We start from the raw sequence: 72,089 nt of genomic DNA on the forward strand, positions 1-72,089 counted from the left end.
ATTGCAAGTGCTTAATAACAGGGTACTTAGTATATACATTTTTGCAAAAAGGTAAGAAGCTGTCTCACCTCGTCACGGTGTACCCATCTGAGACAGTCCCTAACCTACTAAAGTTAAAAACATATTCTGTACCTGACTTGTGTCATGTCCAAACTTCAATATGAATGGTAAAGTGGTCAGCTGGGTCCCAGATTAAATACACAGCAAAAAGTGAGAAGCAGGTAATTGTTCAGCTTCAGTATCAGGAGGGCTGCACCCCCAACTTGCATCAAAGCAAGATAACAGACAAAAAAACACAAAAAAACTGAGCTGTAACAAATGTTCAATAAACATGCAACATTACAAGCATGTGAATTGCAGCCTCAAGACTAGAAAAAAACCAAGGAGAAAAATTGTAGGAAAAATACCCTGACTATAAATAAATAAATTGCAAGTGCTTAATAACAGGGTACTTAGTATATACATTTTTGCAAAAAGGTAAGAAGCTGTCTCACCTCGTCACGGTGTACCCATCTGAGACAGTCCCTAACCTACTAAAGTTAAAAACATATTCTGTACCTGACTTGTGTCATGTCCAAACTTCAATATGAATGGTAAAGTGGTCAGCTGGGTCCCAGATTAAATACACAGCAAAAAGTGAGAAGCAGGTAATTGTTCAGCTTCAGTATCAGGAGGGCTGCACCCCCAACTTGCATCAAAGCAAGATAACAGACAAAAAAACACAAAAAAACTGAGCTGTAACAAATGTTCAATAAACATGCAACATTACAAGCATGTGAATTGCAGCCTCAAGACTAGAAAAAAACCAAGGAGAAAAATTGTAGGAAAAATACCCTGACTATAAATAAATAAATTGCAAGTGCTTAATAACAGGGTACTTAGTATATACATTTTTGCAAAAAGGTAAGAAGCTGTCTCACCTCGTCACGGTGTACCCATCTGAGACAGTCCCTAACCTACTAAAGTTAAAAACATATTCTGTACCTGACTTGTGTCATGTCCAAACTTCAATATGAATGGTAAAGTGGTCAGCTGGGTCCCAGATTAAATACACAGCAAAAAGTGAGAAGCAGGTAATTGTTCAGCTTCAGTATCAGGAGGGCTGCACCCCCAACTTGCATCAAAGCAAGATAACAGACAAAAAAACACAAAAAAACTGAGCTGTAACAAATGTTCAATAAACATGCAACATTACAAGCATGTGAATTGCAGCCTCAAGACTAGAAAAAAACCAAGGAGAAAAATTGTAGGAAAAATACCCTGACTATAAATAAATAAATTGCAAGTGCTTAATAACAGGGTACTTAGTATATACATTTTTGCAAAAAGGTAAGAAGCTGTCTCACCTCGTCACGGTGTACCCATCTGAGACAGTCCCTAACCTACTAAAGTTAAAAACATATTCTGTACCTGACTTGTGTCATGTCCAAACTTCAATATGAATGGTAAAGTGGTCAGCTGGGTCCCAGATTAAATACACAGCAAAAAGTGAGAAGCAGGTAATTGTTCAGCTTCAGTATCAGGAGGGCTGCACCCCCAACTTGCATCAAGGCAAGATAACAGACAAAAAAACACAAAAAAACTGAGCTGTAACAAATGTTCAATAAACATGTAACTATTTTGTGTGACATATCTCACAGATTTATGGGCATAAAATTTAAAATTTTGAAAATTGCGAAATTTTCAAAATGTTCGCCAAATTTCCAAACTTTTCACACATAAACGCAAAAAATATCGGCCTAAATTTACCATTGACATGAAGTACAATATGTCACGAAAAAACAATCTCAGAATCGCCAGGATCCGTTGAAGCGTTCCAGAGTTATAAGCTGTCAAAGTGACACTGGTCAGAAATGTAAAAAATGGCCGGGTCTTTAAGGTGAAAACAGGCTGGGGGCTGAAGGGGTTAAAGGACAAGTCTCTGCGCTATCCGTATTCTTTCAGAAGCGCCTGGCGCGACTTCCTAAGGTACGCACGTTCCTGCAAGGGGTTTGTCATATCATTCCCCCTTACAGGCGGCCATTGGAACCCTGGGATCTGAACAAGGTTCTGATTGCTCTCCAGAAGCCACCTTTCGAGCCTATGAAGGAGATTTCCTTTTCTCGGCTTTCACAGAAAGTGGCTTTTCTGGTGGCGGTCACGTCTCTTCGGAGAGTGTCAGAGCTGGCGGCGTTATCTTGCAAATCTCCCTTCCTGGTGTTTCACCAAGACAAGGTAGTACTGCGTCCAATTCCAGAGTTTCTTCCCAAGGTGGTATCTTCCTTTCATCTCAATCAGGATATCACTTTACCATCTTTGTGTCCGCATCCAGTTCACCATTTTGAAAAGGGTTTACATCTGTTGGACCTGGTGAGAGCACTCAGGATCTACATTTCCCGCACGGCGTCTCTGCGCCGTTCGGATGCACTCTTTATCCTGGTCGCTGGTCAGCATAAAGGGTCGCAAGCTTCCAAATCCACCCTTGCGCGGTGGATCAAGGAACCAATTCTTCACGCCTACCGTTCTGCTGGGCTTCCGACTCCTTCTGGACTGAAGGCCCATTCTACCAGAGCCGTGGGTGCGTCCTGGGCATTACGGCATCAGGCTACGGCTCAGCAGGTGTGCCAGGCGGCTACCTGGTCGAGTTTGCACACTTTCACCAAGCATTATCAGGTGCATACCTACGCTTCGGCGGATGCCAGCCTACGTAGACAAGTCCTGCAGGCGGCGGTGGCCCACCTGTAAGAAAGGGCTGCCTGACAGTCCGATCGCGAGGTATTATTTTACCCACCCAGGGACTGCTTTTGGACGTCCCAATTGTCTGGGTCTCCCAATTAGGAGCGAAAAAGAAGAAGGGAATTTTGTTTACTTACCGTAAATTCCTTTTCTTCTAGCTCCAATTGGGAGACCCAGCACCCGCCCTGTTTTTCTGAGGGTATTTGTTTTTCGGGTGCACATGTTGTTCATGTTAATAACTTACGTTCTCCGATATTGTTTATCGGATTGAATTTGTTTTTGAAACAGTTATTGGCTTTCCTCCTTCTTGCTTTTGCACTAAAACTGAAGGACCCGTGCTCCCACGGGGGGGTGTATAGCCAGAAGGGGAGGGGCCTTACACTTTTAAGTGTAGTACTTTGTGCGGCCTCCGGAGGCAGTAGCTATACACCCAATTGTCTGGGTCTCCCAATTGGAGCTAGAAGAAAAGGAATTTACGGTAAGTAAACAAAATTCCCTTCTTTGCCAGAAGGTGTAGATTGGGTTCAGGAATATGTAGCAGAAATTTCAGCACCAAATCTGCATCTCTTGGCAAAAAAATACACAAACAGTTGTGACGCCGTTTCAGTGTGGTTTTCTGCTAGGAGGTGCAAATTTAGTTTGGAAATCTGGAGCAGACATTTCAGCTCCAAATTTGCACCTCCTGGATGGAACTGCACAGAAACTATATATAAAAAAAAAAGGTGTTTTTGTTTATTTACTTTCACTTACAGATTAGTTAAGGGGGCATCTCATGAGGGGGGGGGGGGGACACCAGAAAAAAAAAAAACACATGCAGGTTTCTTTTAATTTGATACATAGCGAAGATAAGCGCACGACTGGGGACTGTAGCAGAGGGCTTTATCTGTGTTGGTATCAATAGATGGGGGGGACCCTACGCCAATTGTTTTCTTTACTTATTTTATACCATGACTAGCTGTATTACCTGGTGCTGCACGGGATAGTAACTAAGTGTCTCTCACTCTTCCTATCTCCCTCTCTCTCTGCCTCTTTCTCTCTCTCTCTTAGGCCCCCTTCACACGTCCGTTAAAATCACGCACGTGTTTCACGGTCCGTTTTTCATGTCCGTTGTCCGTTTTTTCATCCGTATTCTTGTTCCGTGTAACATCCGTGTTGTCTCCGTATGTCCGTATGATTCATCCGTTTGTCCGTGTTTAGAGTCCGTGTGTGATCCGTGTCACTAGCGTTTGCCATCCGTTTTTCAAGAACGTTTTTCTGTGGATTGTCATCACATTAATGATTCAATGTGTTGATGCTGGTGTTAATTAACATTTTCCAACTTAATGAGCCACTAATCCGGATTTGGTTTTTTTGGTGTGCTTCCATACTGGGTCTTGTTGAGTTTTTCAAGCACTAAACCAAAAACAAGCTGAACAAACGCTCAAATGAAGCCTCACACTCCTTCCTTAATGCCTGCAGGCTGCAAAATGACATTAAATACAGCTCAAAGTAAATTGAAGACACCTGGCAATAAAGAGATACATTAATTACAAGCAAAGTTGAAAAAACGGACACGGACCACACGTAGATGCATCCGTGTCACGTACGTGTTTTCACGCACCCATAGACTATCATTGGATGCGCGTGTGCGTGTTCCGTGCCAAAAACGGACAAGCATCCGTGAGGCACGGATACACATACGTGTCACGCACACGGACATACGGAGCGTATGGAAAAACGTACGTGTATACACAGACATTGAATAACAATGGTCCACGTTTGTCCGTGTCTCTGGTACATACGGACACGGACCAAACACGCACGTGTTTCACGGACGTGTGAAGGGGGCCTTAGCTTGTGTCTTAGCCTTAGTCTGTGTGTATCTCATTGTGTGTCTCTGTGTCTGTGTGTTCATATTTCTGTGTCTGTCTGCGTCTGTGTGTCTCTCTCTGTATCTGTGTGTGTGTCTGTGTGCCACTATCTGTGTGTGTCTGTTTCTAGGTTTGTGTCTCTCTTGTCTGTGACTCTGTGCGTCTCTGTATCAGTCTCTGTGTGTCTCGCTCTGTTTCTCTGTCTGTCTCAGTATGTTTCTGTGTGTGTATGCCTCTTTGTGTATTTGTCTCTGTCTCTGCATGTCTGTCTCTTTGGCTGCCTGTCTTTGTGTGTGTGTGTGTGTGTGTGTCTCTTTCTCTACCGATATATTACCTCACACATAAGCTTCTTATACCAAGAATGTCTTTCGTTGACTATAGCAACCAATCACAGTTCCTATTAATGACCTGTAGCGCCCAGCTCCATTGACTTTAATGTAAGCAGGATTTTTAGTGAACAACTGTAAAGTGCGGGGTTAAAATTTCCTCTCAAAACATAGTCTACGACGTTCCCAGAGTCAAATGGGGTGGCTGTGCAAAATTTCGTGATTGTAAATGCGATGGTGCGGATTCCTTTAGCGGACAAACACACACACAGCTTTATATATTATACTAGCTGTAGTACCCGGGCGTTGCCCGGGATAGTAACTGTCTCTCTCCCTGTCTCTGTCTTGCTTTGTCTGTCTGTGTCTATGTCTCTGTCTGTCTGTTTCTATCTCTCTGTATTTGTATCAGTCTGTCTGTCTCTTTGCCCGGCTGTCTATGTCTATTTCCAAGTCTGTCTCTCTCAACCCGTCTCCCCACCGACAACATATTACCTCACACATAAGTTTCTTATACTAACAGTTTATTTTGTTCCTATAGCAACCACTGACAGTTGCTATTAATAGCCTGTAGCTCCCAACTCTATTCAGTTTAATGGAGGCAGGATTTTGGAGAGTAATTGTAAAGCGTGGTGTTAAATTTTCCCATCAAAACATAGTCTATGAAGTTCCCCGAGTCACATGGGGTGTCTGCAAAATTTCGTTATTGTAAATGCGACGGCGCAAATTCCTTTAGCGGACACACACACAGCTTTATATATTAGATATTACCTCACACAAGCTTTGTTATACTGAGAATGTCCTTTGTTGCCTATATTAACCAATCAGAACTCAAATTGATTAACTAGCAAAATAGAGGCTGAGCTGTGATTGGTTGCTATTGGCAGCCTGATAAATCCCCAGGCAACAGAAAGCCCTCCCCCTGACAGTATATATTAGCTCACACATACACATAATAGACAGGTCATGTGACTGACAGCTGCCGTATTTCCTATGTGGTACATTTGTTGTTCTTGTAGTTTGGCTGCTTATTAATCAGATTTTTATTTTTGAAGGATAATACCAGACTTGTGTGTGTTTAGGGCGATTATGTGGCGAGGTTGGTGTATGTGTGGTGAAATGTGTGCTGAGGGTGGTATATGTGTTCAAGTACATGGTAGAGTGTGGCGCATTTTGTGTGTGTGTTCATATTCCCGAGTGTGCCGAGTATCCCATGTCGGGGCCTACTCTTTGGCGCCATCGCTCTCATTCTTTACGTCCCCCTTGTTCACATCTGGCAGCTGTCAATTTGCCCCCAACAGTTTTTGTATCACTTTTCCCCCATTATGTAGATAGGGGCAAAATTGAATAGTAAATTGGAACGTACAGGGTTAAAGTTTCGCCTCACAACATAGCCTGGCCGGAGAAAGCAGTCAATATGTAGAAGGATAATCAGCAGTTACAGCTCGGGAGACTTGGTAAGTATGTCTTGCATTAATTTCTTTTTACAGCCTCCTATACCATTTTACAACACTAGTTTGAATTCAATGGGTTCGGTATGTTCACCAATCTGTTCGTCGAACAAGGGGGCGACCACTGTGAAGCTCTGTAAAGATTTGAACTTTGAAAGGTTCGCTCATCTCTACTTAGGATAGGTTATCAACGTGTGATAGATGGGAGTGTGACACTTGGCACCCCCCCCTAATCAGCTGCTTCCCATACTGCTGCTGGCCGAAACCACTCAGTTGTACAGCTGCACAGCACAGTTCCGTCGGCAGAATAGAGGCCACAACCAGGTATTGCATGCCTGCCCCCTATTGACTTGAATATGCAGTACCCAGCCGTGGCCACTATAAAGTTAATGAAGCTGTGCTGTGCAGCTACGTGACTGAGTAGTTCTGACCGGCAATGTGTCGGCTGTCGCACCCCCACCAGTCAGACATTGATGACCTATTCTATAGATAGTCCATCCATGTTAATGTCCTGGGCAACCCATTTAAGAATTTTAATTTTTTTTCTTGAAAGTCACAATCCCTTTTAAAGCAACTACATTATGATGGAGCCACAAAGATTATTTTTTATTATTATAGTGCCATTTATTCCATGGCGCTTTACATGTGAAAAAGGTATACATAATAGGGGCAAGTATAATAATCATAAAAAATACAAAACACAGACTGGTACAGGAGGAGAGAGGACCCTGCCCGTGAGGGCTCACAGTCTACAAGGGATGGGTGAGGATACAGTAGGTGAGGGTAGGGCTGGTCGTGCGGCGCTATATCAGACTGTGGGTTATGGCAGGTTGTAGGCTTGTCGGAAAAGGTGGGTCTTCAGGTTCCTTTTGAAGCTTGTCAGGGTAGGCGAGAGTCTGATATGTTGTGGCACGCGTTCTAGAGTATGGGGAAGGCACAGGCGAAATCTTGGATGCGATAGTTGGAAGAGGAGATGAGAGGGGAGTAGAGAAGGAGATCTTGTGAGGATCGAAGGATACGGGCAGGTAAGTACCAGGTGACTAGGTCACAGATGTAGGGAAGAGAAAGGTTGTAGATTGCTTTGTAGGTCATGGTTAGGGTTTTGAACTGGAGTCGTTTGGCAATAGGAAGGCATTGGCAGAGAGGAGAGGTCGGGGAGTAGGGGACAGGTGGATTAGTCAGGCAGCATAATTTAGAATAGATTGTAGGGGTGCGAGACTGTTAGAAGGCAGACCACAGAGCAGGAGGTTGCAATAATCCAAGCAGGAGATAAGGGCATGCACTAGAGTTTTTGCAGCTTCTGGGGAAAAGAATGTACGGATCTGGGAAATATTTTTGAGTTAGAGGCGACAGGAGGTGAAGAGGGCTTGGCTGTGTGGCTTGAAAGAGAGATCAGTCTACAGTTACTCCCAGGCAGCGAGCACGTGGGACTGGGGAAAGTGAGCAGCCATTGACATTGATGGATATGTTAAGTGTGGGTGGGGGGGGTGAGGGATGTTGAGAGAGGAGGAGGAAAGATGATGAATTTTGTTTTGTACATGTTCAGTTTTAGGAGTCGAGCAGAGAAAAAAAATGAAATAGCATACGGACATTGTGGGATTCTGGTTAGTAGGGAGGTGATGTCAGGTCCAGAAAGGTAGATCTGTTTATCAGGGTAGAGGTGATACTGAAAGCTGTGGGACTCTATGAGCTGTCCCAGGCCAAAGGTGTAGTTGGAGAACAGCAGGGGTCCTAGAGCTGAACCTTGGGGGACACCGACAGATAGGGGGCGAGATGAGGAAGTGGTGTGAGAGTGGGAGACGCTGAAAACCTGGTTGTTTAAGTATGAGGAGATCCAGGATAGGGCCAACTCTGATGACCAGAGATGAGAGAATCTATAGTAGAAGGGAATGGTCTACTGTGTCAAAGGCAGAGGACAGGTCCAGGAGGAGGAACAGGACAGAATAGTGTCGCTTGGCTTTGGCAGTTAGTAGGTCATTAGGGCAGTTTCAGTGGAATGATGCGGTCTGAAGCCAGATTGTAAACAGTCAAAGAGGGAGGAGGAAGAAAGGTGTGGGGACAGTTCAAGATGGACATGCTGTTCCAGTAGTTTTGAGGCATAGGGAAAAGTGATAGTTTGACACAGAAGAAGGGTCAAGGGAGGGCTTTTTGAGGATGGGTGTAAGGTCTGTTCCACACAGGGCACTACTGCGATCCTCGCATGACACTCGGCTCACGTTGGCAGCACAGCGGGACCCGAGTGTCATGCGAGTGTACCTGCGACTGAGGTCCGATCATGCAATCAGACCTCAGCTGCGGGGGGCGGGCTGGCACTGAGGAGAGGGAGGGATTTATCTCCCTCCCTCCTCCGTAGCCGGCTATTGCCATTCTCGCGGTACACCGGTATACCACGAGTGCAGTGCGATATTTCTCTTGCCCCATAGACTTGAATGGGTGCGAGAGAGAGTCTCGCATTACAATCGCAGCATGCTGCGATTGTTTTCTTGGTCCAATTGGGGACGAGAAAATAATCGCTCATGGGTGCTGACACAGAGTAATATTGTCCGAGTGCAATGCAATGTTTTCTCACATTCCACTCGGTCCGATTTTCATGCTGTGTGGCTTAGGCCTAATGGAGGCAATGTTTAAAGATCAGAAACCTACACGAATACAATAACGGAGCCAATGTCTGATTCATGCTGCCCGTGGTTCAGGTAACATGAATCGACTGACAAGTTCCTTTTAAAGTGTAAGGGTATATGCGCATGCACACTGCAGTTTTAACTGCACCCAAACTGCAACCAAAACTGCACCTTATCTCAGAGTGCCTGGAAATGTAATAACACCAGCTTGTAATGATGATGCATTTTTTAATTCTGAATTTGAGGTTTTTTTTATGAAAAAATAGTGATGGGTGGACCGGACTGTGAAGTCTGACCCCGCGGGTTCAAAGGCACTCGTGGGGGTCGGACACTCAGGAAATAAAAAAAAAAAGTAAAGTAAAGCTAGCGATTTACTTACCGACTCACCTGTGCGGCTGTACACTGCTCTTGCAGCCATTCTTTTTTGGTGCAGTTTTGTTGTCAGAAAGTTCTGACTTTTGACGTCCCAGCAAAGTCTATGAGAATTCAGATTTACTGTGTGCACGTTGCAGTTTTTTTTGTCTGCAATTTATTTGTCACAAACTTCTGACAAACAAAAACGCACCATGTTCTATATTTATGCTTTGGAAGGATAACCAGATCAATCCCCCGCCGACTCCGGGTCAGTGGGAGATTGATCCCCGGTATCAGGCCAGATGCCAGTCCCCAGAATCCGCTGCAAAGACTGTAGGAACAAGTGCTTCATACTCACCAATCACCGGCGCGGCTGTCACACTGCTCCTGCGGCCTCTCATTCTTCTTTCGGGGTGGCTCATTAGGCTCATACAAATTCACTGTTTTCCACGCCCATTGGCGTCTGTGATTGGTTGCAGTTAGTCAGCGCCCTCAGCCTGTCTGACGCTTCCAATCACAGACCCGGTCTGCGGGTGTACAGTAAAAATAAATAAAATTTTGATAACCCGCCAAGATAAAGGCAGACAGCAGCGGCTGGTATTCTTAGGCTGCGGATACCCACTGTTATTGAGAGCCCCCAGCCTATAAATATCAGCCTGCAGCCGCCCAGGATTGTCATTAGATGCGACAACCACAGCACTTTACCTGGCTCTTCCCGATTGCCCTGGTGCGGTGGCAATCAGGGTAATAAGGGGTTAATCTTGGGTCACAGCTGACACTAAGCCCTAGATTAGTGATGGCAGGCATCTATGAGACCCCAAAACCTTCCCTGCAGGTCTGACGTAATCCACATGAGGTCTCATGACAGTCTTTGCTCTGTTACATCCGAGCCTGGAGAGACCAAAATCATGTCCGATCTTTCCAAGCTCCGGGAAACACTGAAAAGTGGGACCCGGTGGACAGCATTCACGTCACTCAGTTCACCGGCAGGCACGGTCACTGTTAAAGCATAGGGCTGTGCTCCTAACCCCACCAGCCCTTTAATACTGACAGTGCCGGCCCGGGGGAGGGGAGTGCGGGGCTTCCCCACGCCACCCTCTCCACGACCGTAACTGTCACTGTTAATGAGCGGGGCGGTGCCCCGCACCCCGCCAGCCCTTTACCAGTTACAGAGCTGGCTCGGGGGAGGGGAGTGCAGGGCTGCCCCACACCACCCTCTCCCCGGCTGCCACTGTCACTGTTATAGAGCGGGGCTGTGCCCCGCACTCCTTTAATACTTACAGAGTTGTCCGGGGAAGATTGTGGGGCTGCCTCGCATGCCCCGGCCGGCACTATCAGTGTTAAAGGGCTGGCGGGGTGAGGGCATGGCCCTGCATTTTAAGCCAGAGTGTGGTACTCAGGTCACCGGAGCTCACACCTTGAGAACCCGGGTATGACCTCTGGTGAACTGACTGACGTCACTGTTGTCAGCCGGGTTCTACTTGTCAGTGTTTCCCGGAGCCTGGAGAGATTGGACATATTTTCGGTCTATCCAGGCTCGGATGTAGCAGAGCTGCATCACCGTGGGACCTTGTGTGGATTACGTTGGACCTGCAGGAAAGTTTTTAGGGTTAATAAAGGGGTGAAAGAGGGTCTTTCTTTGTATTTTATTTGAAATAAAGGATTTTTTTGGTGTTTGTGTTTATTTCTTTTCACTTACAGATAAGTGATGGGGGGTTCCTAGACACCTGCCATCAGTAATCTAGGGCTAATGCCTGCTTTACACGAGACAAGCTATCGTGCGATGTGTCGTCGGGGTCACGGTTTTCGTGACGCACATCCGGCATAGCGCACGACGTCGTCTCGTGTGACACCTCCGAGCGACGGAGTATTGCTCACAAATCGTGAGTCGTGTGATCGTCGTTTACTTTCAAAATATCGTTTATTTTTAATGGTGCCGGTTGTTCATCGTTTTCGTGGCAGCACACGTTGCTCCGTGTGACACCATGGGAACGATGAACACAGCTTATCTGCGTCCCACGGCACCCGCCGGCTATGTGGAAGGAAGGAGGTGGGCGGGATGTTTACATCCCGCTTCATCTCCGCCCCTCCGCTTCTATTGGCCGGCTGCCATGTGGCATCGCTGTGACGCCGAACGTCCCTCCTACTTCAGGAAGTGGATGTTCGTCGCCCACAGCGAGGTCGTCCAGAAGGTAAGTGCGTGTGACGGGGGTTAAACGAGTTTGTGCGCCACGGGCAGCGATTTGCCCGTGACGCAAAAACGACGGGGGCGGGTACGATCGCTCGTGCTATCGCACGATAGATCGACTCGTGTAAAGCAGGCATTAGTGTCAGCTGTGTTCTCAGATTATTACCCCAATTGCCACCGCACCAGGGCAATCGGGAAAAGCTGGGATTGTCGCATCTAATGGATGTGACAATCCTGGGCGGCTGCAGGCTGATAATTTTAGGCTGGGAATCTCCCAATAACCGTGGGTCTCTCCAGCCTGAGAATACCAGCCCCCAGGTGTCTGGCTTTTTCTTGGCTGGTATCAAAATTGGGGGGACTGAACGCTGTTTACTTTTACTGTACGCCCGCAGACTGGGTCTGTGATTGGAAGCGTCAGACAGGCTTTTACACAGGCTGGGGGCGCTGTCTATCTGCAACCAATCACAGACACCGGATTGCGGGGGTAACAGTGAATATGTATGAGCCTAATGAGCGGCCCCAAAAGAAGAATGAGCGGCCACGGGAGCAGTGTGACAGCCGTGCCGGTGATCGGCGAGTATGAAGCGCTTGCTCCCACCCCCTTTGAGGCGGAGAAACGCAGAGACCAAAGTGATTGAACATGCTGCATTTTTTTGTCAGAAGTTTGTGACAAACAGCAGACAAAAAAAGACTGCAACGTGCGCACAGTGAATCTGAATTCTCATAGACTTTGCTGGGAAGTCAAAAGTCAGAACTTTCTGACAAAACTGCACCAAAAAAATGCACCAAAAAATACTGCGTGCGCATGAAGCCTAAGGCTATGTGCGCACGTTGCGCAAATACATGCAGTTACGCTGCGCTTTGTAGCGCAGCGTAACTGCATGCGTCCTGCGGCCCCTGCACAGTCTATGGAGATTGTGCAGGGGCCGTGCGCACGTGGCGTTTTAGAGCGCAGCGCTTCGGCTACTGCGCTGCGTAAAAAGAAGTGACATGTCACTTCTTCCGTGCGCTTTGCCGGCAGCTCCTGCTCTGTCTATGGCAGGAGCTGCAGGCAGAGCGCATGGAATCGGCTTCACTACGGACATTTCTGCAGCGATTTAAAGCGCACATGTGCTCTTCAGATCGCTGCAGAAATTTCTGCAGTGAACTGTACGCAACGTGCGCACATAGCCTAACACCATATTCTGAATCTTCACATTGAGAGAGCTGTGTTTGGACATGCCTTTTCTCTGTAATTTTAGGAACAAACAAAATTTATATCCAAAATTCATCTTCAGCGTCTTCTCCATTAAGGCTGCTTTCACACATCTGTTTTTTTCGCCGCATCCGTTGCATATGTTTTTGAGCCAGATTGTGCCGCTCAGCACAAACCGGATGTGTGAAAGCAGCCTAAGTGTAATGCATCTTCAGGCTGTGTGTGCACGGTGCGTTTTTTGATGCAGATTGTGGCCCAAATCTGCATCTAGATAGCTTCATAGCAAAGTCAATGAGAATTCTGAAATGCTGTTCGCACATTGCTTGTTTTTTCTTTGCAGATTTGGTGCAGAAAATAATTTGCAGCATGTCAATTGTTAGTGCATTTTTTCCTGTGTTTTTTTTTTAGCCCTCCCACCCATTGACTTCATTAGGAAAAACCAAATGGGGCACAAAAACGTCCGAAAAACGCATGTGTTTTTTGGTGCGTTTTTTTGCCACAAGGTGGAGATTTGATGCAGAAAATTTTTGAACCAAATCTGCAGAGTGGGCACATAGCCCTAGGCCATGTCCACACGCTGCAGATTTGGTGCAGAAATTTCCTGCACCAGATCTGCACACTGTGGCAAAAAAACACGTCAATACCGGATGCAGTTTTGATTCGTTTTTATTGGGCCATCAAGAAAGTCAATGAATTGAAGTCAATGGGTGAAAATACGCTGCCAATAACTTGACATGCTGCAGTTTTTTTCTGCATCAAAACTGCACGGAAAATAAAAGCACCGTGTGCACAACAAATTTAAAATCCCATAGACTTTCCTGGCTTCAGGGAAGACATGCAGATTTTTATAAACAAAAAAAAAGCTGCGTAAAAAAACCCGCAGCGTGTGCACAGGGCCTTAGAGTGGAGAACGCCTGAAGTGGTTAAAAGATGCTCAAAACGCTAAATATTTGAACAGCAATTTTACATAGAAATTAATGTTCATTCTTGTGAGTGTTTAGCGCTTTTTCAGGTGGGTTTCGTAGCGGGACTGCCTGAAAAAAAGTCACGTGCACATACCCTTTTAGTCCTGGGGTCCTTATAGTGCTGTTTGCATCCACCATTTAATTGATCCATCCTCCACTGGACTCCAAATCTTTGTTTCTAGAACATAATAAAACAATTACATAATGCAATGTGAACAGAGCCCAAATCATTAAACCTCCCAGGTGACCCTGCCCTGGCTCTACATGATGCTGTGAGATTGGGGAGTGGGTGCAGGTATGTGTGACTCCTGGACCTGGAATGTGGCTACTGTCAGTTTGGCTTCCTGCCTCTGTGTATAGAGAAACCAGGAACAGGAAACCAGCACTGACAACGTGGAGAAAAGTTACTCTGTAATGCAAAAAAAAAAAGTCCCTCCCACTAGAAAAAGTTCCAGCTCAAAACACAGCAGGAGTCAGTCTGTGGATGTCAGGGAGTGCACAGACTGGAGGGAGTCATTGCTTACAACCTTACAGAGTCAATTTAAAGGGTCAGAAGTGCTGGGGAGAGTCAGTGGGCAGAGATTTAGAAGGTTCTTGGATCCTAATGACTCAATGCATATAGTTGTAGGAAGCCAGTGTGCAGCTTTATGTGCCATGCCAATAGGTGCCAGTCTGGGTTAGTCCAAATCTCCATCTGCTTTTATTGAATGGCATCTGTTGGGGGCAAACAAGCCCACCGGAGCGACCTCATACGATTGATACAAGATGATCCACCACAGACGAAGAATGCTCACCATGTGGACAGGATGAAGAGAAACAGCGGAGACCCCTACTGGTCCAGGTCAGTGAGCCCACAGAGCTTACACTCTAATTCGCTCCTGGTTTATGCCATGTAAATTGGGCGCTGAGTCTGCTGTCCATGTAAGTAGATACATATGTGGCTGTTGTGATTCTTTAGCAAACCCAATGTAAAAAATAGCGCTGTAAAGCCGTCCTGGGGAATATATTGTTTTGAGTCCCCCCACCCCCCCATTCTACAGTGAGGTGATGGCTGAGAGTTGTAGTTCTGCATACAGCTGTTACATATAAATGTCTTTCGGATGTTAATTCACCATAGTGTCGCTCCAGTTTTCTAATTTTGCAAATATTGAAATGTAAGAAGTCTGTTGCACCCACATGTATCAAGATTTAAGGTATATGCTTCAATTTTAAGAAATAAGTTATTTCTGCCAAGTGTCCAAAGTCATTCTGGTAGGGAATGTGGATTGTGAGCCCCAATGGGGACAGTGATGATGTATGTAAAGCGCTGTATAAATCAATGGCACTATATAAGCTAGTAAAATTAGAGGCAGAAGGCTTTTCATTTTTGGCTTTGAAATATTCGAGTTTCTATTTCTGTTTTTAAATGATGTCCGCATCTGCTCCATTGTGATGATGTGGACAAGATCACTTTTTACCTTTTTTGCCAGCAAGTCGTAAGACTGAAAAGAAAGAAAAATAACATTTTGCCCATCTTTCCTGTGAAATTGTGACCACTATATATATATATATATATATATTTTTTTTTTTAACAGGCATAAAAAAATTAACACACGTGTCCTTGTATACAGCTAGCTGGCCTGCCGATGGCGATCTCTCTAGACTTTCCCATTCATGTATTTTCAATGGGGAGGGCAGAGAAAGCTGGCATCAGACCGCCCTGGCACCAGCTTATCTGCCCTGAGATTCCAGCTGTCTGGTCCTTCTCTGCTGAAGGGCTCCCATACACCTCTGAGGGTCATGGGTTCAGCTGACTGTCTGGGGTTACGGGGGAACACTATTCTCCTTAAGGAGACTTTGCAAGCCAGTCTGTCTGGCTGCCAGTAAGGGGACTTATAGCTCAGACCCCCCATACTTTGCACTGACGAGGGGCAAGCACCCCGAAACACCGTGTCTGCAAATTGGGATTCTGATCTGGCATATATCCTGAGTCATATTGCAAAGGATTGTTAAAAATACACTTGTGACTTTTAGGCTACTTTCACACATCCGGTTTGAGCAGTGCGGCTCAATCCAGCTGTGAAACCTATGCAACGGATGCGGCGAAAACACCGCATCCTTTGCATAAGTTGTTACATGCGGCCCGTCCGTTTTTTTCCGGTTGCGGCACGCAACTGAGCATGCGCAGTGGAAGAAACCGCATGCGGCGGCCGGATGCGGTTTTCTCCGCATTGTGCCGCATCCGGCGTCCATAGGCATCCATTGAAAAATGCACCGCAGCGGCCGGATGTGGCGCAATGCGTTTTTTTTCTGGAGCAAAAAACGTTGCAGGTAGCGTTCCATCCGGCCGCGGCATCGGCTAAATCTGCCGCATGCGGCAAAAACCGGACCGAACGCAAGCCCATGCGGCACAATACGTAAATGTAAGTCTATGCAAAAAACCCCGCAACCGGCGGCAAAAAAAACTGTTGCGGTTTTTCTGCAGAGCGCCGTATTGTGCCGCAGAGCAAAAACCGGATGTGTGAAAGTAGCCTTAGGAACGCTACTTCCAATAGGTGGCGCTGTTCTAGAGTTTGTCTCCTTTACTGGAGAGACAATTTGTCTGGGGTTACACATCACAGCAATTCTCAGACACGTTAAGAGACCATAAATATTGGTGCAACTTCAATGTTCGAGCTTGTGTTTAAAAAAAAAAAAAAAAAAAAATTGCTTTTCTGTTCTTTGTTTTCAGGCTGCAGAATAAGTGAACAGAGCGTTTGTAGCTTTTATCCATCTTTTACTGAGCTTCCCTCAGCTGATATAACTCCTCTTTGGCTATGTGTGCACGTTGCGTAATTGCATGCAGTTACGCTGCGATCTGCACCGCAGCGTAACTGCATGCGTCCTGCGTCCCCTGCACATTCTATGGAGATTGTGCAGGAGCCGTGCGCATGTGGCGTATTAGAGCGCAGCGCTTCGGCTGCTGCCAGAAGCGCGCGTTCTAAGGAGTGACATGTCACTTCTTCCATGCGCTCTGCATGAAGTCCCTGCTCTGTCGCTGGGAGGGGCTACATGAAGAGCGCATGAAATCGGCTTTTGTTTTTGCAGCGATTTGAAGCGCACGTGTGCTCTTTAAATCGCTGCAGAAATTTCTACAGGGCCAAATGCAACGTGCGCACATAGCCTTATGTTGTTTGAGGTCATATATCAGCTGAGATTGACTCTGTAAAAAAAACATATATAAGGCCACGTGCACATGGTGAGTATTTGGTGAATTATTTGGTGAGTTTTTTACCTCAGTATTTTGAAACCAAAACCAGGAGAGAAACAATCAGAGGAGAAGTATAATAGAAACACGGCACCACTTCGGGATGTTTGTTTTAGCTACAAATAGTGAGGTAAAAAACTCACCAAATACTAAACGTGTCCACGTGGCCTTAGGCTACGCCATCATACCTGATAGCTTTGAGGCCACATGCACACATTGAGTATTTGGTGAGTTTTTTTTTTACCTCAACATTTGTAAGCCAAAACCAGGAATGGGTAATAAATACAGAAGTGGTGATGTGTGTCTGTTATATTTTTCCTCTGATTGCCACTTTTGCTTTTGGCTACAAATACTGAGGTAAAAAACGCACCGAATACTCAGCGGATCCACGTGGCCTTAGGGTACACCATCATCCCTGATAACTTTCAGGCCGCATACATGCATTGAGTATTTGGTGAGTTTTTTTTACCTCAGTACTTGTAGCCAAAACCAGGAGTGGGTAATAATACAGAAGTGGTGACTTGTTTCTATTACACTTTTCCTCTGATTGTTCCACTCCTGGTTTTGGCTACAAATACTGAGGTAAAAAACTCACCAAATACTCAACGTGTGCACATGGCCCTACGGTTAGGCCATCATACCGAATAATGCTTGTACTTGGCCTCAAAGTTGAGTATTTGAGCTTTTTACCTCCGGTATTTGTAGCCAAAACCAGGAGTGGGTAATAAATACAGAAGTGGTGCCCGTGTTTCCATTATACTTTTCCTTTGTTCCATTCCTTTTTTTGGTTACAAATACTGAGGTAAAAAACTCCCAAAATACTCAACATAAACTTAAAAGCTCCATCAGAATGAGCTCACTGATGGCTTCTTAAGGGGAATTTATACAGCAAGATAATCGTAAATGAGTTTTGTTAAAAAATGTATGTCTCCTTTATCAGGTATCTTGCAGTGTAAACAGTCTGCTGATACCTGATAAAATGATCATTGTTCTTGGTGGTCTGTGTGTTCAGTGCACATCGTCTGCTTTGATCTGACAAACAGGCATTCAAATGACTGCCGACTAGTAAAAGTTTATCGATTGGCGGTCATATTATGCCACAGGTCAATTTGTGTAAGGGTACCTTCACACTTAGCGATGCAGCAGCGATCCGACCAGTGATCTGACCTGGTCAGGATCGCTGCTGCATCGCTACATGGTCGCTGGTGAGCTGTCAAACAGGCAGATCTCACCAGCGACCAGTGAACAGCCCCCAGCCAGCAGCGACGTGCAAGCGACGCTGCGCTTGCACGGAGCCGCCGTCTGGAAGCTGCGGAGACTGGTAACTAAGGTAAACATCGGGTATGGTTACCCGATGTTTACATTAGTTACCAGCGCACACCGCTTAGCTGTGTGTGCAGGGAGCCACGCACACTGAGCGCTGGCTCCTTGCTCTCCTAGCTGCTGTACACATCGGGTTAATTAACCCGATGTGTACAGCAGCTACATGTGCAGAGAGCCGGAGCCGGCAGCACAGGCAGCGTGAGAGCTGCAGAGGCTGGTAACTAAGGTAAATATCGGGTAACCACCTTGGTTACCCGATGTTTATCTTGGTTACAAGCTTACCTCAGCTGTCAGACGCCGGCTCCTGCTCGCTTCATTTGTCGCTCTCTCGCTGTCACACACAGCGATCTGTGTGTCACAGCGGGAGAGCGCCTTTGAAGAAAACGAACCAGGGCTGTGTGTAACGAGCAGCGATCTCGCAGCAGGGGCCAGATCGCTGCTCATTGTCACACACAGCGAGATCGCTAATGAGGTCACTGCTGCGTCACAAAAAGCGTGACTCAGCAGCGATCTCGGCAGTGAGCTCGCTGTGTGTGAAGCACCCCTAAATCGATCTGTAGCCAGCAATGAGCAGGAAAGCTAGCAGCCTTAAAAGCCAAACTATGTGAAATATTAATATGAAGCTTAGTTACAAACATTTTAGTCCAAAATGCATGGATTTAAAGAGGTGGTTCACTACTTAATTTTCCAAGCCACTTTGATATAATATTGAGAAAGAAGGATTCTCTCAACTACCTTGTGTTGGCAATAGTGCCTGTGAGCGGCGCTATTGTGGACTGCTCTTCCCCAACGCATGACCCCCGGGCTCCGTGACCTCTGATGTCCGGTGATGTTAGGTCAACTTCCAGTTGACCTGACATCACTGAAGCGGGACCCAGTCTTTGTGAGTGACTGGGCTGTGGGTGGCATTTCATTGCTCGTCACAGCCCAACATCGCTCCTGCTTTTGGCACTCTGCAGTGAAGGAGAGAGCAGGGATACGCTGGTCTGTGATGAGTGGTGAAACTCCGCTCACAGCCCAGTCACGGAGACTGGGGCCGGCCTCAACGATTTCAGGTCAACTGGACATTAGAGGTCACGGATCCCGGGGGTCACACAATGGGGATGAGCGGACCGCAATAGCGCCACTCACAGGCAGTATTGGCAACACAAGATATTTGAGAGAAGCCTTGTTTTTCAATGCTAACTAGTGAACCACCCTTTTAAATATTAGAAAAAGATAAAAAAAAAAAAAATGTCACCGGATTCATACTAGCTAAAAGGCAGGCAGCACAAATCAGATAGTGGATGTATGATTGCAGCCAGGTAAACTTTTTCCAGAAACACTCTGGCATTTCAGAGAAAATGAACTTTAAGGATTTTGCAAGAGAGTATAATGCAAGACGAGACTATTCTGGGTCCATTCCTGGTCGGCTCTTCCCAGCGCTGCTATATGTGAATGACAGGTCTCATGTGTACATAGGGCGAGACCTGTAAATCACCTGCAGCAGTGCTGAAAAGAGCCGACCAGATCTTTAAAGTATATTTTCTCTGAATTGCTGGGCGTTTCAGGGAATAATTTACCTGTCAGAAATCGTCCGTCCACTATGTGATTCATGCTGCCCGAGGTGTGGACAGCATGAATCAGCTGATAGGTTCCCTTTTAATGTTATGTTTTTCACATTCTCCAAGTTCTGAGACACTTGGAAAGTGAATAAAACAATAAAAAAGTACATATGTATAATAAATAACGGAGCAAAGTTTGACAAATGTAGCAGAGCTGAGATTGGCAGATGTAATAGGGCCAAATGCCGCAGTCACTACATGGGTCAATGAGTGCACCAGTTTGCCGGTAATACCTCAGTGCCAACTTCACCAGGTTCATAGATGTCGAGATGTCTTTTGATGGAACTCATTGTAATTCCACAGTGTATTTCTGTTTTTGCATGGGACTGCAAAGATGATGCAGAATAGTTTTTCAATAGTACTGCAGCCTCAGCGAGTGAAATGACAAATCCAGCTCTGCAATCCAGTATCTGCTATATAAACATTGTGCGCTGATTATATAAGATAAGACACTGACATTTTGCTGACTTGTTTTATTGACTACAAAATGCTTTCATTGAGCAGCTGGATAGACTTGTCTGTGGTGATGATTCTCCGTGGAAAGAACATGGTTACGCTGGACTGGAAGACAACTGGACTAAAACATGGCGTTACCAGAACCTTTATCAAAGTCCGTCCAGAATCCCCTGGCATAGGGAATTACATAGGCTACGTTCACACATCAGTTTTTTTTCCATCAGTCACAATCCGGAAATAACCTGATAAAATGGATCCGGCGCCGGATCCGTTTTATCTTCATTAATTTGTATTAGTGCCAGATTGTGCCTGATGGCGTTGCGCTGCATCCGGCTTTTGACGGATGCGGCGGCCGGATGGAACGTCTCATTGAACGTTTTTTGTCTGAAAAAAAAAACGTATCGTGCTGGATCCGGCGCGATATGACGTGATTTAGGCTACTTTCACACATCCGGTTTGAGCCCTGCGGCTCAATCCGGCTGTGAAAACTATGCAACGGATGCGGCGAAAACACCGCATCCTTTGCATAAGTTTTTACATGCGGCCCGTCCGTTTTTTTCCGGCTGCGGCATGCTACTGAGCATGCGCAGTGGAAAAAAACCGCATGCGGCGACCGGATGCGGTTTTTTCCGCATCGCGCCGCATCCGGCCTCCATAGGTATGCATTAAAAAATGCGCCGCAGCGGCCGGATGCGGCGCGATGCGGTGTTTTTTGCCGGAGCAAAAAACGTTGCAGGGGACGTTCGATCCGGCCGCCGCATCGGCTAAATCTGCCGCATGCGGCCAACACCGGACCGAACGCAAGCCCCTGCGGCACAATACGGCACTAATGTAAGTCTATGCAAAAAAAAACCGCCACCGGCGTTACAAAAGCCGGTGGCGGTTTTTCTGCAGAACGCCGTATTGTGCCGCAGAGCAAAAATCCGGATGTGTGAAAGCACCCTTACAATGGAAGCCTATGGATGCTGGATCCGGCGCGATGCGGCAAAAAAACTGGATGCGGCCACCGGATCCGTTTTTTTAAACTGAGCATGCTCCAATTTATTGAAAAAAACTGGATCCAGCAAAAAAAACGGACAAAACGGATGCAAAAAAAAGGATGCGCCGGATCTGTTTTTTGACGGATCAGGTATACCGGATCCATAAAAAAAGGATCAGGTGCATCAGCTTTTGTGTATTCTGCGCCGGATCCGTTGCATCAGGCACATGCCGGATTGTGCCTGATGCCAAAAAATTGATGTGTGAACGTAGCCTTACGTAGGGTCAAAAAAGATCTAGGTCCATCTAGTTCAACCTTCCTCCACCAATTCTACATTTTGTCCCTAAAGGCTACATGCAACAACATCGCTAACGAGATGTCGCTGGGGTCACGGAATTCGTGACGCACATCCGGCCTAGTTAGCGACATTGTTGCGTGTGACACGTATGAGAGACCACTAACGATCCCAAATACTCACCAAATCGTTGATTTTTGACACGTTGTTCATTTTCAAAATATCGTTGCTCGTTCTGGACGCAGGTTCTTCGTTGTTCCTGAAGCAGCACACAACGCTACGTGTGACACCCCAGGAACGACGAAACACAGCGTTCCTGCGTCCTCCGGCAATGAGGTGGGAGTGACATGAATGCGGCTGCTCTCCGCCCCTCCGCTTGTATTGGTGGTCCGCTGTGTGACGTCGCTGTGACGCCGCACGAACCGCCCCCTTAGAAAAGAGGTTGCTCGCCGGCCACAGCGACGTCGTTATGAAGGTAAGTTCGTGTGACGCGCACAACCGCTATTGTTCGCCACGGGCAGCGGTTTGCCCGTGACGCACAAACGACGGGGGCGGGTGCTATCGCTAGCAACATCGCTAGCAATGCCACTGCGTGTAAAGCAGCCTTTTGGCACTTATAACCGACAATGTTGTGTGTACTGAGGAAATCATCCAGCCCTTTTTTAAAAACTGTTAGTGTCTGCCATTACTACCTCTTGTGGTAGGGCATTCCACAGTCTGACTGCTCTAACTGTAAAGAACCCTTTCCTATTTAGCTCGCGGAATTGCTTTTCTTCCATTTGCAGTGTATGCCCCCTGGTCCTTAGTATTGTCTATGGAAGAAATAAGTCATGTGCCAGTCCTTTATATGGACCACACATGTATTTATACATATAAATGAGATCTCCTCTGAGACGTCTTTTTTCTAATCTAAACAAATCCAACTTTTCCAACCTGTCATCATATGGGAGGCCTTCCATTCCTTGTAGTAGTCCAGTTGTTCACCTTTGAAATGATTCTAACTTCTGTATGTCCTTTTTAAAATGTGGAGCCCAAAACTGGATCCCATATTCCAGATGTGGCCTTACAAGTGAGTTATAGAGAGGTAACAATACGGTGGGATCACGGGAATTTACTTAGTAGTCATCTATCCACAACTTATACCATAAATGCCCTGCTCTCGTGGGCCCAGAATCCCACCCATTCCCCCCCCCACTTCCCGACCCTGCTCCCAAAACCATTTTTTTTTTTTAGCCAATATTGCCTCTTTGGGTGGGTTTACGACCACTGATTCGTAAATAGCATTTTTACCCCAGCAGACAGCTCTTGATGTGCACTGAACGGTCTGTGATAGATCATTGAGTGTGCGTAGGCTGCCGTTATTCTTGGCAGCACAGGTCCTATTCACACCGGATGCGCTGCAGAGAATGATTATCCTATTGTGCAGCACAAAAGATCATTTTACCCAGCGAACAAGTATTTTGCTCCTTTGTTGTGTGATTAGCAGCCTATTATATTGCAAGGTTATCATGAGATGAGGGTTTCAAGGAATTTATCTTGTGATACTCTTGCAGTGTAAATGGACCTGTCGCGGGCGGAGGAGGGGACGCCGCGCTCTCCCACTGCTCTGGTCCGGCTGCCGCTGCTGCCGCTGTTGCTCGGTGGCTTGAGCGATGGGCCGGATCCCGGGGACTCGAGTGGCGCTCCTCGCCCGTGAGTGAAAAGGGGATTTGGTTTTGGGGATTTATTGTCCGTGACGCCACCCACGGTTGGGGTGATTGTGTGGACACCACCGCTGCTCTGTATGGGGATCCCGGGAGTGGTGGTATGGAGCAGCTAGATGTTGGCCCTCCCCTCCGTGGGTAGGGGGTTGGTGGTCCCGGGGCCCGATGATGAGGAGTTAGGATGGTTGACAGGCGGGTTATGGGGCCTGTTGGGGTGCAGGGACACCGGAGCAGCGCTGTGCCGCACGGCACGGAGGTACTCACTCAGCCCAAGGATGATGACACAGTTCACGGTAAACAAACGGCTGGTTGGACGGGTCCCTCGGACGGCTGCGGTGTTGATGTTCCCTGCAAGTTAGCGGTCACTGTCTCTTCCCTGCACCTAAATACGGTTGTTGGTAGCGATGGATTCCCACCGGTAACCCGCTCCCCAGCTTGGATATGAGCCGGAGGAGCCCCTCTTTTGCCTGCAGGCGCTGGCCCTGAGAAACTGGTGCCTTGGCGGTGGCGGTGTCTCTCCAATATGGTTGGACGGTTGCCTTCAATCGGGACTTTGGCTGTTGGGAGACCCGGAGGTCCCCTTCACTGACGGATTTGGCAAATTGTACGGCGACTCCAAGCCTTGCCGGGATCCGAAAGGCCCCTGCCAATGGTGCTGGCTTCTCTTTGTGTACCGGTCCGGTACCGCCGGGCCACCACCCGTCCACGGTCCTTACGGTAGACTCCAATAGGCCACTCCTGCAGACGGTCACCGCCGTCTGCCAACCTTGCTGTCTCAGTCCGGGGCACACACCCGGACCGACTTCAGGCTCTGCTGCTGTCACTTTCTCCTCCACTCCAACTCCTTTCACCTGCTCCTCTACCACTTCCCTCTCAAACTAAACTCTCCACTCCCTGGTTTTCCCGCCTCCAGGACTGTGAACTCCTCGGTGGGTGGAGCCAACCGCCTGGCCCACCCCCTGGTGTGGACATCAGCCCCTGGAGGAGGGCAACAAGGATTTGTGTTCTGACCTTGGTGTGCCTGCAGGGAATGTGGGGTGTGTGGTGGTGTCATGACCTGTGACCCCTGGCTTGCCCAGGGCGTCACAGACCCTTTAGGGCAGGGGTCCCCAACCTGTAGCTCAGGAGTCACATATGGCTCACAGGCCGATGATCTGTGGCTCATGACTGTCTGCATAAGTACCTGGTCTAACAAACAGATATGAAGAGCAGGTCTCCAGATGGTGACTTTTGTGAGTAGGTCCACATAGAAGACCAGATCCGGATAGCGGTAGGCTGGGATCTCCTGGATCCTGGAATACTACCTCAGTATGACTTCTGTGGAGACGCTATTGCTGTCATTACAACAGTATTTGGGGCTCTGGGTGTCACTACTGTGAGAGGTGCGAGCTGGATGTGACTCGCGACCCTCTCTCAGAACTCAATGTGGCTCTCCAAGTCATAACGGTTGTAATCTGCTGCTTTAGGGCAATCTGTCAGTAGGATCAACCCTCCTAAGCTGTCTACATGGGCATGTTGGTAATAGAGCATTGAATAAAATGATACCTTGATATCTGGGATCCAATGTCTTATTTCATATTATTATTATTATTATTTTAATATTTCAGAAAGTATACATCTGATCTCACAACTAAAGGCTCAGTATGTTTAGAATCTGCATGATGGCATCAGTATAGCACTGGCTTTAGTTTTATATAGGAAAATCCTGGTGGTTGGTGCTCTTTAAATGGCAACTTACAAAGAGCATGATACGGCACCCGCTTCCATATCCAGACCTCTCACTTCGCTGGCTCCCTGTTTGCTCCTGTGGCACCCAGGGCCTTGCTTAAGGCCCTGACACACACACACACACACACACACACACACACACACACACACACACACACACACACACACACACATCTTTGGCAGATCTGTGGTTGCAGTGAAATCATGGACATATTGTTTCATTTGTACACAGCAACAAACCTGGCACTGGTTGTCCACAATTTCACTGCAACCACAGATCTGCCGCAGATTTATCTGTGTGTGTGTGTGTGACAGGGCCTTTAGTGGAGCACCCAGACCGCTTCTCTCAAGTGGCCTCCCCACATCTCCTGCCGCTCCGTTTCACACTTCCTGATCTACGCAGACTACCACCTCTTCAGTAAAGCATCCACTCCAGCCTCTAGTCCACCACTACCAAGTCTTTTTGGATAGAGAAGGCTGGCTTCACATCAGTGGTATTCTGCCGCAATGCCGAATCCGGCACAAATGCCGTACAGTTCAATACAGTTAAATGTGTGTCCTGTGGTGTCCAGCTGTAGAAGGTCACAGCGTTTAGCTACACAAGCTGCTCCCTGACTTTCCCTGCTTGGGGTTAATACCTTTCTCTTTATTTCCTCACCTTTCAGCTGTTAATGATCAGCACTTCTCTTGTATTGAAATACTCTTGTTTCCCCTTGCTCTTTGCTGGTGATAAGTTTAAAAACCCTTTACAGGTCTTGAATGCAAGCAGTCAGCTTGTATTCACCTGGATAAACTTTGATGTTGTTGCAGTTCCTTTCCCTGAGTCATCTGGAGATAAGTTATTGGTATACTATTCACTTTGTCTTCTTTAGTACTTAGTGGGGTTGACTAAGCGCTCATCCGATCCGTTCCTTACCTAGGGTCCAGCTCCGGGTTAGCGAAGATCAGGTATCCTGCTTGGCGCATACGTGCGGAACCTATCTAGGCTGGTGAGAGCAGCCAGGGGCCAGAGGTAGGTTTGGTCGGGGTTCACCATCTCCCCCCTTCTCTAGACACAGGATTTCCCTTCCTTTTTTGCCGTTCGCTTGGTACTTTCCCGTACCTAGCGTGAAATCACTACTACAACATACAAAATTTTGGTCTGTTTCCTAAGCAACAAGCTGAAAACAAAAGAAACAAGTTAAGAAAAATTGAAAACTTGACAGTAAATTCTATGAAAATTATTTATCATTATAGCGCCATTTATTCCATGGCGCTTTACAAGTGAAAAGGGTATACATAACAACTAGTACAACAATCATTAACCGTACAAAACAGACTGGCTCAGGAGGCGAGAGGACCCTGCCCGCGAGGGCTCAGTCTACAGGGGACGGGAATAACCCTTTAAAAGTTCAGCTGAGCTGCTAGTAATAAGCTTGCTGACTGTTTCCAGCAGAAGTGACTGCAGCTTTTCACAGTTTCTCTTACCTGTATATTGTATTACATACTTTCTTCCTCTTGCGGTTAAAACGACATTAGTACCTGTTTACTCTGGATGCCCTCCAGGCTGCATGGCATTACATATTAGTTGCTGCTTCCTTATGGCATCCATTGTTAGATTAGAAGGAAGGGGGTGAGGAGCGCAATGTATTCTGGGTAATGATCCCAGTAAAATCTGAGAGAGACAATCTGAATATTTCTTAGAGGGGCGTGGCAGCTATAAGTCCCCTTACTTGGCAGCCAGATTGGCTTGCAAAGTCTCCTTAAGGAGAATAGTGTTCCCCCGTGGTCCCCACATAGCTTTCTCATGAGCCAGATCAGACACCCCATACTTTGCACTGACGAGGGGCAAGCACCCCGAAACACCATACTTTGCACTGACGAGGGGCAAGCACCCCGAAACACCGTGTCTGCAAATTGGGATTCTGATCTGGCAGATATATCCTAGGTCATATGCAAAGGATTGTTAAAAATCCACTTGTGACTTTTAGGATCGCTACTTCCAATAGGTGGCGCTGCGCTAGAGTTTGTCTCCTTTACTGGAGAGACAATTTGAATGTAGCTGCAGGACATTCCTCCCCCAAAAAAAACCCAAATCAACAGGGTCTTTTTATTATTTTTTTGCTCTGAAAGGGCTTATTTTCAGGGGATGTCTTATATTTTCCATAAACAACAATCCATGTTTATTCTTGAGCAGAAAATCATCTTTTATTCATATATAATCATGTTATCACATTCTGGAACATCAACATTTTGTGTTAATCCTATTACTGGTTCAGATGCACATTTTCTTACCTGATCTGCTATTCTCATAGTACAGAACCAGTCCTATAGTGGAGGATACATACCATATTTACAAAGGTTTAAATTACCTAGAAGAATAGAAAGAATATACTGGCGCTCTCAATACGTGGGTAAACAAACTTTGTGTAAACGGAGGTTCATTGGGAAAATAAAGGTAGGAGCTACGAGTAGAGTACCGGGTTATTGTTATGAATGTAATAACAGAATGAATGAATACTGGGTCTGCCACGCTTCCAAAACCTAAGGGACTAGAAGGGGTGGGGAGCGGTAGGGGTATGAACTTGCCTGGTATCTTAGTGATGCACCCTGGGTGTTTGTCGTTCTGCTAATATGTGTATACACAGATGCCTAATGAGGAAAATAAAAATGAAAATGAGATAAACTAAGAAAAACAAAAAAAAAGAATTGTTTTTGAAGACAGACAATCGTGGCAGTTTGAAATTAACTGACCATTAGTGACAGAGAGGGTTAAAAAAATGCTTGCCTTTTTAAAATGGTATTTGAGACAGGGAAGTCTTAAATGGCAGTGTCTTAGGAGTATAGGAAATACTCTTTAAGACACGTGCATATATTTGCAGAACAAAAAACACCCAGAGTGCAACACTAAGAGATACCAGGCAAGTTCACACCCCTACCCCTTCTAGCCCCTTAGTTTTGGAAGCATGGTAGACCCCATATTCTGTTTAAATTACCTGCTTAAATGTATTATTCTCTATGTATTGCTAAGTTTACCCCCAAAAGAAAGCAGACACACCCTAAAAGAATCGCACTTATCAGACCCCAAACAATTAGCCTTTGCAAGTGAATGGGCTCTCACATACAAATCTGCATTGCTGTCAGGTCACCATGTGACTGGGAGCAGCGATTGGCTCCCCTTGTGACTGGGAGCAGTATCACTCACGCGGAGTGATACTGTTACCCAATCTGTTTGTGACAGCTGCAGGGACCTGACAGTGACACAGATCTCTGTGTGAGAGCCCATCCACCATTGGCACTTGCCAACTATAATTGTTTGATGGAGGATAGGCGTCTGCTTTCTTTGATGAAGAATCCTATTCTATTCTTTAACTTTATCTGCTTGGATTATGGAACCATAACTAAGGCTTATTTTTGCAATAGGGCTTATATTTTATGCATGCTCAAAGCCCCAAAAATGCTACTAGGGCTTATTTTTCAGGGTAGGTCTTATTTTCAGGGAAATAGGGTAGTAATGGCTTACAGCGCAGGGTCAGTATCTGGAGGATCTGGTTTACTGTAACATGTTACTGGGAACCTGAGGAACTGCCAATATGGCTGCTGGTACACGTTCCACAAGGAACATCATATAGTATGTCCACAAAAGTGAGTACATCCCTCATAATTTTGTAAATATTTATTATTATATCTTTTCATGGGACACCACTGAAGGTATGACACTGATACAATGTAAACTAGTCAGTGTACAGCACATATAACTGTAAATGTTCTGTGCTGTCTAAATTAATCCTACTAATATCTAAACCGCTGGCAACAAACGGGAGTACATCCCTACTTGAAAATGGCCAGATTGGGCACAATTAGCTATTTTCCCCGGTATCATATGTCTCAATTAGTGTCACAAGTATTAGGCATGAATGGGGAGCAAGTGTATTACATTTGGTGTTATCGCTCACACTCTCATACTGATGTAGAAACTTGGCACTCAAGATAAATGTGAATAGTGGTCTTTGACTGAAATGGCTGGTCCTACAAGTTCTTCTCAATAATAGACCTTCATCAGTGTGCGTGTACGTTGCTATACCTTCTGAAGACCCCCTGCATGCACACTGATGAAGGTCTTTGACCAAAACGTCTGTGCTTGTGTTGGTCCTACCAGTTCTTCGCAACAAAAAAAACACTATTCACATTTATCTTGAATGCCAACTTGAGACAGTTTTGAACCTCACTTGAGCACCACCTCAGAAGTGCCCTGTGTATCAACTCATTCTCTCATACTGGTAACTGGAATGGAAGTTCAGCATGACACCTCATGGCAAATAATTCTGAGGATCTTAAAAACAGAATTGTTGCTCTACATAAAGATGGCCTAGGCTATGAGAAGATTGCCAATACCCTGAAACCGAGCTGCAGCACAGTGGCCAAGACCATACAGCGGTTTAACAAGACAGATGCCACTCAAAACAGGCCTTGCCATGGTCAACCAAAGAAGTTGAGTGCACATGCTCCGCGTCCTATCCAGAGGTTGTTTTTTCAACATAGAATTATGTGTGTTGCCAGCATAGCTTCAGAGGTTACAGGGGTGGGGGGAGGTCAGCCTGTAAGTGCTCAGACCATACAGTGCACATTGCATCCTTTTGGTCTGCATGGCTGTTGTCCCACAAGGAAGCATCTTGTAAAGATGATACATTAGAAAGTCCACAAACAGTTTGAAGACAAGCAGACTAAGGACATGGATTTCTGGAACCAGTTCCTGAGATCTGATGAGACCAAGATAAACTTATTTGGTGCAGATGGTGTCAAGCATGTGTGATGGCAACCAGGTGAGGAGTACAAAGTCAAGTGTGTCTTGCCTACAGTCAGACATGGTGGTGGGTGTGTCATGGTTTGGACCTGCATGAGTTCTTCCGGCTGCAGGGAAGTACAGTTTATTGAAGGAACCATGAATGCCATAATGTACTTGGACATACAGAAGCAAAACATAATCCCTTTTGTTCAGAAACTGGACTGCAGAGCAGTATTGCAACATAACGACCCTCAACACACCTCCAAGATGACCAATGCCTTGCTAAATAAACTTAAGATAACAGTACTGGACTAGCCAAGCATGTCTCCAGCCCTATTGAGCATCTGTGGGGCATTGGAAGCTGGAGGAGCGCAAGGTCTCTAACATCTACCAGCTCCATGATGTCATCATGGAGAGGAGTCCATGATGTCATCATGGAGAGGAGTCCAGTGGCGCCTGTGAAGCTCTAGTGTAGCCCCATCTGCAAGAGAGTTAAGACAGTGCTTGAAACTAATGGTGGACACAAAATATTGAAACTCACACAATTTGCCTGTTTTCTCTTGGGGGTGTACTCTCACTTTTGTTGCCAGCGGTTTTGACTTTAATGGCTGTGTTCAGTTATTTAGAGGGCACATCAAATTTACACTATTATACAAGCTGTACACTGACTACTTTACTTTGTATCACAGTGCCATATCTTAGAGGGAATCTGTCACCAGGTTTTCGCTCTCCCATCTGAGAGCAGCGTAATGTAGAGACAGAGACCCTGATTCCAGGGATGTCAATTACTGAGCTGTTTGCTGTCATTTTGTTAAAATTAATGTTTTCTCTGCTGCAGATCTAGCACTTATACGGAGCTCATGAATATGCTGGACTACCTGGCAGCTGAACAAGTAGTCCTCGAATGATGATCTATTGCTGATTAAACAATGATGTTAGCAAAACTACACTAAGCAGCCCAGTAAGCGACACATCTCTGGAATCGGGGTCTCTGCCCCTACGTTATGCTGCTCTCAGATTAGGTGACAAAAACCTGGTGACAGATTCCCTTTTAAGTGTTCTCCCATGAAAAGATTAAACAAAACATTTACAAAAAATGTGAGGGGTGTACTCACTTTTTTGTGACATGCGGTATCAATAGCTTTCCAGGTAGCATCTGTTTCTATGAAAAGGCTGCAGAGATTTGATGGAAAGGGGACCACTACATATTTCTGCACATTAGGCCGTTTTTAGAGGATGTGCTGCCACAATTTCCCTTTACTGTTGGTCAGAATCAATAAAATCACTAGTGTATTTGAAAGCAATGGATCTCCCCTCAGTCCCTTTTAGAGGGAATCTGTCACCAGGTTTTGGTCACCTAATTCTAGAGACCAAGACCCTGATTCCAGCAATGTATTATTTACTGGACTGCTTGCTGTAGTTTTGATAAAATCACTGTTTTATCAGTAGGAGATTACTATAGGTCTATTAAACCTATTGCCATATAGTCCTCTATATTCATGAGCTCTTTATAACCCCACCACTGGTAGAAGATTTCTGCCTATGCACAGGGTACATAGTCAAAACTGCAAATCCGTGGGTGGCACGAGGTTATACAGAGCTCAACATTTAGAAAAGTGGTAGATCTGCAGCAGATTAAACGGATTTTATCAAGAGTGCAGGAAGCAGTCCAGTAAGTGATTAATCACGAATCAGGGTCTCTGCCGCTACATCTTGTTGTTCTCCGATGGGGTAGCAAAACTCTGGTAACAGATTCCTTTTAAGAAAAACATGATCCATTAGATCTTAGGACATATCTTAACTCCTAACTCTTTTGAAACAATTTTTTTGTCACAGATTGGAAACCCGTATCTGGACCGCGACTCTTCTGATGGGAACATGTCTCCTGTACTGTGCCCGGGCCAGCATGCCAATCTGCGCAGTGTCAATGAGTGGATACTTCGGCTGGGACAAGCGGCAGTCTGGAGTTGCTCTGGGCAGCTTCTTTTGGGGGTACTGCCTAACTCAAGTAGCAGGGGGGCATCTGAGTGACAAGTGAGTAGACGGAGCATCGCACTGACAATGGCAAAGGGCACCTTAATTTTAAGTTCTTAAAGTGAACCTCCACTTTTAACCCTTACTGGGTCCTGGTATCTGCTGTAAATTGAGCTTGTGACTAAAATGACTCTAAGAGACACCTTAATCTATGAGGGTCCCAAATCAAGGATCCCCACCAATGGTATTTTTTGACATGTACTGTATATCAAATTATAGCTTTAAAGTGAGGCTCACTTTAACATATTTCTTGTTTTGTGATATCTGATGTAATTGTTCATTCTTTATTTTTTTAGGGTAGGTGGTGAGAAGGTTATTCTCCTATCAGCTCTGTCCTGGGGCTTCATCACAGCAGTGACCCCACTGGCTGCCCATATGACCAGAGACCCCCTTCTTTTGGTCAGTCTTCTACGCTTCCTCATGGGACTACTCCAAGGTAATCCTCAGGGGCGGGTCATATAATGTAAATTCAAATTCATTTTAGCCTCCATGTTCGGGGGGTGTAGAGGGTGTCTGGTATTTCAAGCTCTTCTATCACCATGACAGTCTGAGGCATTCTTGGAATAAAACTGAACCAGTTGGGACAACATTCACTAACTGGATTCCTCCAAGCAGCAATATTTTTCTACAAAGCAATTCAAGATGGAGGTCCGAGGAAGTTTGGACATTAATGACCTATTTGACTCAGCGCTTCTATAAAAATGAGTGTTCTCTCCCATGTGCTGATTGCCGTATGTGGAGTCAGGAAGGAATTTTTTTCCCCATTGGAGCTTATTTGACACGTTGGGGTTTTTTGCCTTCCTCTGGATCAACATGTTAAGCTACGGGTTGAACTAGATGGACTCCCTTCAACCTTAAAAACTATGAAACTTATTGTGTGAGAGGATCCTCGGGGGAGTGGCTTATGTTAAAAAATAATTTCCTACCCTAATTTGCTGTATGTAGTACAGTAGTGAAAGCATTTGTGTTCATTGTGGTCCACCACCCCTAGGGCATGTGTAAGCAAGCATCATGAAGTCTAGTGATCCCATTTCTTCCATATTTTATATTGTTTTCACTTTTAACCCTTCTCTACATCAGGTGTGCACTTCCCAGCTCTTGCCAGTCTGTTCTCCCAGCGGGTTCGGGATAATGAGCGAGCGTTCACCTGCAGTGTTGTGGGCTGCGGATCCCAGCTTGGGTATGTACCATCCATTCCTGGGCTCCTGAGCTGCAGGTCTATTTTATGTTATCAAGAATATGGCAGGGGGGATATATCACTTTAAACACCCTCAGTGTGGCGTTGTAAGTGATCAACTAACCCCCCCTCCCCCCGTCAACCTCATATTCTTTCTATTCCAGAACATTGCTGATTGGTGGGGTCGGGTCGGTGTTGCTGGAGTGGTACGGTTGGGAGTCTGTCTTCTACTTTGGTGGGTTTCTCACCTTAAGCTGGGGGTATGCCCTGAGCACCTATCTACTGAAGAAAAGTGGTAAGCTAACATTCGGATTTGCTGTTGGTTGTGAATACAAGGTCCTTTCTATCACCTGCTGTCCTTGCCTATTAGTAGTGTCAGGAATAGAGGGGTCACTTTACAGCTCTCTTCCCACCTAAGAGGTGACAACCACTGTAATGTTCAACAATGTCTTTCGGACTCTTCTATGCCCTTCAGAAGGGTCAGCTGAAATGTCAGTCCACTTAAGGCATAAAAGGTGTTGTCCAACATTAGATAAACATCTTTGCTTTCTGTCAGAAATGGCGTCACCCCTGAGAATGGGTTGTGTCTGGTATTGCAACCGAGACACATTGAATTGAATGAAGCTGAGGTGAAATCTCACCCAGGAACAGTAGACAGGAGTGATGCCGTTTCTGGAAAAATGTTTTTCTAAAATTGGAAAACCCCTTTAAAGAACTGCAGCCTTTAGCGCCCTTGAAACTGCTTCTTTAAAGGGAACTCGTTTTATTGGTTGCCCATATATTTCAGTCATGGATCTTCAATGGGGTTATTATGCCTACGGTGACTGCAAATACATCACAGAAGTCACGCAAATTTATGATGATCCTCATCAACCCATTGTTCGAACCAAAGTTACCATTCCAGCGTTTTGTTTATTTCACCGCTGGAGTGGTGCTTTAAATGTAAGCCCCCTGCCCTGGTCTCATACTCACCTGCTGCCATCTCCTGGTCTCATACTCACCTGCTGCCATCTCCTGGTCTCATACTCGCCTGCTGCCATCTCCTGGTCTCATACTCGCCTGCTGCCATCTCCTGGTCTCATACTCGCCTGCTGCCATCTCCTGGTCTCATACTCGCCTGCTGCCATCTCCTGGTCTCATACTCGCCTGCTGCCATCTCCTGGTCTCATACTCGCCTGCTGCCATCTCCTGGTCTCATACTCGCCTGCTGCCATCTCCTGGTCTCATAATCGCCTGCTGCCATCTCCTGGTCTCATACTCGCCTGCTGCCATCTCCTGGTCTCATAATCACCTGCTGCCATCTTCATCTTTTTCCAGCATTGCTCCAGTCGGTCTCCTCTGATTTCTGTCCTGCCGGCTGCTTCAATGTTTCATGGAGCGCATCGGGGGTCACATCTCGAATACAATTCTATAAAGGCCTCGTTCTGCCTCTCATAGAGTTGTATTGAGACCGTGTGACGTAATGTCTGACCTCTAGGCAATCAGACGTTATGGGCACAAGATGGCACCACGGGATTGGATGGGGCACCGAAAAAGGTTTAAGACTGCAACAGGTGAGTATAATGCCAAGGGCAGGGGACTTGTATTTAACCTCTCATCGACCGCAGGCAGTAAAGTTGCGTCCTAGCGGTCATAGTGTTAATCCTCACCTGCCGCTGTGGGCTGCAGGCGGAGATCCGCGCACATGTGAGCTGATTTATATAGCTGACGTGTGCCTGCTAGGCATGAGTGGAATCGCTAGCCGCCTGTGCCTTTTAACCCCTTAAATGGCGTTGTCAAGATGTCAAAGAGCCATATTAACGGCGATAGTGGTAGAACCATACTCGCCACCTGATACCGGAAGTCACGTGACATGATCACGTGGATCTGGTGGTTGTCATGGTAGCACAGGATCATGTGATGACTCCTGTGCTCACATGACTCAGATCCTATAAGAAACAGCCGAGTGCTGCTTGTTACAAGAGATGATCATTTCTCCCGGTCTGAGTGGTGCTGCTCTGATCAGGAGAAAAGAATGAGCGATCAGACAGCTAATCGTTATAGTCCCCTAGGGGGACTAGTAAAATTTAAAAAAAAAAAAAACAGCAAAAAAAGCTAAAAGTTCATATCACCCCCCTTTCACCCCATTGAAAATAAAATGGTTAAAAAAATAAAAAAATATACACACATTTGGTATCGCCATGTTCAGAAATGCCCGATCTATGAAAATATAAAATCAATCAGTCTGATCGGTAAACAGCGTAGCGGCAAAAAAATTCCAAACGCCAATATTACGTTTTTTTGGTCGCAACAAATTTTGCGCTAAATGCAATAACAGGCGATCAAAACATAGCATCTGCGCAAAAACTATACAGTTAAAAATGTCAGCTCGAGATGCAAAAAATAAGCCATCAGTGAGCCATAGATCCCGAAAAATGAGAACGCTACGGGTCTTGGAAAATGGCGCAAAACATATGCCACTTTTTTGGACAAACTTCTGTTTTTTTTTTCTTTTTTCAACCCCTCAGATAAAAGTAAACCTATACATGTTTGGTGTCTGTGAACTCGCACTGACCTGAGGCACCACACTAACACATTAGTTGTACCATATAGTGAACACAGTGAATAAAATATCTTAAAAACAATAGTGCAATCACACTTTTTTTTTTTTTCAATTTTTCCGCATTTGGAATTTTGTTGCCGTTTTCCAGTAATGTATATGGTAAAACTCATGGGTTCATTTAAAAGTACAGCTCTTTGTGCTAAAAAACGAGCCCTCACATGACCATATTGACTGAAAAATAAAAAGTTACGTCTCTCGGAAGAGGAATGGCGAATAAAAATGGAAAGCCCAAAATCGTCCGGTTGTGAAGGGGCTAAGCATCACTCTAACTATGGGAAAAAACACGCTGGGATGGGGCTTTATACGGACTGCCAAGTGCAGCACTATTTCAGTCCCATAGAGGAGGCGGCGGAGTCCTGATCACTGGGGGTCTTGGTGATCGTACCCCATCGATCAGCAAGTTGTTTCCTACGTTGTGGTCAGGAGGTAACTTGTGGGGATTTTTTGAAGGAGGGACAATAACTCTTTAAAGATGCTACTAGTGGGAGAAATTGCATACCCTGCCAGCCCACCAGCCAGGGCTACAGTCTTGAGCAGCAGCTCTAGCTATATCTATTCATTCCCAGTGATTTAAGACATGGTGCGGGGCTCATTATAATACTGTGTGTTTTTTTTTTTCAGAGAAGATTCTCACTTTTGAAGATTTGGGGAAGGGTTTCTCACTGTCCGCACAGAGCAGCGTGCCCTGGAGACGCCTATTTAGGAAGGCGCCTGTGTGGTATGTACAGTAGGGTCTTCCTGACCCTTCATTAGATGTGTAGTGTTACCCCATCAGTGGGCAATAAGGGCTGTGTCGCTCCTATCATTTGGCACACGGCACAAAATCAGACTCTTAAGGTTTCTTTCTGTATAATTTTAGGGCAGTGATTATCGCCCAGCTCAGCGTGGCCAGCACTGCATTCACCCTGTTCTCCTGGGTTCCGACATTTTTTAAGGAGCGCTACCCGGACGCCAAGGTGGGAGTCATGTGACTTAATAGAATTGTCTGTCTGGGATTGTATTTGCGTGATTGTCTTCTGCCACCTATTGGTAAAATATGGAACTGCAGGGTGTGAATGCTACTCTAATAGAAATTATTACTATTACTCCACTAGATCCAATATTAGTATTGGCATGACACTTCGTCAATACTAATACAACCAAAAATCCCCCACTGTTGAAAGGGAACGATAAGAGAATCATGCAAGAGTTAAATTTACATATGAAATGGAAAAATATTACACAAAATTACATAAAATAACAGAGAAAAAGAGGGACGACAACATTACCTGGCTTTGATACTGATGACTTTGGATACATGTGAATAAAGTCAAACTCCTGACTAATGTGATATGCTATTAAATGGATTGCTCAATGTTTTAAGCAAAGTACAGAATGCCATAGGTACACAACACTTAGTAATTAATGTCACAATCATCAGTGATATACTTCCATTGGTGCTGTCAAGGTGCCAGGAAACTGTCCCTCCACCCTGACGCGCGTTTTACCCTGCTTCTTCTACCTCCGGAAACTGACATGGATTACGAAGTGTTGTGTACCTATGGTATTCTGTACTTTACTTACAACAGCGAGCAACCTATTTAAAAGCATATCACATCCCTCTTAGGAGTTTTTTTCTGTTTTATTTTATGTAATTTTGCCTTTTTTTTATTATCTAATAAAATAAATTTTAATTTGGAAAGAATCGCTTATCGTTCCCTTTCAACGCAGTGGGGCATTTTTGGTTGCACCCAATAGAAGTGAATTAGTGACCAAGAATGTGACTCAAGTTGTACAAATTTTTCTGATAATCCCTATAGAAAGTGAGAAATGTTAAATAATGACATATTCGCTAGCCAAGGCCTTAATCTCCTATACTGTATTCTGTCCCTGGATCTTCTTCCTGACAAGCTTCTTGCCTTCCAGGGTTGGGTATTTAATGTTGTACCCTGGCTTGTCGCTATCCCCTCTGCTGTGTTCAGTGGGCTCCTGTCTGACTACCTCATCACACAAGGTAAGGTACAGCCTCCCCGAAAGTGCCCATAAGGTGTGGGTACGTCACTGCATTCTGCACTAAATATTGCGCTTGGACTCTGAACCTGGCGCATGCGCAGTACTCTCCCTACTCTGACTGCAGTATATCTGTAAAGTCATTGCCTATAGAAGGAAGAGTATGGGGCAAGCTTGGGGTCTGAAACGCAGGGCACATGTGGAGGAGACAGTGATGTAACAAATCAATACAGTCATCAATCAATGAGGGGGGACAGGTGGAAAGCCTGTGATCCTAATGCAATATTACCCCATATACATTCTTAAAAAGATATAAGCAGCATTCTAATCATTAGACTGACATTTTTGCTTAGTTTGTACCTAGTTTTACTGTCACAATATATAATCTATCCATGACTTACTACTTCATGTATTCCTGCACACAGCGGCATCCCAAAGGAATTCTCATACATTTCCTGCCTTATGACAAGGTATTCTGTAGTCAGTGGGAGACGTGCACCTACCTACTGACTGTCTCCTCCTGAACAGAAAATCATTTTCAAAAGTATTTTTGATATGAACATTTTTTTTTTTTTTTTATTCGTACAAATTTTAGTAGGCACAGTTAGTTACAGATCATGGCATCCTCAATTTACAATATAAATCAAGGTACACAATATTCTTTATATAACTAAAAACGGCCCATCCTTTTTACCTCTTTTATTACCCCCCCTTCCCACTATCCCCTTAATGAAACCCCCTGGTGAGAAAAATTTAGATGAACATTTAACGTAATGTAAAATGTTTAATAATTAAACCAATTGGCCAGAAATTGATCTAACGAAAATGTAAAAAAAATAAAAAATTGTATATTAAGGTAATGCCGATCAAAAGTTCTCGTTAATGTGGATTTCTGTGGATGAAAACTCTACATTTAAACAGTGCTTGTGAAATACAGTGGGACTATGGTGCAGTTTTGTAAGAAAACTTTTTTTCACTGTATTGACGGGGTTTTTTTCAGTGTTTTTTTTGTTGTTTTTTTTTTTTTTTTGTTTTTTTTTTTAATATTTTAGAATATGGGGTATAGCATAGGTTGAATTTTTTTTTTTTTTCTTTTCACTGCAAAAAAAAAAAAAAAAGCATCAAAAACTGCGATAACTTTTGTTACATGTACATTTAAATTGTGTGTGGCATTTATACATAATTTGTGAAAAAAACCTCAGTCTGAACATATACCCTAAAGCTTGTATACGGCCAGTAGGTGGCATGATTGCAGTTTATAATGGTCTTCCTGATATTGTGCTGCCTATTCGGTGGTGAGTTTACCTGTGGTTTTCCCCTCATAATAAATGTGTAAATATGTGTGTATATATTTTTATTTTCAGGATATAAAACCATCAGAGTCCGGAAGCTCATGCAGGTAACTTTTGGTTCTGTAATTTATTTCTTCTTTGCTTACAAAGCTCCTCAAGGGCTGCATAGTTGGGTATCTGAAATTCATCTGAGCTCGATGCAGTAGAGGTGAGATTGTAGTAATGGATGTGTGTGTGTGTATGTCTGATGTAGCAGAGATGAGCTTGTATTAATAGATGTGTGTGTGTGTGTGTGTGTGTGTATATGTCTGATGTAGTAAGGTAGGTATGTGTGTCTGATGTAGCAGAGGTGAGCTTGTATTAATAGTGTGTGTGTGTGTGTGTGTATATATGTCTGATGTAGTAAGGTAGCTGTGTGCATATGTCTGATGTAGCAGAGGTGAGCTTGTATTAATGGATGTGTGTGTATATGTCTGATGTAGCAGAGGTGAGCTTGTAGTAAGGTAGGTGTGTGTACAGTGCCTACAAGTAGTATTCAACCCCCTGCAGATTTAGCAGGTTTACACATTCGGAATTAACTTGGCATTGTGACATTTGGACTGTAGATCAGCCTGGAAGTGTGAAATGCACTGCAGCAAAAAAGAATGTTATTTCTTTTTTTTTTTTTTTTTTTTTTTAAATTGTGAAAAGTTTTATTCAGAGGGCCATTTATTATTCAACCCCTCAAACCACAAGAATTCTGTTTGGTTTCCCTAAAGTATTAAGAAGTATTTCAGGCACAAAGAACAATGAGCGTCACATGTTTGGATTAATTATCTCTTTTTCCAGCCTTTTCTGACTAATTAAGACCCTCCCCAAACTTGTGAACAGCACTCATACTTGGTCAACATGGGAAAGACAAAGGAGCATTCCAAGGCCATCAGAGACAAGATCGTGGAGGGTCACAAGGCTGGCAAGGGGTACAAAACCCTTTCCAAGGAGTTGGGCCTACCTGTCTCCACTGTTGGAAGCATCATCCGGAAGTGGAAGGCTTATGGAACTACTGTTAGCCTTCCACGGCCTGGACAGCCTTTGAAAGTTTCCACCCGTGCCGAGGCCAGGCTTGTCCGAAGAGTCAAGGCTAACCCAAGGACAACAAGGAAGGAGCTCCGGGAAGATCTCATGGCAGTGGGGACATTGGTTTCAGTCAATACCATAAGTAACGTACTCCACCGCAATGGTCTCCGTTCCAGACGAGCCCGTAAGGTACCTTTACTTTCAAAGCGTCATGTCAAGGCTCGTCTACAGTTTGCTCATGATCACTTGGAGGACTCTGAGACAGACTGGTTCAAGGTTCTCTGGTCTGATGAGACCAAGATCGAGATCTTTGGTGCCAACCACACACGTGACGTTTGGAGACTGGATGGCACTGCATACGACCCCAAGAATACCATCCCTACAGTCAAGCATGGTGGTGGTAGCATCATGCTGTGGGGCTGTTTCTCAGCCAAGGGGCCTGGCCATCTGGTCCGCATCCATGGGAAGATGGATAGCACGGCCTACCTGGAGATTTTGGCCAAGAACCTGTGCTCCTCCATCAAGGATCTTAAGATGGGTCGTCATTTCATCTTCCAACAAGACAACGACCCAAAGCACACAGCCAAGAAAACCAAGGCCTGGTTCAAGAGGGAAAAAATCAAGGTGTTGCAGTGGCCTAGTCAGTCTCCTGACCTTAACCCAATTGAAAACTTGTGGAAGGAGCTCAAGATTAAAGTCCACATGAGACACCCAAAGAACCTAGATAACTTGGAGAAGATCTGCATGGAGGAGTGGGCCAAGATAACTCCAGAGACCTGTGCCGGCCTGATCAGGTCTTATAAAAGACGATTATTAGCTGTAATTGCAAACAAGGGTTATTCCACAAAATATTAAACCTAGGGGTTGAATAATAATTGACCCACACTTTTATGTTGAAAATTTATTAAAATTTAACTGAGCAACATAACTTGTTGGTTTGTAAGATTTATGCATCTTTTAATAAATCCTGCTCTTGTTTGAAGTTTGCAGGCTCTAACTTATTTGCATCTTATCAAACCTGCTAAATCTGCAGGGGGTTGGATACTACTTGTAGGCACTGTATATGTCTGATGTAGCAGAGGTGAGCTTGTAGTATTGTGGCTGTGTGTATGTCTGATGTAGCAGAGGTGAGCGTGTAGTAATGTGGCTGTGTGTACAGTGATGCACCAGTGTTGATCCCGTCAGATACAGCACAGCGGAGCTTGTCTGATTCGGCAGAACTCATTACAAAGTTCCTCAGGTGCAGCAGGGCTGAGCACAGCAGATGCAGCAGAGCTTGTTGGGTTCCCGTAGCTGAGCTCATCGGATGCAGTAGTGGTGTATGGTGCCTGCAGTGATGCTATACTTCTTATTGTGGCTCAGGACTTTGGATGCAGCAGAGCTTGACATGTTGGGTGCAGCTAATCTCCGAGCCTGTTTGCAGCAGAGCTGACCTCATAATACATATACAGCTAAACCTTCCACATTGTCCTGCTACATCACTATTCCCTCACATAGTTCCGTTTGTTCTCATATTGTAAATCCTCTTGTGCTATGTCTACAGGTTATGGGAATGGGCATCTCCAGCCTCTTCATCCTCTGCTTGGCTCATACAAACAGTTATTCTCAGGCAATCGTGTTTGCCTCCGTGTCAGTGGGGCTGCAGACCTTCAACCACAGGTATCGGCTGGGGGGACTTTGGTGACAGATATTCTGCTTCCTGCCATTTACTGCCCCATGTAATACGGCTTTATTCTTACAGTGGTATAACCGTCAATGTTCAGGACCTCGCCCCCTCCTGTGCCGGCTTCCTTTTTGGTGCGTATATATGTTATGAATGGTCAAATCCTTGATTGTGCCTGATAGTCATAGCTCCATTACATTACTTATCCTTTACTGAGCCTGAGTTACATCCTGTCTTATACTCCAGAGCTGCACTCACTATTCTGCTGGTGGTCACTTTGTATATACATCATACTACTTATTCTGTACTGATCCTGTGTTACATCCTGTATTATTTTCCAGAGCAGCACTCACTATTCTGTAAGTGGAGTCACTGTGTACATACATTACATAATGTATCCTGTACTGATCCTGAGTTACATTCTGTATTAATTTACTCCAGAGCTGGACTCACTTTTCTGCTGGTGGTCATTTTGTATATACATCACACTACTTATCTTGTACTGATCATGAGTTACATACTGTATTATACTCCAGAGCTGCACTCCCTACTATGCGGGTTGTTATTGTAAACTCTCCTAGCAACTTAGCAGAGCACCTATCATTTAAGGAGTTTAATATTTTTCTTACATATGATAACTATATCGCATGTGGTGTATAGAAGATATTTCTCCAAATTTTTTGGCGAAGCCTAACAAGCAGATGATATTGATAGACATTTGTTCCAAAACACTACAAAATTGTTTATGCAGCTCTGCTGTATAAGTCGACCCGAGTATAAGCCGAGCCACCTAATTTTACCATAAATAAATTGGGAAAACGTATTGACTTAAGTATAAGCCTAGGGTGGGAAATGCAGCTGCTACTGGTATATTTCAAAAATAAATACCAATAAAATGTAATGTGCCTTATCCTTGTCCCCTGTCATAATGTGCCCACTCTTTAGTAATGTCCCCATACTGGCCCCCTTCTTGCCTTCCTGTCTGCTAACGCACATATATATAATATAATATATAGAGCAAGAAGGCCTGCGGAGACACCATCACATGTTTCTCAACGCTGGCAGGAAACTAGCCAGGTCGGTCAACCACCTATATATATATATATATATATATATATTACATACATGTATAACAAGAGAGATTAGATCTTGTGATCCCAATGTATTGTTACCCTCTAGAAATCACTTGTAAGGCAACATCTGGAATATGGGATCCAGTTTTGGGCTCCACATTTTAAAAAGGACATTCAGAAGTTAGAGTCATTTCAAAGGCGAACAACTAGGCTACTACAAGGCATGGAAGGCCTCCCATATGATGAGAGGTTGGATATGTTTAGATTAGAAAAAAAGATGTCTCAGATGAGATCTCATTTATATGTATAAATACATGTGTGGTCAATATAAAGGACTCGCGCATTACTTATTTCTTCCAAAGACAATACTAAGGACCAGGGGTCATACACTGTGAGTGGAAGAAAAGCGATTCCGGTAGCTAAATAGGAAAGGGTTCTTTACAGTTAGAGCAGTCAGACTGTGGAATGCCCTACCACAAGAGGTAGTAATGGCAGATACTATAACAGCTTTTAAAAAAGGGCTGGAGGATTTCCTCAGTACACAACATTGTTGGTTATAAATGACTTAGTGACCAAATGTATAATTAGTGGAGGAAGGTTGAACTAGATGGACCCAGGTCTTTTTTTTTTTTTTCTCCAACCTATATAACTATGTAAAACACACCGACACAAAACTTCTTATCACCTGTCCTCCGTTCCCTCGATATCCTCTTACACACTTCTTGTGAACCGCAGGCACGTCGGCCCCTCGATGATCTCAGCTGATGTAAGGGGCCACCGTCAGCGCCTTATTTACTTCAGTTGAATTATTTGTGGCTCCGCAAATCATTCAACTGAAGTAAAGCGCTGACGGCAGCGGCGTCCCCGTGTTCTGGATGAGATCGTCGAGGGGTCTATGTGCCAGCGGTCCACAAGAAGTAGGTAAGAGGACACCGAGGGAACTAAAGTATAAGCTGAGGGGGGCTTTTTCATTATAAAAAAATATGCTGAAATAGCTTATACATGAGTATATACAGTATGTATCACTGTGGCAATAGAATAGTGAGTGCAGCTCTGGAGTATAATACATGATGTAACTGCAGATCAGTACAGTAATGTAATGACAGTGACTCCACCAGCAGAACGAGTGCAGCTCTAGAGTATAATATTGGCTAAAACATGTTCAAAGATTAACCATTCCCGTCATTTCCCTATGGAAATAAGGTATTTGCCTTTTGGGTGCACACAGTCCCTTTTATATCTGCTTCATCCATGGAGAGTGATCTCTGTATTGTGGCTCATCATTTTTCTCTTCTGTTATAGGTGTGGCTAACACAGGAGGAGCGTTACTTGGTAAGTCATAGACAAGCCCCAGCAATCTCTGTTCACCCAACCACAGGTGCTCGGTGCATCATGGCGGCGCCAAACATTTAGGTTCTTCTTCCCACCTTCTTGTTTTCCCTCTATCCCTTCCCTCCCCTCTACTTTGATGGCTCTGGATCAAGAGAAGAGTGGAGATAGATGGAGAACAAGCAGGTGGGCAGATGCGCTTAAATGTTTGGCCCCGCCATGATGCACCGAGCACCTGTGCTTGGTTTGAAAAGTCATTCTGTGCTCAGAGTTTCTTTTAAAGTTGTTATCCCGGACTTTAATTTTGATGGCCTATCCTTAGGAAGGTCATCAATGTCTGACCGGTGGGAGTGCAACACCCGGCACCTCAGCACACTGATCACATTTGTTCGGCACCAGGGACAGCTAATCAGCGGAGATGCTGAGTGTCGCACTCCCACCGGTCAGACATTGAGGACCTTCCTAAGGATAGGCCATCAAAATTAAAGTCCCAGGCAACCCCTTTAAAGTTCTGAAAAAAATTTTTCTAATTTTTTTCCATATCTCGCCATTTTTAAGATGTTTGCTTAATGTGAATGAATGGGAATTAGATACCTAATACATCTCACAACTGTAACAAACCCTCAGCTGTATCGGGTTTCTAGACTATTTAGCTCACAATGATTTGTCAGAACTAAATAAAATTGTAGCAAATCTTCAGCTGTGAGATATTTCAGTTCTGTATGGCGTATATCTATACATGTGTAGGTTTTAGTTAGATTGACCAGACAGGCTAAATAGCTTTCAACCAAACAACTCATTAGTTGGACAGATTTCTCCCAATTATTCCTCTATACATGTACACTTACCTCAGTTGAGCATGCATGTGTTCACAGTAGGAAGAGGGTAGCATGAAGTCTCTGCCAGACCTCTTTGGTGCACATAAATTCCGTACATATAAATTAAATAAGTAAATCTGTATGGTTGTCCAATATAAAGTATAACACAAAAAATGAGTACACTCCTCACATTTTTGTAAATATTTCATTACTAGCTGTACTACCCAGCTTCGCACGGGTTAATAATACATTCTGTTTTGTTAACAGCAGTTAACAAAAATGTATTCTGCACACAAAAGCCACAAAACAAATAGATAGAAATGTAATTATTAAAAGGCAAAAACTAAGCTAATAGAAGCATTTCACAACATATATTTCAACACCACAGGTATTCCACACAGATTTAACTAAATTGGCCAAGTAATATGCTCCGTCTGTCTCCTTTCCAGGTCTGTCTCCTTTCCAGGTCTGTCTCCTTTCCCCGTCTCTTTCCCCCTCTGTCTCTATCAAGGTCTGTGTCTTTCCCCATCTATCTTTGTCTGTCTCTCTGGCTGTCTCCTCCTTCCCTGTCTGCCTGGCTCTTTCCCTGTCTGCCTGGCTCTTTCCCTGTCTGCCTGGCTCTTTCCCTGTCTGCCTGGCTCTTTCCCCGTCTGCCTGGCTCTTTCCCCGTCTGCCTGGCTCTTTCCCCGTCTGCCTGGCTCTTTCCCCGTCTGCCTGGCTCTTTCCCCGTCTGCCTGGCTCTTTCCCCGTCTGCCTGGCTCTTTCCCCGTCTGCCTGGCTCTTTCCCCGTCTGCCTGGCTCTTTCCCCGTCTGCCTGGCTCTTTCCCCGTCTGCCTGGCTCTTTCCCCGTCTGCCTGGCTCTTTCCCCGTCTGCCTGGCTCTTTCCCCGTCTGCCTGGCTCTTTCCCCGTCTGCCTGGCTCTTTCCCCGTCTGCCTGGCTCTTTCCCCGTCTGCCTGGCTCTTTCCCCGTCTGCCTGGCTCTTTCCCCGTCTGCCTGGCTCTTTCCCCGTCTGCCTGGCTCTTTCCCCGTCTGCCTGGCTCTTTCCCCGTCTGCCTGGCTCTTTCCCCGTCTGCCTGGCTCTTTCCCCGTCTGCCTGGCTCTTTCCCCGTCTGCCTGGCTCTTTCCCCGTCTGCCTGGCTCTTTCCCCGTCTGCCTGGCTCTTTCCCCGTCTGCCTGGCTCTTTCCCCGTCTGCCTGGCTCTTTCCCCGTCTGCCTGGCTCTTTCCCCGTCTGCCTGGCTCTTTCCCCGTCTGCCTGGCTCTTTCCCCGTCTGCCTGGCTCTTTCCCCGTCTGCCTGGCTCTTTCCCCGTCTGCCTGGCTCTTTCCCCGTCTGCCTGGCTCTATCAGTCTCCCCACCGACATCTTATTACCTCACATATAAGCTTCTTATACTATGAATGTCTTTTGTTCCTATAGCAACCAATCACAGCTCCTACTAATAACCTGTAGTTCCAGGCTCCATTTACTTTAATGAAGGCACATTTTTTGGAGACTAACTGTAAAGCGTGGGGTTACATTTTCCTGTCAAAACATAGTCTACGATGTTCCCTGGGTCACATGAGGTGTCTGTGCAAAATTTTGTGATTGTAAATGCGACGGTGCGGATACACTTTTCGTTTCACTTTTTCACCATTATGTAGATGGGGGCAAAATTGATTGGTAAATAAGAACACGCAGGGTTAAAATTTCGCCTCACAACATAGCCTATGACGCTCTCGGGGTCCAGACGTGTGAGTGTGCAAAATTTTGTGGCTGGAGCTGCGACGCTGCAGATGCCAATCCCGGACATACATATATACACACACACACACACACACACACACACACACACACACACACACACACACACACACACACACACACACACACACACACACACACACACACACACACACACACACACACACACATTTATATATTAGATATCCTTTCTTGGGACAACACTGAAGATGTCTTTTTGATACAATGTACAGTAGTCAGTATACCGCTTGTAGAACTGTAAATTTGGTGTAATTCCAAAACAGGTGGGCACTTCCCAGGCAGCGGTGCTCGAATCACAGGATGGTCTCCACATAAATTCCGCAAAAAGGATCGGCACTAGCACAAATCTATGCTGTCTTTTTCTTCTTTTATTTCAAGCCATGAATATAAAGGGTGTCTAAGACATGGTTTGAGAAAAGTCGATTCTTATGACCGAAACGCGTCACTGTATTGCACCCTTTTATATTCATGGCTTGAATTAAAAGAAAAGAAATGGCAAAGATTTGTGTGAGTCCTTTTTGTGTGTCCTCTAAATAACTCCTCACACAGCTATTAATGTCTAAACCGCTGGCAACATAAGTGAGTACACCCCTAAGTGAAAATGGCCAAAGTGTGCCCAAAGTGTGAATATTTTGTGTGGCCACCATTATTGTCAAGCACTGCCTTAACTCTCTTGGACATGGAGTTCACTAGAGCTTCACAGGAGCCGCTGGATCTTCTTCCATCCTCCCTGATGACCTCACAGAGCTGGTGGATGTTAGAGACCTTACGCTCCTCCACCTTCCATGTGAGGAGGCACCACAGATGCTCCATAGGGTTTAGATCTGGAGACATGCCTGGCCAGTCCAGCACTTTTACCCTCAGTTTATTAAGCATGGTAGTGGTCACAATGGAGGTGTGTTTGGGGTCCTTATGCTAGAATACTGCCATGAGGCTCAGGGAGGCGATCATGCTCTGCTTCAGTATGTAAAAAGTGAAAAAAATACAATCTGACACCCATATACCAAAGCCGTGAAAAACCTTTATTAAGAATGATGTAGGTGACAGCGTGCTGCACATACAAACATACAGGGGGCGCACATTTCAGCAAAGAAGTAAACAACAGTTTGCAAAAAAATCAATACATATTGTAATAAACCTCAATATATAGCACCCAACCAGTATAAACACTTTATTGAATGGCTCTACATAAGGACGACCAGAAGCGCTAAAGGAGGTGTAAAAGCCAATAGTAACCATGAAATTAAGGACAGAATAGAGAAAACTATTGCGCTCACCTATTTAGAGCCAAAGATGGAAAGTGCTTGCAGGAATGGCGTCCCCCCGCCCGCCTCCAACGTCCGTTTCGGCATGGAAGCCTTCTTCAGGGGTGCGGCGTCATCGAGGGAAGAGGGCGTTTTAAAAAGAAAAAAAAAAAAGGGGCATCACCCAGTCAGATCCTAGCTTGCGAAACAGTGACGCATGCGTTGCAACGGGAACGCCGCTCGCCCGCCTCGTCATACCCCATGTGAACACCTCGATCAAATGACGATCATGTGATCGAGTGTCACAGAGAGCATAGAGATACAGCTGTGACGACAGCGAAGCCACCCCAGGGAGGCGCATGCGTACCCACCCTACAGGAACAGAGGGGTCGAAAGACGTGTACGTAGAGAACCAAACAGAAGCTGAGCTGGAAACAGACATCAAAGGTATGATGCATAGTGTAAACACGTCATCAGGACCGAAGTTAACTTGAGATGTAATACAATATTGGCTTCCTGCAAATGGCAAATAGACCCACTTGCATACAGAGTATAATTACAACACAAAAACCAACACTACCAGTATGTCAAGACCTAATGTGCCAGTGAGACAATGATACATAGTATAAACACAAATTATCCTAGATAAATATAATAATCATAAATTATATGTTATGAAATGACTACATTGCTGCAAGCCACATGATATTAACCCCGATATACATACTGAATATTTTAAAAAAAAAAAGAGAGAAAAAGGAGAGAAAGATGGGGGAAATTCACAAATGCAATACTAAAAATGATAAATACAAGTTGATAGAACAATACTACTACTATTGCTAATACAGTATTGTATTACATCTTATGTTGTTAGGTCCTGGTGACGTGTGTTTATACTATGCATCATACCCTTGATGTCTGTTTCCAGCTCAGCTTCTGTTTGGTTCTCTATGTCTTTTGGCCCCTCTGTTCCTGTAGTGCAGGTACGCATGCGACTCCCTGGGGTGGGTTCGCTGTTGTCACCGCTATATCTCTATGCTCTCTTTGATCCTCGATCACATGATTGTCATGTGATAGGTGTGTTCACATGGGGCATGATGTGGCGGGCAAGCGACGTCCCCGTTGCTGTGGTGACACATGCATCACTATTCCGCACGCTGGGATCTGATTGGGTGATGCCCGTTTTTAAACACCCTCTTCCCTACATGACGTCGTCCCCTGACAAAGGCTTCACAGCCGAAACTGACGTTGGGGTGGACGCTATTCCTACAAGCACTCTCCAACCTTGGTTCTACATAGGTGAGTGCAATACTTCTCTCCATTCTGCCATTAATTTCATGGTTACTACTGGATTTTACACCTCCTTTGGCCCTTCTGGTCTTCCCTATGTAGATCCACTCAATATAGTGTTTATACTAGTTGGGGGCTATATATTGGTGTTTATTACAATATGTGTTGATTTTTTTTGCAAACTGTTGTTTACTTCTTTGCTGAAATGTGCGCTCCCTGTATGTTTGTCTGTGCAGTACGCTGTCACCTACCCCATTCTTAATAAAGGTTTTTCACTGTTTTGTTATATGGGTGTCAGATTGTATTTTTTCACTGTTTTATATCCTGATTCAGTGATTAGTCCCAGGTCCGTACCGCTTGCTTGTCACCTTGGTAGTGTATATATATATATGCCTATATTGATATTTAATTACAATCATGCGATGGGTTTGGTTGTTGATTCTTCTTCATTATGTCACTGTACATGTTGGAATTCATGGTTCCCTCAATGATGTGTAGCTCCCCACAGCTGGCAGCACTCATACAGACCCAAACCATGGCACTGCCACCACCATGCCTGACTGTAGGCAGGACACACTTGTCTTTGTACTCCTCACCTGGTTGCTGCCACACACACTTGACACCTTTTGATCCAAATAAGTTTATCTTTATTTCATCAGACCACAGGACATGGTTCCAGTAATCCATGTCCTAAGTCTGCTTGACTTCAGCAAACTGTTTGCAGGCTTTCTTGTGCATCAGTTTTAGAAGAGGCTTCCTTCTGGGATGACAGCTATGCAGACGAGTTTGATGCAGAGTGTGGTGTACGGTCTGAATACTGACAGGCTGACTCCCCCCCCCTTAACCTCTGCAACAATGCTGGCAGCACGCATAATTCTATTTTGAAACGACAACCTCTGGATATGACGGTGAGCATGTGAACTCGACATCCTTGGATGACCATAGCGAGGACTGTTCTAAGTGGAACCTGTCTTGTTCAACCGCTGTCTTGGCCACTGTGCTGCAGCTCAGTGTCAGGATGTTGGCAGTCTTCACATAGCCTAGGCCATCTTTATGTAGAGTAACAATTCTTGTTTTCATTTCCTCAGAGCCTCTTTGCCATGAGGTGTCATGTTGAACTTCCAGTGACCAGTATGAGAGAGTGTGTGAGCGATAACACCAAATTTACCACACCTGCTCCCCATACACTCCCAAGTCCTTGTAACACTAATACATCACATGACACCAGGGGTGGGAAAATGGCTAATTGGGCACAATTTGGCAATTTTTACTTTTATCGCCAATGGTTTAGTCATTAATGGCTGTGTGTTGCGTTATTTAGAGGGCACCAAATTTAGATTGTTAAACAAGCTGTACACTAACTACTTTACATTGTATCATAGTGTTAGGACTTCAGTGTTATCCCATGAAAAGATATAATAAAATATTTTCAAAAATGAGGGGTGTACTCACTTTGTTGATAAGCTGTCCTTGGAGAGATGCAGTATTAGTTGCAGAATTCATATCCTGTTTGGCCACAAGATGTCTCCATATCATGACATGTTGTCTCCACCAGGAGTTGTATCGTGCACCAAACCTAGGACCGTGCTCAACGTGCCAGTCCTTATTCTTGTGAAGTCCCCGACCAGCCGCATAATGAATAATGAGTGCAATTTTATATGCAGCTTAATCTTTCAGTATAAGTGTACCTTATAATGAACAAGAGTTCTAAATAACGCTCAACAGGATGCCAAAAAAGAGCAAAATGCTCAATCATCAGGTGAAATGTTCTTCTGCACCAAAGATCATCATCCTGTGTAAATAGGTCTCCTGCTGCCAAGTACAAAGGCAAACTATAGTATTATTGTTATGCTTTGCTTGTATAGCTCCATCATATCCTGCAGCACTTTAGAGATTTATCATCACTGTCCCCATCAGGGCTCACCATCTAAATTCCCCATCCCCATGTCTTTGGAGTATGGGAGGAAACCAGAGAACCTGTAGGAAACTCCTTGCAGATGTAGTCCTTAGTGGGAATTAGGACCTCAGTGTTGCCCAGTGCCTTGAAAAAGCATTTATAGCCTGTGAACTTTCCGCGTTTTTGTGTTTTGTTTTTTTTATACCCACAAACTTAAATGTTTAAGTGCTATACTAACACTAAGGGGTACTTTGCACGCTGCGACATCGCTACTGCGATATCGTTGGGGTCAAATCGAAAGTGACGCACATCCGGCGCCGGTAACGACGTCGCAACGTGTAAAGCCTAGATGCGCCGATAAACGATCGCAAAAGCGTTGTAAATCGGTGATCTCTGTAGCGTCTGTCATTTTCATAATGTCGCACCAATAGGAGATACGATGTTGTTCCTCGTTCCTGCGGCAGCACACATCGCTGTGTGTGAAGCTGCAGGAGCGAGGAACATCTCCTTACCTGCCTCCACCGGCTATGCGGAAGGAAGGAGGTGGGCGTTATGTTTACGTCCCGCTCATCTCCGCCCCTCCGCTTCTATTGGCCGCCTGCCATGTGACGTCGCTGTGACACCGCACGACCCGCCCCCTTAGGAAGGAGGCGGGTCGCCGGCCAGAGCGATGTCGCAGGGCAGGTAAGTGCGTGTGAAGCTGCCGTAGCGATAATGTTCGCTACGGCAGCTTTCACAAGATATCGCATGTGCGACGGGGGTGGGTACTATCGCGCTCGTCATCGCTATCATCGGCTAGCGATGTCGCAGCGTGCAAAATACCCATAAGTAACAAGTAATTGTGAAGTGTAAAGGAAACGATATATTGTTTTCTAAATGTTTAAAAAAATACAAATCTGAAAATTGTGACGTGCATTTGTATTCAGCCCCCTGAGTCGATACTTTGTATGACCACCTTTTTGCTGTAATCACTGCTGTAAGTCTCTTGGGGTATGTGTCAGCTTTGCATATCTAGAGGCTGACATTTTTGCCCATTCTTCTTTGCAAAGTAGCTCTTGCTCTGTGGGATTGGATGGAGATGGTCTGTGAACAGCAATTTTCAAGTCTGGTCACAGATTCTCAATGGATTTAGGTCTGGACTGTGACCGGGCCACTCAAACACACGAATATACTGTGATCCAATCAATTCCATTGTAGCTCTGGCAGTATGTTTAGTCTCGGTATCCTGCTGGAAGGTGAACCTACGCCCTAGTCTCAACTCTAAAGGCCCCTTTACACACTGAGACTTTCTAGCGATCCCACCAGCGATCCCAACCTGGCTGGGATCGCTACAAAGTCTCTGAGTCGCTGGTGAGCTATCAAATAGGCAAACCTGGCCAACGACGCAACAGCGATACGGACCTGCAAAACGACCTAGCTAGTCATTGGGGACGTTGTAAAGCAGCTTTTTGAAAGGGAAGTCGCTAACGAAGTCGCTGTAAAGTCCCCTTTACACACTGAGACTTTCTAGCGATCATGCTGCACAGCGGGAAACAAAGGATCAAAGAATGGTCCTGAGAGATGTGTAGCGATCAGCAACCTCACAGCAGGGGCCAGGTCGCTGATGCGTTTCACACACTGCAATGTCGCTGGGGAGGTCGCTATTACGTCACAAAACCGGTGACGTTACAGCGATGTCGTTTGCGATGTTGCAGTGTGTAAAGCCACCTTAACCAGCTTCCCTGTCCTTGCTGAAGAAAAGCCTCCCCCCAGCATGATGCTGCCACCACCATGTGTGATGGTAGGGATGGTGTTTTCAGGATGATGAGCGATGTTAGGGCTTATACGCACGTCGCGTAATATGCATTTACGCTGCGTATTGCACTGCAGCGTAAATGCATGCGTCCTGTGTCGCCAGCACAATCTATAAAGAGTGTGCATGACACGTGCGCACAATGCTTTTAAGAACGCAGCGATTTGGGTGCTAACATTTTGACCCAAATCCGTGCGTTACTAAAAGCAGCATGTCAATTATTTCTGCGTTCTGGATGCAGCTCCCACTCTGTCTATGGTGGGAGCAGCAGCCATAGAGCATGAAATCTGCTTTTTTTTTTTTTTTAACAAACTGCATTCATTATGCAATCTTATGCAGCGATTTGACGCGCACATGTGTTGTCAAATCGCTGCAGAAGATTATGCAGTTACGTGCGCATGAGCCCTAAGTTTTCTGCCACATATAGCATTTTGCTTTTATCCCAAAAAGTGCTAGTTTGGTCTCATCTGACCAGATCACCTTCTTCCCCATTCTTGTTGTGTCTCCTACATGGCTTTTTACAAATTACAAAAGGGACTTCTTATGGTTTGCCTTCAAAAATGCCTTTCTTCTTGGCACTCTTCAGTAAAAGGCCAAGTTTGTTGAGCATACCACTGGTTGTCCTGTGGACAGATTAAATACTTTTACGTTTTTGGGTGTAATGTGAAAAAGTTCAGAGAAATGAATACTTTTTCAAGTCACTGTATACAAAATGTGCATAATTTACCGCCGTTTGCCTGTGTAAACAGGCTATTACACGGCCGCCAGTTGATAAATATTTACTGATCAGCGGTTTAGTCTTGCAGATCAATCCATATAAACAAAATGTAACCCCTTTAGTGACCCATGACGTACTGGGTACGTCATGGATCGTGTGAGGTTAATCCCCTCCCCCTACCGCGGGCAGTCCGCGGCGATCCGCACACATATCGGCTGATTTGAACAGCTGACATATGTGCCTGCTAGTCGCCAGTGTAATCGCGTTCCACCCGCAACTATTAACCCCTTGCATCTCGCTGCCAAAATTTGGCAGCTAGATGTATATGCGTGCCGCCATTATGATAACTTACCCCGTTAAAAAACGGGTTTTAAAAAAATCTAAGTTCAAATCACCCCCCGTTTTGCCCTATTGAAAATTAAAGGGTTAAAAAAATTAGACATTTGGTATCGCCGCGTTCAGAATGCCCGATCTAACAAAACATAAAGTCAATTAATGTGATCGGTAAACGGCGTAGCGGCAAAAAAATTTCAAACGCCAAAATTAAGGGTTTTTTTTGGTCGCCGCAAATTTTGTGCAAAATGCAATAAATGGCGATCAAAACGTAGCATCTGCGCAAACATGTTAGTTAAAAACGTCAGCTCGAGACGCAAAAAATAATTCCTCACTGAGTCATAGATACCGAAAAATGAAAACGCTACGGGTTTCGGAAAATGGCACAAAACATGTGCCACTTTTTTTGGACAAACTTGTGAATTTTTTTTTAACCTCTTAGATACAAGTAAACCTATTTATGTTTGGTGTCTCCAAATTCGCACCGACCTGAGGCATCACAGTGACACATCAGTTTTACCATATAGTGAACACAATGAATAAAATATCCCAAAACTATTGTGCGATCACACTTTTTGTTTGCAGTTTTTCCACACTTGAAATTGTATTACTGTTTTCCAGTATACTATATGGTAAAACTTATGGTTTCATTTAAAACTGCAACTCATCCCGCAAAAAACAAGCTCTTATATGGCAAGATGGATGGAAAATAAAAAAGTTATGGCTCTTGGAAGAAAGGGAGGGGAAAAAAATCCCCGGAAAAATGCAAAACGCCTGGGGGTTTAAGGGGTTAAATATCGACCAACTTTTTTACAGAAAAAATAAAAAAGGGACACCACTACCAACAATTGGCAGCAAGCTGTTGTTACGACTGAACCCTAAGGGGTACTTTACACGCTGCGACATTGCTAGCGATGTTGAGCGCAATAGCTCCCACCCCCGTCGCTTGTGTGACATTTGGTGCTCGCTGCCGTAGCGAACATTATCGCTACGGCAGCTTCACATGCACATACCTGGTCAGCGACGTTGCTGTGACCGCCGAACAATCCCTCCCTCAAGGGGGAGGTGCATTCGGCGTCATAGCGACATCACTGCGGCGTCACTAAGCGGCCAGCCAATAGAAGCGGAGGGGCGAAGATGAGCGGGACGTAACATCCCGCCCACCTTCTTCCTTCCTCATTGCTGGTGGACGCAGGTAATGAGATGTTCGTTGCTCCTGCGGTGTCACACATAGCGATGTGTGATGCCGCAGGAACGATGAACAACATTGTGCTGGTGGCTGCAGCGATATTAAGGAAATGAACGACGTGTCAACGATCACCGTTTTGTAACGATTTTGCGATCGTTGATCGTCGCTCGTTAGTGTTACACGTGGCAATGTCGCTACCGGCGCCGGATGTGCGTCACTAACGACGTGACCCCGACTATATATCGGTAGCGATGTCGCAGCGTGTAAAGTACCCCTAACACTCACAAGGATGGACAAACCAGGAGAGATGTAAAACCAGAAATCCACAGATCTGAAAACAGGCTAGTACTTGCCCTACACCTGACCCTGACTTGTCGCTGCCTGATAGCGGAGGTTGGCATCCTAAGATCCCATAATGACGCACATAATCATTGACGCCTGACCCTGAGTGTCCTTAACTGCACCCTAAGCTAAGTGCACACAGGCAGAAGGTGGGACACAGGGCTAGGAACATGCAAACAGTTGTACAGGAATGGAATACTATGAATGATGGAATCTTACATGTACTGATGTAACCCTAGCCTGAATCTTACGAATAATGATGTGGTCTTTTGTTTGTTTTTTTTCTCGCCCTAGGTGTTGTCTGGGTGTATCTCTCCGGTTACCTTATTGAGACCACCGGTTCCTGGAATCCCATGTTCCACTTGGTGGTTGCTGTTAATGTGTTGGGTTTATTAGTGTTTCTGGAGTTTGCCAAGTCTGAGAGAATGGACGTAGAGATGATCCACATCTAACAGCACAATATGAGATGGAAAAATCAAGGTGGATCCTCAGAACATTGGTAGATACCAAAAAAACAATTTTGGTGCCACAAGTCTGTTGAGGAAGCCAAGACAATGTCAAGAGAGTTAACTAAATTATTTGGTTTATAACGTCCCTAGTGGCTAACAAAGGATGAAGACCCAAATGGAAAGGCATCAACCACATTGACTTTATGGAAAATATGAAGGCGGACTTAGGAAAGAGTACATATTTTTTTTTAAAGATGTATTTAATTTATTTTATAGCAGTAAATGCTCGATATATCAAAACCAATGGCAGTAAACATATATATCTGCATGGACACCCTGTCATGTCACACACCCAATGGAAGCTGACACTGAATATATACTACTACACATTACAACATTACCGCCAAATAACTGGAAATCCTATACTGACATGCCACAGGGGACAATGCAGGTAAACTATGTCTGCTAATAAAATATTGCATTTTTAAGGTTCTGATCTGCTTTATTTGTATAAAGAGGAGTAGGCATATAGCCATGGATGGAGATGTACACACCTCACGTGTCTCTTCTCCACTATGTACAGAGATGTACACACCTCACGTGTCTCTTCTCCTCCATGTACATAGATGTACACACCTCACCTGTCTCTTCTCCTCCATGTACAGAGATGTACACACCTCCCTTGTCTCTTCTTCTCCATGTACAGAGATGTACATGTGGCACCCTGGACAAGCCAGGGGCCACAGAGAACAACACCCACACACCCCACACTCCCAGCAGGCACACCGAAGTCAGACACAAAACCCTTGTTGCCTTCCTCCAGGGGCTGATGATCACACTAGGGGGTGGGCCAGGCGGTTGGCCCCGCCCATCGAGGAGTTCACAGTCCTGGAGGCGGGAAAAGCAGCAGAACAGTTTGAGAAGTGAAAGTAGAAGGAGGGGAAGTAGCAGTTGAGCAGCCTGAAGTTGGTCCGGGTGTGTGGCCCGGACAGACCAGCAAGGTTGGCAGACGGTGGTGACCGTCTGCAGGAGTGGCCTATCAGAGCTTACCGTAAAGACCGTAGACGGGCGGTGGCCCGGCGGTACCGGACCGGTACGCAAAGAGAAGCCAGCACCATCCGGCAGGGGCTTACGGACCCCGGCAAGGCTAGGTGTCGCCGTGAATTTGCCGAATTCGTTAGCGAAGGGAACCTCCTGGGTTTCCCAGCAGCCAAGTCCCGACAGAAGGCAACAGTCCAACCAAGTGAGGGAGACACCGCCACCGCCAAGGCAACCGTTTCCCAGGGCCAGAGCCTGCGGGCAAAAGGGGCTCCTCCAGCCCATATCCAAGCTGGGGAGCGGGTTACCGGTGGGAACCCATTGGAACAGTTTACAGTACGTAGGTGCAGGGAAAGGCAGTCATCACCAACCTGCCGGGAGAAACAACACCGCAGCCGTCTGTGGGACCCGTCCATCCAGCCGTGTGTTTTACCGAGAACTGTGTCCTCATCATTGGCTGAGTGAGTACCACCGTGCCGTGCGGCACAGCGCTGCCCCCGTGACCCTGCACCTCGCCAGGCCCCGCAACCCGGCTGCCATCCATCCCTACCCCCATCACCGGGCCCTGGGACAACCAACCCCCTACCCACGGAGGGGAGAAATAACATCAAAGCTGCTCCCCGTCACCGCTCCCGGGATCCCCGTCTAGAGCAGCGGTGGTGTCACCAATATCACCACAACCGTGGGTGGCGTCACGGACAATAACCAAATACCCACAATCAATCAATTTCCCTTTTCACTCACGGGCGAGGAGCGCCGCTCGAGTCCCCGGGATCCGGCCCACCGCTCGAGCCACCACCGAGCCGCAGCAGCAGCGGCCGGACCCGAGCAGTGGGAGAGCGCAGCGTCCCCTCCTCCGCCCGCGACATACACAAATCACCTGTCTCTTCTCCGCGTACAGAGATGTACACAATTCACCTGTCTCTTCTCCTCCATGTACAGAGATGTACACAATTCACCTGTCTCTTCTCCTCCATGTACAGAGATGTACACACCTCCCTTGTCTCTTCTTCTCCATGTACAGAGATGTACATGTGGCACCCTGGACAAGCCAGGGGCCACAGAGAACAACACCCACACACCCCACACTCCCAGCAGGCACACCGAAGTCAGACACAAAACCCTTGTTGCCTTCCTCCAGGGGCTGATGATCACACTAGGGGGTGGGCCAGGCGGTTGGCCCCGCCCATCGAGGAGTTCACAGTCCTGGAGGCGGGAAAAGCAGCAGAACAGTTTGAGAAGTGAAAGTAGAAGGAGGGGAAGTAGCAGTTGAGCAGCCTGAAGTTGGTCCGGGTGTGTGGCCCGGACAGACCAGCAAGGTTGGCAGACGGTGGTGACCGTCTGCAGGAGTGGCCTATCAGAGCTTACCGTAAAGACCGTAGACGGGCGGTGGCCCGGCGGTACCGGACCGGTACGCAAAGAGAAGCCAGCACCATCCGGCAGGGGCTTACGGACCCCGGCAAGGCTAGGTGTCGCCGTGAATTTGCCGAATTCGTTAGCGAAGGGAACCTCCTGGGTTTCCCAGCAGCCAAGTCCCGACAGAAGGCAACAGTCCAACCAAGTGAGGGAGACACCGCCACCGCCAAGGCAACCGTTTCCCAGGGCCAGAGCCTGCGGGCAAAAGGGGCTCCTCCAGCCCATATCCAAGCTGGGGAGCGGGTTACCGGTGGGAACCCATTGGAACAGTTTACAGTACGTAGGTGCAGGGAAAGGCAGTCATCACCAACCTGCCGGGAGAAACAACACCGCAGCCGTCTGTGGGACCCGTCCATCCAGCCGTGTGTTTTACCGAGAACTGTGTCCTCATCATTGGCTGAGTGAGTACCACCGTGCCGTGCGGCACAGCGCTGCCCCCGTGACCCTGCACCTCGCCAGGCCCCGCAACCCGGCTGCCATCCATCCCTACCCCCATCACCGGGCCCTGGGACAACCAACCCCCTACCCACGGAGGGGAGAAATAACATCAAAGCTGCTCCCCGTCACCGCTCCCGGGATCCCCGTCTAGAGCAGCGGTGGTGTCACCAATATCACCACAACCGTGGGTGGCGTCACGGACAATAACCAAATACCCACAATCAATCAATTTCCCTTTTCACTCACGGGCGAGGAGCGCCGCTCGAGTCCCCGGGATCCGGCCCACCGCTCGAGCCACCACCGAGCCGCAGCAGCAGCGGCCGGACCCGAGCAGTGGGAGAGCGCAGCGTCCCCTCCTCCGCCCGCGACATACACAAATCACCTGTCTCTTCTCCGCGTACAGAGATGTACACAATTCACCTGTCTCTTCTCCTCCATGTACAGAGATGTACACAATTCACCTGTCTCTTCTCCTCCATGTACAGAGATGTACACACTTCACATGTCTCTTCTCCTCCATGTACAGAGATGTACACACTTCACCTGTCTCTTCTCCTCCGTGTACAGAGATGTACACAATTCACCTGTCTCTTCTCCTCCGTGTACAAAGATGTACACAATTCACCTGTCTCTTCTCCTCTGTGTACAGAGATGTACACAATTCACCTATCTCTTCTCCTCTGTGTACAGAGATGTACACAATTCACCTATCTCTTCTCCTCCATGTACAGAGATGTACACACTTCACATGTCTCTTCTCCTCCATGTACAGAGATGTACACACTTCACCTGTCTCTTCTCCTCTGTGTACAGAGATGTACACAATTCACCTGTCTCTTCTCCTCGATGTACACAATTCACCTGTCTCTTCTCCTCTGTGTACAGAGATGTACACACTTCACCTGTCTCTTCTCCTCTGTGTACAGAGATGTACACAATTCACCTGTCTCTTCTCCTCCATGTACAGAGATGTACACACCTCACATGTCTCTTCTCCTCAGTGTACAGAGATGTACACAATTCACCTGTCTCTTCTCCTCAGTGTACAAAGATGTACACAATTCACCTGTCTCTTCTCCTCTGTGTACAGAGATGTACACAATTCACCTGTCTCTTCTCCTCGGTGTACAGAGATGTACACACCTCACGTGTCTCTACTCCATGTACAGAGATATAACACCTGATGTGTCTTCTCCTCCATGTACAGAGATGTACACATTTCACGTATCCCTTCTCCATGTACAGAAATATACAGAGAATTTACTATGTATCCCTGTACAACACTAGTCTATAGGTTACTTTAGCTGCTGTGTACAACTGGATAATCCGCTTTTTCAGTAACACTATTGTCTGACACGGGCTGCAGCCATAACTGGGTGTAATGTGGAGTCACTGGACTGAGGTAATGTGCCCGTGTTCGCTCCTGCGGCGGTAAAGAGCGGGGGCTGCACATTGTTACAGACATAAGCCTTGCACTGCTTTATGCCCCGGTGATTGGACATTATTGATAGACCTGCATGATTTTCCCCTCAGTTCCCACTAAGAGCTGAGTCCATATGGCCAGGCTCCTGTCTGCCTTATGGAAGTGTTAGTGGCACTGTGGATGAGCTAATGTAAGCCAATGGCTCTATCCCAGAGGCCTCTGCTCCTTGCCAAGTGCACAGATGGTGCTAGGCCATTCACTCGAGCAGCTCCGTCCGGCTATTTGGACACTGACAGAGTGAATGGTCATCTCCTGTGATATATATACTGCTCTGACCTGCCCAGCGTGATGCCCGGGCAGCTTGTGAGCAGGAGGGGGGAGAATGCCATTACTGTGAATACACATTGTATGTTTGCAAACCAGAGTTTGAAAGGTCTAAACGTTGTGGTAATGCGCGTCCGGCTCTGCTGAACAGATGTTGCCCTGATGGAGAGTCCCTACTCTAGATTTGTAATATTCTTTGCACTCCGGTCAGGTCTGATTGCAGCGTCGTCCCTCGTGTCCTATCAGGGTCTTGCTTCCGGGTACTTGTGCTCGGAGATTGCCGCTGCCGCCTGACCTTGAGACTACAGTCAGGTGTAAACCTCTAGATCTGCTGGAAATAGCTCATAATAGAGCTGCCGGGGCTTGCTGCCGTGTATGACCTGATGCGGCTTCTGCACAGGTTTTGGAATATTTCAGAAAGTTCTAGATTATGTCAATTTTACAAAGATGGTATCGTTTTCTGGTTTCTTGTATATAAAAGTTAATCATTGTGTGATGGAAAATTCTGCAAGCTTTTAATATGCTTTGGGGTTGACTATCATTTCTCCTACATTAGTATTCGATCATAAAAGGGAAATTACAGTAGACGTCATTATTCTGTCTCTTCCTTGTAGCAATGAATCCAACCGCTCTAATTATCAGTCCCTTAGATAACTGTATGGTTTACTCACTCTACCGGCTTCCACAGATAGCTCAACTCAGCACAACGATGACTTGTAGGAAGACAAGGAGAAACGCTGTAGTTTTCTTCTAGAATCTTGTATTAAGTACAAAGTAAATGCAGGTGAAAAGGAATAATCTGTACAGGGTTGCAGACATGTCTCTTCAGCAATGGTTTCTCTAGACTAAACTGAAGGAGAAGGGAGGAGCATTCTATACAGAAGCCAACTAAGGGAGGTACATAGGGACAAACTTCATACAGTCTAATCTACCTAGTAACAATAAAGGAATTTCTTGATAGGAGGAAAAATATGCAATGCAAAAATTACATACAACAGGTTGTTCCCATTCATGGGACACAACACTCCCCGTCTGAAATCATATGATTTCACAAGTCCTTCTACGACGTAATGAGTCGATCCTGTCCCTCGATGTCACGAAACCTGTAACGAGATAAGAGACAACACAAAAAATGCAACGTAGTGCTCTGAATTCAAGTCCATGCTTTGTTGATGACGCATTGTCCTTGCGTAAAAAATGAAAAAGTAGAAAAATGTTAAACATGAATTCAAGTTCAACAAACCCATCTTCAGATTGGGGAAGCCGCAAACATGCCAACTCTTCCTCCAACCCAATAATCCAAAGGAAAAGTTCAAGGTTCAATTGGACATGGACAGTTGTGTCTCCGTACAGCAGGGGTAAGAAAGGTACGCTCCCCGCCGTGGCAGTGCCCAACGGCAAAGTTAGTTCATGTAACGTCCTCCTTTGGTAAAAGTAGCACGAGTTCGGTGACTGGACGAATCACACACTTGTGCCAGCCGTGGCACGTTGAAGACTTGTAGTTGGTGAAACAGTGAGCGATGAGAATAAGACGAGCTACGGCTCGTACCTCAGATGACCAACTTGAGAAGCACTCGAAGCGATGAGGTCGCAACTTCTGTTCTGATGTCACTGAAGTGTAGTGAGCGGAGACGACCGGTCTAATTTCCTTGTCGGATTCTGGTTCCACCAGCTCGTACATGTTGCCGGCGTAGTTATCGCAGGTCTCCTCGTATAAGATACTTGGAGGTGTCAGCCACATGTTGTCGCCGAGTTTGGATGTAGCAGTGAGTCTCGTTCCTCGGTCGGCTGGGTTTCGTTCGGTGGGAATGTGGTGCCACTGTTCAGCATGATCTCTGTTGAGGATATTTTGCGTAATCTTGACAAAGCATTTCTCCATCTCTGGTTGTCTTTCCAAAGTGCGTTTTAGAGAGGAGAACCTTGCGGTTGCTTGCTGGGAGTTGTTTGGCAACCTTGGCCTTGGAGACCGAAAGGGTAATGGGGCTACCCAACTGTTAGAGTAATTTTGAGAGAACTCTTTATCCATAATCTTTATGAATTCCTTGTCTTCTCTCGTCGGTGCCAACTTGTTGTCTTCATTTGTAGACTCAAACACTGTTGACCCGAAGTCGTCATCCCAGAGATAGTATGCGTCCGCGCAGTCAGGCGGCTGCTGTTGCCACCTGGTGTCGCTCAGCCTCTCTTTCACCCCGTAGTGATGCGGACATGGTTGAAAGTGAGTGCCGCGACCGTTTGGGAGGATGTGCGTCTTGTAGGAGGAGATCGCGTCGGGACTCTTCACTTTGCCTACGCAGACGTTTCCTATGATCACCCAGCCTAGGTCGTAGCGCTGAGCGAATGGCGCATCGTGTGGCCCGTTGATGTGTTGGCGTACTTTGTGTAGCCGGAGGATGTCCCTTCCAATCAGAATCAGGATTTTTGCACTATGATCAAGCGGTGGGATCTTGCTGGCGATAGTTCTCAGGTGAGGGTGGTGAAGAGCTGCCTCTGGTGTTGGAATCTCTTCCCGGTTAGCCGGTATCTGGTTGCACTCGACGAGTGTTGGTAGAGGTATCTCTACGGTATTTTCAAGAGATGTTACCACGAGACCACTGGCTCTTTTTCCGCAAGCTTCTGAGATGCCGCTGCAAGTACCTAGTGTATAAGGGTAGGCATTTCCTTTTAAGCCGAACAAGTCGAAGAGTTCAGACCTGGCAAGTGACCTGTTACTCTGGTCTTCCAGGATGCTGTACACCTTCACAGCCCTTTCTGGGTGACCTTTGGGATATACCCTTACTAGGCATATTTTCGCGCAAGACTTGTCCCAGAGATCTTCTCTGCAGACTGCGGTGCACGAGGAGGTTACTGTGAGGTGGTTTGCAGCTTGGCCTGTACTCTCCCCGCCATGACTTGTGGTAGGAGAAGGTGTAGGTGCAGGATCAGGCTGAGATGGGTGCAGCGCTTGTACGTGATCCGTGCTGTCGCACTCCATGCACTTAATTGTAACCTTACAGTCCTTGGCAAGGTGTTCTGTAGAGGCACAACACCTGAAACATACCCCAAACCTTTTCAAGAGTTCCTTTCGTTCTTGAAGGGGTTTCTTCCTGAAGCCAATGCACTTCTTCAGGGGGTGTGGCAGTTTGTGAATAGGACATTGGCGGTTCGGATTTTCCGCCTTCCCGCCTTCAGTGCCATTGTCTGGTGCTGACGGTGTAGGTGGTAGAACGTCGGTCTTCTTGACTGATACTGGGCCTCTACGTTTTCTGTCATTTTGATGAGGGCTCTCATACCTAGGAGCTGGTGAAGTGTAGTCGGTGGGTTCTCCACAGGTGAAGCTGGGGTCTGCCTTACGTTCCGCGATGCCATTGATTAACTCGCAGAAGTAGGAGAATGGAGGGAAGGACACTTGGTGCTCCTTTTTATAGTTTGTTCCTACCGTAGTCCACCTATCCTGCACGTTGTAAGGTAACTTGGCGACTATGGGTTTCACCCCACGAGCGGTGTCCAGGTAGCTGAGGCCAGGTAGGTGTGTGTCTGTTTTGGCCAGCTGGAGCTCGGACAGCAGGTCGCTGAGTTCCTGGTACTTTGAAGCATCCTTGCTAGATATTTTAGGAAGATCGTATAGTTGTTTCAGCAATGCATCTTCAATTGCTTCAGGACTGCCGAAGCCTTTCTCTGTCCCATGCGGTTGCGAGACCAGTTGTTGGGTCGCTGATGTAGACGGATCTGAGTCTCTTGATTCTCTCAGTAGACCGTGGCCCTAGCCACCTGATTAGCAAGTCCAGCTCTTCAGCAGCTGTAATGCCGAGGTCACGCGTTGCGGTTTTGAAGGCACACTTCCACCCTCTGTAGTTTTCGGGCTGGTCGTCATACTTTGTGAGACCGGTGTTGGTGAGTTCTCGGCGGATCATGTACCTCGCAAAGTCGGACATGTCTGATCTTTCCGATAGTTGGGGCACATTTGCTGACTGCGTGATGCTGGTTGCGTGGTTCGTAGCTTCGTGGTTCGGGAACATGGGAAAGTACGGAGTGGCGTAGGCGTTTAGACCAGTGACCGCCGGTTTGGTGTGTACAGTCTCTGTTGTATGCGGGTCTGGAACTACACAGTTGTTGGGAGTGTAGCGCCTTGCCGGCATGTTAGGTTGCATGTAGACATGGGCATACGGAGGTTGCTGATGTGCAGGGTGTGGCTGTGCATTGGAATATGAAGCTGGTTCAGGCTTGAAAGTCTGAGGTGCATTGGACTGACCTGGAAGGCTGGAAGCTGTAGGTGGATCAGTGTCTTGAGGCTTTGGAGAAGTGTTAGCACTGACTGGAATGTTGATGGTAGTTGGCGGTTCGTCGGCTTGGCTCAGCACGTAATCTCTTGTACGCTTAAGTGAGTCTTCTGTGTCGAGATCACACAAACTGGTGCTGCCTTCTTGGCTCCCATCCAGAGCTTGCTCAAAGACTTTTGGCCTTGCCATGGCCGCCACATGTTCACATTCCTTCTGAAGGGCTTCAATTTCTGCTTCCTTGCGTGCAGATTCTGCTTTCATCTCTGCTTCCTCGCGTGCAGATTCCGTTTTCATCTTCGCTTCTCTCTGGGCGAAGATGGCGTGTACTTTTGTTGTTTCTGCTTCAGCGCGTGCCTTTATGAGCTGCTCGCTGAGGGTTGAGTACCTTGATGAGCCTGATTTGAGTGAGTGCCTTGAGCTCTTAATGGACCTGGATTTGTAAGATGCCGCTCCTGACATTTGCGCAATTTTTGCTTCAGTCTCGCTCACAATGTCGCGCACGGTGCGGTCTCGTTCAGCATTAAGCTGTTGGAAGTCCTGTAGTTCTTTTTGAGACTCAGACGTATTTGCTCTCAGCAGGGTAGAGGAATATTTTTTACAAATCTCTTTGTAGGACTGGTATGCTGAGTACAGTTGTTCCAGGGCTCCCTCTGGTGGTAGCTCATGAGCACCGGGCGCAGATAAAACAGTCACTTGTTTTTGCACTCTTTGCCACAGTAATGCTGTCTGGGTAAATGGTTCACTTCTGGCTGTTTCTAGGTTCTCTTTAACCTTCCATGTTGGTTTGGTCAACCGCTTAGATCTTTCACTGCAATATAAGTGTGAGTCCATGTCTTCCTCTTGTTGCTTTAAAGCAGGTAGGGAAATTGTTCTCTTTGACTCCATCAGGAAGGGTGAATGCTGCTCTGCACTGGTTGTCAGGGAAACAATACAATGTTGCAATCTCTGCAGCCAGCAGTCTGTTTTGCAGGATGTATTTACTGAGTCTCTGGCTGCAATTTACAATTAGCTTATGGGGGATTCTTGGTTATAGCTGCACACAGTTCTGATAACAGGTTAATACTTTACAGGGCACTTTGTCTGAAGCTGCTATAAAGTTTTATGCTGTGGCTTGTTATCAGCCCCTTGGGGTAATCCTTTCTCTGGATTGTATGCAGTATAGCACTCCTGGGAACAGGTTCTTTACTGATATAGGTATACTAATCCCGGTCACAGCTAATCCTTTTCACTATTCTGTCTCTTCCTTGTAGCAATGAATCCAACTGCTCTAATTATCAGTCCCTTAGATAACTGTATGGTTTACTCACTCTACCGGCTTCCACAGATAGCTCAACTCAGCACAACGATTACTTGTAGGAAGACAAGGAGAAACGCTGTAGTTTTCTTCTAGAATCTTGTATTAAGTACAAAGTAAATGCAGGTGAAAAGGAATAATCTGTACAGGGTTGCAGACATGTCTCTTCAGCAATGGTTTCTCTAGACTAAACTGAAGGAGAAGGGAGGAGCATTCTATACAGAAGCCAACTAAGGGAGGTACATAGGGACAAACTTCATACAGTCTAATCTACCTAGTAACAATAAAGGAATTTCTTGATAGGAGGAAAAATATGCAATGCAAAAATTACATACAACAGGTTGTTCCCATTCATGGGACACAACAGTCATAATCGAGGAACAATTAATGAAAATTTTACATCCGCCAGTAAATGCATTGAAATGAGGGCTGGGCTTTGCAGATGGGGTGTTGCCAAAAAGTGACTCAATTTAGCCAGAATTAGCATAAATTATAGAGTAAATTGCTGGTGTAGATTTCATTTTCTTGAGTTCTGATGGTCAGGGATATGTCCGATTTTAATAAGTTTGGTACCTCGTAGGCCTCCTTCACACATCCGTGTCATCGATGCGTGTGACGTCCGTTTTCACACGTACTGGAAACACTGGCACACGTAGACCCATTAATATCAATGGGTTTGTGTACATGTGCGTGTTTTGCCATGGACCGTGTATCCGTGTGCTCCACACGTAGACATGTCCGTTTTTCTCCGGCAGCACGGGTGTCAGCCGGACCGCACGGATGTGCTCCGTGTGATACGTACCGGAGAAAACACATGTCTGAAATAAAATTAATTTCTATACTTGCTTTCTCCAGCCCTGCTGTCTCTGCCGCTGCTGTCCCCTGCTTTCGACCCCACTCATTATGCTTTATCGCATATGCACGGCACAGAGGACCGGAAGCAGCAGAAGCTGGGAGTCGGCAGGCCCAGAGACCTTAGATCAGCACCACGGACCGCAACGTCAGGGACAGGTGAGCAGAAAGTTCCTGTTCTCCGTGTGTTATCACACACACACACGTGTGTCAAAATCGCGGCACATGAAGGGCAATACGCACCTTTTACATGTCCATGCAAAACGTGCATGGTTTTAACGTGCATGGTTTTCACGGACATGTGAAAAAGGCCTAAGGCTGTTTTTACATTAACAAACTTTCACGGTTCATATCTGGACCGGTTACAACAGCTTCATATTCTGCCTATGAGACCATGGAGTTCAGATCAAGAGACCTTCAGCTAGTCGATACATGACGGTCCATCATGGATTGTGAAAGTCGGATGTTTGAAAACCGGTCTCACTCTACTGACCTTTTCTTATAGGGAATCTATCATAGAAAATGACCTATTGTCATTCCCATAGATTATAATGGGAATGTTTTCTGAAAATCACAGAACACGTATGTGAACAAAAGTCTGAATAAGACCATAGAGCTCAATGAGACGAGCATATTTTCAGTCTGCGTTCCCTGTCGCAAATGGACAACACTCAAACCAATGCAAGTGAATTATTTTACTTGATATTACTTTTTACGTTACACGTGTGTGTATATATATATACACACACACACACACACACACACACACACACACACACACACACACACACACACGTGTGTGTGTGTATATATATAATATATATATATCCACACATATATAATATACACACACGTGTGTGTGAAATAAATAGAAAATATATATATATATATATATATATATATATATATATATATATATATATATATCAAAAAAAGCAGCCACTATTCTGATCCCTTTTTAGGATCAACCTCTCATTAAAAAAACAACCTGGATGTATTATTCACACAGATCCATTGTAGTAATTACGTAGGAAACTAAATGTGGACTTTGTGTTTTTCTGATTGTATAAAATGGGTCATACAGATGGGAAAAACTGCTATACAGAGAATTGTAGGGATGAAAAATCATCTGTTTATTATGGTTGAATATGGAACAATATACATTTTTCATATAACAATGTGTGCAGCTTTCCAAAAAAAGGAGAAGGGTTTTAAAGGGAACCTGTCAGGTGCAATATAGACTCAGAGCCACGAGCAGTTCTGGGTGTATATTGCTAATCCCTGCCTAACTGTCCCTGTATACACTAGCATAGATAAAGAGTAGTGATGAGCGAGTACTAAAAAGCTCGGGTGCTCGAAGCTCGGGCCGAGCCTCCCAAGATACTCGTGTACTCGGCCCGAGCAACGAGCCCAATGTTATCCTATGGGAGACCCGAGTATTTTTGTGAAATGACCCCCCGGCAGCATGGAGAAACCCTAAAAATGTCACAAAAGTCTCAGAAGAGTGCTCAAATGACATGGCAACAGCATGGGGAAGACCCCTTGAAGCATTTATTACTGAAAAGTCACAGCTGTGAACAATTTTGTCCGCGTTTTACGCCATTTTTACGGACTCACCAGAAAACCTTCCAAAATGACCCCAAAATGATTTTTCATGGCGGAAATGTTAAGGGCACATACCCAATAGTGAGATAGAGCTGGTGTATGTTACTTTTTGAGATTAATACATGAAAGATTTTACGTGAAAACATTGTGTGGCACTCCGATGTCCCTGAGAAGAGACGTACATGAAGGCCTCTTGAGTCTAATGTGCCCATTTTGAGGAAGTGAGTCTTTGTAGTATTTTCCTTTGCCAGGGCAGTCCAAAATTGTGAGGTTCACCAATGCCCCTGCATACAGACGTGCATGAGGGCCTGTAAACCTGAAGTGCCCATTGTAAGGAAGTGGGTCTATTGTAGTATAGCCCTTAGGCAGGGCAGCCAAAAATTGGGAGGCTCCACATTGTCCCTGGATAGAGACGTGCATGAGGGCCTGTAAACCTGAAGTGTCCATTGTAAGGAAGTGGGTCTATTGTAGTAAAGCCCTTAGGCAGGGCAGCCAAAAATTGTGAGGCTCCACATTGTCCCTGGATAGAGACGTGCATGATGGCCTGTAAACCTGAAGTGCCCATTGTAAGGAAGTGGGTCTATTTTAGTATAGCCCTTTGCCAGGGCAGCCAAAAATTGGGAGGCTCCACGTTGTCCCTGGATAGAGACGTGCATGAGGGCCTCAAAACATTAAGTGTCCATTGTCAGGAAGTGGGTGTATTATAGTATAGCCCTTAGGCAGGGCAGCCAAAAATTGGGAGGCTCCACGTTGTCCCTGGATAGAGACGTGCATGAGGGCCTGTAAACCTGAAGTGCCCATTGGAAGGAAGTGGGTCTATTGTAGTATAGCCCTTAGGCAGGGCAGCCAAAAATTGGGAGGCTCCACGTTGTCCCTGGATAGAGACGTGCATGAGGGCCTGTAAACCTGAAGTGCCCATTGGAAGGAAGTGGGTCTATTGTAGTATAGCCCTTAGGCAGGGAAGCCAAAAATTGGGAGGCTCCACGTTGTCCCTGGATAGAGACGTGCATGAGGGCCTGTAAACCTGAAGTGCCCATTGGAAGGAAGTGGGTCTATTGTAGTATAGCCCTTAGGCAGGGCAGCCAAAAATTGGGAGGCTCCACGTTGTCCCTGGATAGAGACGTGCATGAGGGCCTCAAAACATTAAGTGTCCATTGTAAGGAAGTGGGTCTATTGTAGTATAGCCCTTAGGCAGGGCAGCCAAAAATTGGGAGGCTCCACGTTGTCCCTGGGTAGAGACGTGCATGAGGGCCTCAAAACATTAAGTGTCCATTGTAAGGAAGTGGGTGTATTATAGTATAGCCCTTAGGCAGGGCAGCCAAAAATTGGGAGGCTCCACGTTGTCCCTGGGTAGAGACGTGCATGAGGGCCTCAAAACATTAAGTGTCCATTGTCAGGAAGTGGGTGTATTATAGTATAGCCCTTAGGCAGGGCAGCCAAAAATTGGGAGGCTCCACGTTGTCCCTGGATAGAGACGTGCATGAGGGCCTGTAAACCTGAAGTGCCCATTGGAAGGAAGTGGGTCTATTGTAGTATAGCCCTTAGGCAGGGCAGCCAAAAATTGGGAGGCTCCACGTTGTCCCTGGATAGAGATGTGCATGAGGGCCTGTAAACCTGAAGTGCCCATTGGAAGGAAGTGGGTCTATTGTAGTATAGCCCTTAGGCAGGGCAGCCAAAAATTGGGAGGCTCCACGTTGTCCCTGGATAGAGACGTGCATGAGTGCCTCAAAACATTAAGTGTCCATTGTAAGGAAGTGGGTCTATTGTAGTATAGCCCTTAGGCAGGGCAGCCAAAAATTGGGAGGCTCCACGTTGTCCCTGGGTAGAGACGTGCATGAGGGCCTCAAAACATTAAGTGTCCATTGTAAGGAAGTGGGTCTATTGTAGTATAGCCCTTAGGCAGGGCAGCCAAAAATTGGGAGGCTCCACGTTGTCCCTGGGTAGAGACGTGCATGAGGGCCTCAAAACATTAAGTGTCCATTGTAAGGAAGTGGGTCTATTGTAGTATAGCCCTTAGGCAGGGCAGCCAAAAATTGGGAGGCTCCACGTTGTCCCTGGGTAGAGACGTGCATGAGGGCCTCAAAACATTAAGTGTCCATTGTCAGGAAGTGGGTGTATTATAGTATAGCCCTTAGGCAGGGCAGCCAAAAATTGGGAGGCTCCACGTTGTCCCTGGGTAGAGACGTGCATGAGGGCCTCAAAACATTAAGTGTCCATTGTCAGGAAGTGGGTGTATTATAGTATAGCCCTTAGGCAGGGCAGCCAAAAATTGGGAGGCTCCACGTTGTCCCTGGGTAGAGACGTGCATGAGGGCCTCAAAACATTAAGTGTCCATTGTAAGGAAGTGGGTCTATTGTAGTATAGCCCTTAGGCAGGGCAGCCAAAAATTGGGAGGCTCCACGTTGTCCCTGGGTAGAGACGTGCATGAGGGCCTCAAAACATTAAGTGTCCATTGTCAGGAAGTGGGTGTATTATAGTATAGCCCTTAGGCAGGGCAGCCAAAAATTGGGAGGCTCCACGTTGTCCCTGGGTAGAGACGTGCATGAGGGCCTCAAAACATTGTTCCCATTGCAAAGGAGCGGGTCTCCTGTCGTTGTAATGTCCATTCTGCAAAGAATGGGCGAAAAAATTTACCACTGGGGGTATACCTGAAACAAAGGCCTAAGTATTGCAATTTGTAACGGTCATCATCATGGTGGCGCATGAGGAGAAGGAGGAGCAGTCCAGCGATTATCCAAAGTCCAGAAGTGTGTACCCATGGGTGAGTGGAGGTACATGGCAAACTTTAAATTCCGCTCTCATTTGCTGGTGGTGTGGTGAAGTCTGGCCCAATCCAACCCTTGTTCATCTTGATCAGAGTCAGCCTGTCAGCATTTTCAGTTGACATGCGGGTACGTTTATCTGTAATGATTCCACCTGCGGCACTAAAAACACGCTCTGACAAAACGCTAGCAGCAGGGCAGGCCAGGACTTCCAAGGCGTAGAGAGCCAATTCATGCCACGTGTCCAGCTTGGATACCCAATAATTGTAAGGCACAGAGGAATGTCGGAGTACAGTTGTTCGATCTGCAAGGTACTCCTTCAGCATCTGGGCAAACTTAGGATTTCTTGTGGCACTACCCCGCACCTCAGGGGCTGTGGTACGTGAGGGGCTGAGAAAACTGTCCCACATCTTAAAGACTGTTCCCCTACCTCTGGCGGATTGGACTTGTGCCTCTCTCGGCTGTACGCCTCGGTTGTCCACTGATTCATGACCTATGCCGCTAGCGTTTTGTGAGGGGAATGCTTTGCCTACTTCCGTGACTATGGCCTTCCGGAACTGCTGCATTTTGGTTGACCTCTCCTCCACGGGAATAAGAGACAAAAAGTTCTCCTTGTAGCGTGGGTCTAACAGTGTTACCAACCAGTAATGATTGTCGGCCAAGATGTTCTTAACGCGAGGGTCACGAGACAGGCAGCTTACCATAAAGTCAGCCATGTGCGCCAGACTCTTAACAGCCAGGACTTCAGTAGCCTGACCAACAAGATGACTGAACATGCTGTCCTCCTCCTCCTCCTCCTCCTCCTCCTCCTCATCTACCCTGTCCTCTGGCCAGCCACGCTGAACCGAGGATATGACTGGTGTGCATGTCATATCCTCAATTTGGCCGGAGA

At 46.0% G+C, this 72,089-nt stretch overlaps 1 protein-coding gene across 1 annotated transcript; it reads left to right on the forward strand.

The window, feature by feature from the left end:
* The first annotated feature begins 14,117 nt into the window (after window positions 1-14,117).
* SLC17A9 (solute carrier family 17 member 9) lies at window positions 14,118-56,272 on the forward strand. The gene is made up of 13 exons (XM_075347787.1): window positions 14,118-14,503; window positions 31,578-31,775; window positions 32,072-32,211; window positions 32,856-32,955; window positions 33,117-33,247; window positions 36,176-36,272; window positions 36,414-36,510; window positions 37,460-37,547; window positions 38,908-38,942; window positions 41,435-41,550; window positions 41,633-41,688; window positions 43,930-43,959; window positions 55,635-56,272. Exons 1-13 carry the CDS (start codon window positions 14,370-14,372, stop codon window positions 55,790-55,792), a joined length of 1,380 nt encoding a protein of 459 aa, XP_075203902.1. The 5' UTR covers window positions 14,118-14,369; the 3' UTR covers window positions 55,793-56,272.
* Window positions 56,273-72,089: the final 15,817 nt, after the last annotated feature.

This window comes from Anomaloglossus baeobatrachus, chromosome 5 (assembly GCF_048569485.1).
Source record: "Anomaloglossus baeobatrachus isolate aAnoBae1 chromosome 5, aAnoBae1.hap1, whole genome shotgun sequence".
NCBI classification, from domain to species: domain Eukaryota; kingdom Metazoa; phylum Chordata; class Amphibia; order Anura; family Aromobatidae; genus Anomaloglossus; species Anomaloglossus baeobatrachus.

What these genes read in the sequence shown, in the direction of transcription:
- SLC17A9 (XM_075347787.1), top strand. Translation starts at nt 14,370, where the DNA reads ATGGCATCTGTTGGGGGCAAACAAGCCCACCGGAGCGACCTCATACGA. An exon ending in CCTCATGGGACTACTCCAAG is followed by an intron (nt 32,212 to 32,855) that starts GTAATCCTCAGG and finishes TCTCTACATCAG; the next exon opens with GTGTGCACTTCCCAGCTCTT. An exon ending in CTATCTACTGAAGAAAAGTG is followed by an intron (nt 33,248 to 36,175) that starts GTAAGCTAACAT and finishes TTTTTTTTTCAG; the next exon opens with AGAAGATTCTCACTTTTGAA.